The following is a 72089-nucleotide window of genomic DNA, read 5'->3' as shown; positions in this document are numbered from 1 at the left end:
GGAATATGGTCAGTTCTTAGTCAAGGAACAAACAAGGCAAGTCCTGTGGTCACTGTTTCTAGGGACCCATCAAGATGGTCAAGAAGCAAGAAACACAGCTGTGGTTTTCCTTGAGCCTACTTCTTGCCCTAGCCCGATGTAAATATTCTTGCCAGTTTCCTAGAAGCAGCACCAAGAGCCCTCCATATTTTAGGCTCTGGTCTTTCAGTTCTCTGGCTCTCTGTGCTACATTTCCTGGGTTGGTGTCAGGAGTGTAAGATAGCATAGTTGGGAAGATACTCAATGTCCTAGTAAAAAAGATGGATGTAGCTTCTCAGCCTTGAAAACATTAGAAGACAGCGCAGGATGGGAAAGGAGTGCGGTGTGCTTGCTCTCATTGTCATTTAAAGAAGAAACTGGCTGCACCCCCATGCATCAACCAACCTCAAAGGGAAATCTGGATAAGTGCCAGGATAAACGACACCAAACCTATGACAAAATCTCCTTAAGCTTGAATGGCAGCCAGGTTGCTTAAAGCTCACTGTTCCACATGTGAAAGCTTGGTCAAATACTGCCGGCCAGAAGGCTGAAGGTGGAGACAAACCTCAGCAATGACTGTCCCCTCTGAGGCTCCCTTAGATTGTCTACCTTTGTGGGAGAGCCTGGCTCTCTGACTTCTCACCCACGGTGGGCTGACAGCTGCTCCCACAGTTAGAAAAGCATCTAATGAAGAAGCACCAGGCCTTAGGAAGACCCGACTACAGGTCCTATGGTGGTGGGTACCAAGATGCCCAGAAAACTCCCCACCCCCTCCACACCACTATCGCCACCCTCAGAATCCCCACGTGACAATGAGGAGTCACTGTTGATCAAATCACCAGAGTCTGAGTCACCCCATAGCCACAGTCCATATGGGCTAGGACAATCACCCGTCCTGGAGCTTTCTCTTTTACTTCTGGTGGGCCCCAGTTCTCTTCCACTTCCTGTGGTGAGCCCCATCTCTTCTGCTTCCTGTGGTGAGCCCCAGTTCTTTTCCACTTCCTGTGGTGGGCCCCAGTTCTCTTCCGCTTCCTGTGGTAAGCCCCAGTTCTCTTCCGTTTCCTGTGGTGGGCCCCAATTCTCTTCTGCTTCCTGTGGTGGGCTCCACTGTCTTTTCATTCTTCCCATCAAGCTGGGATGAGCTTGTACCCTGGGCTGCCATGCAGACTTGGCCTTCTGCTTGTCCTCCTTCAATATCTACCTCTAGTGACAGCTAAAGGGGACATGGGTGCAAGGTATTCAAGAGGTTGAGTGATAGTGACGACAGGCTTCCAGCTTGAGTAGGAGAGGAGCACAGCCAGGGCAGGCACAGAAATCAGAGAGAGCAGGAGGTGGTATGCAAATGAGAGAGATGGGCAGCTCTGGAGAACAGGAAAAGTTATGGTTCTGTCAACAGCATATTGTCCTGGTAGTAGCCTTGTTGTCATGGGGAAGTCTTGGTATTCTTGAGCCTTTATGTATATCTGTGTGTGTTCTGTCTTCAAGGGTGCTGCTAAAAATTCTACAGTGGCCCTGACCCCAACTTGTTGAGACTCCCCTTGACCTCAGCAGGCCTGTCGGGTACCCCTGGGCTCCTACACTATAGGAGACACTGCTGGGAGAAGCTGGGACTCAGCAAGGGCACGGTGACCATGGAGTCCATGGAGTCCGTGAAGCCCCTCCCACCTGCTCCTTCTCAGAGTGTCAGGCTCTGGGCAGCCAGGTTAATGGAATCCTGAGGCTGTGGTGGAAGGGAAATTGCTTGGCTCCCCTCTCTGTATTTTCTGCTCTGCGACGACCGTGGTCTCTTGTCCTCACAGATGGCTTGAGCCAGGCTCGGGGCTTATAATTTTAAAGTCCTTTTAACTTTTCGGGTTGGAATGTTATTGCTTTGGCCAAAGGCCCCTTGAAGATTTACAGAGCAAAAAGCACTGCGGGGTTCCCACAGGACGGGTGGCTCTGATTAGTAACTGGCTCCTTCAGAGCTGGGCATCTACAGAGCGGCACCCACACTGCAGGCCGGTGCGTGCTGCACTGGGCCTGATTTCCTTCCCGGCTCAGTCTCAACACAGCCCTGGCAGAGGTCGCTGCTGGGAGCCTGTGGCTATGGAGCTGGGCAGAACCAGACCTGGGGTAGGAGGCTCAGAGCCCACCGTTTGCCTTGTGGGTAAAGCTGACCTTCTGCCTCAGTTTCCACACTGGTGAGAGAGGATAACAAACCCATGTGGCTGCTTTGAGAGTTAACTCTGATGAGGAAGATATGGGTGTGTGCCTGGCACAGGGTCAGCTTTCAATAAACGTCATTACTCAGAGACCGTGCGCTCACAGTTGCTAGAGTTTTCGATCTGACCCTAGTCTTCTAGTAAAGGGAATTTAAGAGATACATTAACAGCTATTTTTAACCTCTCAATGAACCAACCACACAGGACCCGGAGTTCTGGGTTGGAGTGGAGTGATCGCAAAGGGGAAAAGTGGGCAGACTGGCAGGCAATTCCAAAGTCTGGGTGTGGGTGGAGGTCCTGTGGCTGGCTCAAGGCCTGGCTACGATGGACCTGGGGCTGTGGGTGGGGTGATGAACCCCTGCCGAGGTCAGCTGAGTCACACCACTAGGAAGACTCTGGGTTTCTTCTCAAGCTCAGATTTTTGGGACGGAGGGGCGGTGTAGATGGCTCCAGCCTAGGCCCGACACACATGAGAGGATCTTGGGCAGGAGCTGAGGAGGAACAGGTATAATAATCGTTCTAGGACTTTTGAGCAGGAAGGTGGTTACCCACTGATTTGCTGACTGGTCCCACTAATGCAAGGAAAGGCTCCAGAGTTGTGGGAGTCTGAGTTCCTCCCCGTCTGCTTCATGTGGCTGCTGACTGGGCTGGGGGACCCTTGGGCATTCTCAGGTAGGGACAGAGCAGGGAACTGATGGGGCTGGAATGGAGGGGCGCTCACCAGGCCAAGGCTGTAGCTGGTCACCCTGAGGTGGGGGAGGGGTGAGGCCCATGACTGCCCTCTCTGCACCTCAGTTTTTGTACTGGCTGGTTTTGTGTGTCAACTTGACACGGCTGGAGTTATCACAGAGAAAGGAGCCTCCCTTGAGGAAATGCCTCCATGAGGTGAAGCTATAAGGCATTTTCTCAATTAGTGATCAAGGGGGGGTGGGGGAGGGCCCATTGTGGGCGGTGCCTTCCCTGGGCTGGTGGTCCTGGGTTCTATAAGAAAGCAAGCTGAGCAAACCAGGGGAAGCAAGCCAGTAAGTAACACCCCTCCATGGCCTCTGCATCAGCTCCTGCTTCCTGACCTGCTTGAGTTCCAGTCCTGGCTTCCTTTGGTGATGAACAGCAGTGTGGAAATGTAAGCTGAATAAACCCTTCCCTCCCCAACTTGCTGTTTTGGTCATGATGTTTTGTGCAGGAATAGAAACCCTAAGTCTTCCTTTATGTCAGCAGACACCAGCCCTCAACACAGCGAGGCGAGCAGTAAGTCAGTCCAGACCTACCCACTTAGACAGGCCCCTCTAGATACCTGCCGATACCCTCCCCATCTGCAGCAGCCGGGCACTGTTTCTGAGGTCTGTCTAAGGCACAAAGTGGCTGTCCCCCAGCTTCAGCACTTCCTGAAATCTCCAGGAGGCTGCACAAGTGGCCAAGAGCTCTGCTGTCTCAGTCCAGTATCTGGAAAATAAACGGCGTTCCCAGTGCCCAAGGTGACATATACTTGGAAAGTGTGGTTCAAACAGAACCGCTGGGCATTTTGTTACCAACATGGGCATCAAATAAGAGAGATCTGTGAAGGTGTCAGTTACGGCCTTCGACCTCCCTCAGGCTCTGGACATACGGTCTGACAGCAGGAGCCACAGAGTCCAGTCAGAGCCACCTGTGAAATCTGGGAAGACACAGAGGAGTTAGGAAGAGGGATGGGCACCGTGCTGGGCACTGTCCATCCAGAGAGAGCTCAGGTGCTTCCCTGCTCACCCAGAAGCCCCACATAGGGTGGCTACATTGGGGAAGCAGTGTTCCCCGCAACACTCTTTGGTGAAGGTTTCCAGAAGAGGGAACAGATGAGTGAGAAGCACTCATGTTCAGAATGACAACTGTCAAAATGCTGCTGCTGCTGGTGGTGGTGATGATGGTGGTGGTGATGATGCTGAAGATAGTAACGGTGATGGTGGTGATGAAGATAGTGATGACTCTGAGAAAGATGATGCTGTGATGGTGAAGATGATCTTAAATAATGATGATTGTGATGGCGAAATGGTGATGATTATGATGGGAAAGATGGTGATGGTGGTGGTGATGGAGATGATTATGATGATGGTGGTGGTGGTGATGATTATGATGGTGATGATAGTGATGATGGTGATGGTGACTGTGGCAGTGGTGGTGATTATACAGTAGTTCTCAAGCGCTTATTGGCCTGGCAATGGTGCTACACACTTTTAATCCCAGCACTTGAGAGGCAAAGGCAACCAGATCTCTGTGAGTTTGAGGCCAGCCTGATCTATAGAGTGAGCCTCAGGACAGCCAGGGCTACACAGAGAAACCCTGTCTTGAAATACCTTATGTCAGACTTAGAGAGTAAAAAGTAAAATAAAGTCCAGCCCCAAATCCTGCTTGCTAGCAGTTTTGAGATGATCCGGGAGCTTCTTTTTTCTGTTCTCTAAGAGCCAGTTCTCTCCCCCGAAGACTGCTCTCCTGCCCACTGCTCAGCCCGTCCACATCAGCTCCTCGGAGTGAGCCTTCCTCTCCGTGAGAGGCCTTATAATGTGTCATAAATAATATGTGGCTCCTGAGTGCACACAATGGGATGTCAACAGAGAGTTCTGAACGAAGACTCCTGGGAGAACCCGTGTCTGCAGAGACTGACTGGTTAGAATTTCAGCACCCTGAGAGATTCGATTGTTTCAGGTCCAGAGGCCAAGCGCCATATTTTGGGCTAGTCATAGCCCTCCAGAGCAACTCTTCCTTGCCCACCTCTGTTTCAGAGCTAAGATCCTGTGACTCACAGATAGGAAAACGTTTTGTTATCTATTGACTTAGCAGACTAATTCTTTCCACCAAGCCCAGAAGCTTAGCTAGCATCTTGGGTCTACAGAAAAGCTCCCCCATCTTGCTGTATCTCCCTCTCTTTCTCTGACGTATCCACTAATGTATTTCATACTTGCCTTGATTTATGACTTTCTTTATTCTGTGAAACTTAAAAAAAAATTCATGAAACTATTTCCGTGTTGGAACATAGAACTTGGGGTGACCTAAATCTGCGTGTCCCCAAGCAATGGTCACTCAAAATGGCTCCATAATAAACCATCTTTTAGTTCCTTAAAGAAGATTCTATCTATATGAGTTCACGTAACACTACCAACAAAGGTGACCACATGAGTGTCCCCTCATGCCGGCCCCTGGACAGCATGGCTCTTGCTGCTTGCTTCGGGTTTCAGTTCAGGCATTGCATATTTCGGGTGCCCCTCCTGATGGCGCCTCTGCCTTGCTGCAGTCTTTCCCGTGCATCCACCCGTGCGTCTATCCAGCTTGTCACTGGTTGGTTGTTTATGTGTCTGTCATCTTTCCTCATTACCTCATGGGCTCGAGGAAGGGGTGGAATGACTTATCCTCTATCCGCTGCTGTGTCCCCAGGCTTAGGTCGTCATGTGGCCCATAAGAGGGAGTGACCATGATGGATGTGCGGGTGACCTAATGGAAAGCTGTGAATTAGAGGAAAGGTGACGTGGATCCATACTTTCTCACCACAGGCAGGGCAATGGCTTTCCCAGAGAATCTTCTGGGATTTTTGTCACTGGACATGTGTGGGAGGAGGCAGAAGCTGCGGGTCTGCCCTGAGTCCCCTGGTGTATCGTTGACGATCTCCAGAGAGTCTCCAGCCATCAGGACTTCCCACAGAAGGCCATTCTGGTCCACACTGGCCTGAGCAGCAGCAGGCAGCAGGCAGCAGGCAGCATGGAGGACACAGCCAGCATTCAGCAGGTGCTTAGATGCATGCAGAAGACACAGAAGCTAGAGGATGGGAGAACACCGTTTAGTAGCTCAGAGCTCACTTCCGCTAGGATGGGCTTCCAGTATGGTACTGAGCTCAGCATCGGATCCAGACTGTACTTCCAGCTACGGATTCCCTTCATACAGCTTTGATCCTCCATCTACTGCAGAGTAGGTGCTACACAGAGACCATGGTCAGCACCATGGTCAGCACCATGGTCAGCACCATGGTCAGCACCATGGTCAGCACCATGGTCAGCACCAATAGGCAGGCTCCAGGCACACCTGTAGAACTCTGGAGCAAGCCCAGGACCTCTTCCCTCAGGAACTACATCTTTTGAAGACTGGCTACAAGCTACTATTGAACCTCAGGAGAGACTGACCTCAGGACATCAAGGGACTGTGTAGTCTTTGTTGCCCAGCATGTCCTTGGCCTAGGCTAGCCCTAAGATGGTGCATATACAATCTATCTATCAAATAGAGGAATTGAAGAGTCGAGTCTGGGCAGGCTGGGAAGATAGAAGCAAGTTGCATGGGCAGGTAGCTCAGACTTTCAAAGTCAATATCTGCGGCACATGGCTGTGTGCATGCTTCTGGGCTGTTCTGATATCCAGGACCCTAAGGAACAGACACAGAGCTTGGTCTACAGAGGATTCTGGCATGAAGATAACAGAGGATGTGGTGGGGGAAAACTTCTGGTCAACCACTGCTTCTCCAGTGAGGGCAGCCAGCGCTAGGCTCCACCAGGGCTCACGTGCACTCACAACCAGCTAGGCTATCTGGCCAGGGGCCTAAGGATCACATGATTACAGATTAGACTTGTGGGAGCCTGGGAAAGAGCTGCAGGCAGACCTCAGAGAGGCCACATTTGCGAGGATATTTGTATCTCATGTGAAGACCCACTAAAGAGCTTGCTGAAGATGGGGACCCTGATAATCCAGCGGACAAAAGGGGTTTCTGCACAGCCACCCTGGGGCTTGTCTATGTGCACACAGGGGTTGCAATGGCAGGGGCAGAGGCCCTGCAGGGACTCCCCAGCACAGGTTGCTACTTGTTGAAGATGACCTGGCTGACAATAAGGACCTGTCTACCAGCAGAGGCTACCACTGACAGCATGCTATCAGACCACTTCTGGAGGGTTGGAGAGGGAGCTGCTCACGTTTCTCAGGGCAGGTAGACTGTGGGAGATCTCTTCATCACAGAGGAGGTAGGACTCACACTTGCATTATGGACAGAAGCTCTGGGCATGGATTGCCCATGATACAGCAAAGAAGGGTAGCCAGCAGCTCCTGTCCGGCTCTCAGCATTGCAAGTATCCCTTTCCCGGGAGAGGCAAACAATATCTATCTGCTCCTTGTAAGTCCCAATGACCAACCAAAGTATGATTTCAATGAAGTTCACCTACAGGAACCAATGACTTTACTGGGCTTACTTACAAAGCCTAAAGGAGCCTGGATGACCCCAAAGCAGCCATATTGGAAAGACTTCACCTGGAATGGATGATAACTTCCCCATAACCATGCAGATAGAGTCCCCTGTGTTAACCCTCCCCAGCCTGTGCACTCCAGCACATCCAGATATCCTGAAGCCATGTGCAGATAGGGCTGTGTACAAGTAGCTGGGAGAAGCAGATACAATCTCAGGTGAGAGCCCAGTGACCCTCCTTGCTCCCCCATGGTATGAGGGAGTGTTGACAGTCAGTGTATTAGCCCAGCAGTGACAGATTCTTGCATATAGGCGCATTCAATTTAATGAAGTTAGTGGCTGCTTTGCTTGAAGGACCACAGTCTATATAGTACCTAGTACCCAGTACCCAGCAACCACACTTACTATACACTTGGTGTGATATCCACGGTGAGAACACAGAACCCGGGGACACAGGTCTTCTCTCACAAGGACACAAAGTGTGCTTTGAGCTGGAGGCCACTGCATGTGCTGGGCTCAGGGGACAAGGGGTGAGGTGGGCATTTGCCACTGTTCTGCCTAAGCAGACACCCTTGGGGCTGCTTTTCTCATCACACTGTGGCCAATGTGTATTCTGCTGTGTCACGGGGCTTGATTCTCAGAGAACACATCAGTGATGCACAGGAGGGTAGACACGCGGTGCCTGGTCTCTCTGTGTGTGCCCACTTGTGCGTGCTAGTGTGCCTGCCTGAGAGAGAGTTGGAATTGGTTGGAGGGTCCCATGGTTGCCAGGCAAGCACTCTGCCACCGAGCTATACCCCAACTCCTTTCTGTTCTTCTCAGCTCCCCTAAGCTGCTCAGGCTGGCCTTGAACTCACTCTGTAGCCTAGACAGGCCTTGAACATTCAATCCTCCTGTCTCAGCTTCCCCAGATACTGGGATCTGAGGTTTGAATCTCTGAACACTTTGGCCTTATGCTGCTGATCTAGCAGACAGGAAAGAGGTTCCTCTGCCACCTGGAATGATTGGTCCCTGTTTCCAAGGGGAGTGTGGCCTACTGCTATGGCTTGTAGCACATGTGCGCCTATGTAGAGACCATAGCAAAACCAGGGCCACACAAACACTCAAGAGTACTCAGTAAACAGCACTCAGTGCTTGTCTGAGTCCCTCCAGAAGTAAAGAGCCCAATACAAGGACTGTAGGCTGAGAGTGGGGACAGGTGACATATGGAATTACGAGGGACGGGAGGCAGCTGCTCATCCTGCTGAAGGCCTCATGGCCAATTAGACAAGTGAGGCCCATGGCAGCGTGTGGCAGTGTGTGGCAGTGTGGGGCAGCATGGGGCACTCCCAATTTTCCTGTTGCTGCTTGCTTATACATGCTGGCCACTCTCCCCTCCCCATCTCCTCATCTTCATTTTCTATACAAGTGCTAGGAAGCGAACTCCCTCAATAGAGTCTTCAGTAACAGCATAGTCAGTGAGCCGTGACTGAACTTGAGGAGTAATTTGTAGCTAGCAGAGGAGTCTCGGGACTGTGTGCCCGCTCCAGCCGTAGCCAGATCTTGCCCACTTGTAAGATAGATAGCTGCCTCTTGTTAGATGGAAACATGGAGCTTGTTTTCTGTTGGATGGGCTTCAGAGATGCATGGAATTGTGTCTGTGGAAGGCGAGCAGGTGTGCACTGTGCCAGTTACAAATGTCTTCGTCTCCGCTCCCAGGCACGCTTGGTTGCCCGGGGAGCGGAGAAATGGGTCCCGCTCTGTAAAGACTTTTCATTTTCCAGTTGGCTTGACATTAAACCGAGTCAGTAGAGGGCAGAGGAGGCACACTGCTAGAAAGGGAGTTTCCTTCCTGGTTCTGGAATGTTCCCTGGATCGTAGACTATTGCAGCAGGACCAGCTGTTTTAGCCACTGGCCCCTGAGCACAGGTGGCTTTCTTTAACATCCTCTGGCCCAGCCACCCTGCAGGGCACAGCAGCCAGCAGCCAGCAGCCAGCAGCCAGCAGCCAGCAGCCAGCAGCCAGCAGCCAGCAGCCAGCAGCCAGCAGCCAGCAGCACCCAGGGTTGCAGGAAAAACCTTCTGGTGGTGTGAAGGCCAAGAGCCTTCAGCGTGTGGTCTCTAGACAGTTTTCTATGTTACTCTAGACAGTGCACTTCTGGCAAAGGGCAGGTTGCAGCAGATGTCATGTACATGACATCATAGCAACTTTTCTGATTGTAGCTACAAGACACTGTCTTTAGGAGGCTCTGGGGTCATTCTCTGGGTGTTGCCCTGGCCTCAAGATGGTGACTGCCCCTCATCTGGGCTGTTCTTTTTTTTTTTAAGACTCCTTTCTTTGTTCTCATTATATATTACCCAAGCTCTCATTTCATCAGTCCATGGCTAGTATAGCCAAACCTTTATTTGATATGGCATATTCTGATCTACTGTTGTACTCCTAACTTATCCAAGTGAGTTTAAAAAAAAAAAAAAACCTTGTATCTACCAAAAATATACATACAGTAGATTGCAACAGTTTTATTCAGAATTACCAAAAACTTTCACTAGATGAGTGAATAAACAAATTAGTATCTCCACTGACTTGAGTATTATTTGTTGCTAAAAGGAAATAAGCCATCAGTCCATAAGCAGGTATAGAAGAACCAAAAATGCATACTATAAGCAAAAATTAATGTCATCCTTGTCATTAAATGTTCCCATTCAGACTCCGCTGTGGTTTCTGTGTTCTGCTGGGCCTGCATTGCTACACCTGAACAGATGTGCAGATAGAGCTCCGTGCAGCTGTGACGGAGGCTGGGGGATACTCAGGTGCACAGTTAATTGGCAGAGCTCATCTGGATCCAGCTCCAAATAGCTGCACAATGTTGGGCCTATCACTGTCCCCTTCTCCCTGCATAGGCAGCAAAGTCTGCCAGGGCTGCCTTGAAGGTGACAGGGAAGCATTACCTGTTTATTTATGTATTTATGGGAAGTCTCGAAAAAGGTCTATTCTAGACAGCAAGAGTGCTGATAAAGAACCATCCAAGCCCAGAATTGATGAGGCTACGGGATTATCCGAAGGAGCAGGAGGGACTCGGAGGCAGTTACAGGGAAGTCCCCCGAGGAATTTGCAGGCAGTTGAAATACTGAGGAGTCCCACCTGTGGCAGGGACAACCCATCAGGCAAAACTGTAGGACTCAAGAGTCCCACCCCTGTCAATTGATCAGGTCTTATGCAACCTTGAAAAGGGGAGGGGCTTGGTGAGAATCTGGAAGACTCCCACGTCCATGAGCTTCTCCCTTCCTCCATGAGGTGTCAACAGCCCCCACAAATGTAGGTGATAACAGTTGTTCTAATTCAAGATGGTGACAGTCATGTCCAACCTGGAGGAGACAGACAGGCACACTGAGGAGTGCTCTGAACCAGTGTGTAGGACTCTGGGGTTGGGGGGCAAAGGGAGAGACTCTCTGTCTCTCCTTGGAGTGCACAAGCCTTTAAAGAGGGTCCCTACAAAGGCCACCCATCCTGCCCTCTGTAATGAGGCTCTGAAGGATGTGTAGGCTACTTGAAGGATTGGAGGGATGGGTGGTCCTGTTCATCCTCTGTCTTTGTGAACCTGGGCATCTTTGGCATCCAAGGCTGGATTTTAGCGATCACAACATTCAGTGTGTTAGCTGAAGTCCCTTCCCTGAGGAGCCTATTAAACAAACTCAGGAATTAGTGTGCAATCTTAACGCCTGTTAAGTGCTCTGAGGAGAGGAAATGGGTTGAGAGGGAGAATCTAATTTAGAGGGGGGAGTGGGGCAGGAAAGTTCTCGGTGGGGGGTGTCAAGGTAGAAAACTTGAAGCATGAGGAGGTTGGGTAGTGGTGGTGGTGGGAGACAGCAGGCTGGGACCAGCTGATTCAGGGGAAAACAGGGTTCGGATCCTGGAGCTGGGGTGTGTTGGCAGCTGAGCCCTGGCTACTGGGGAATGGGATGGCTAGGTGTTACCATGGGTCTTATGGGTCTTTTCTGGGGAGAGGTCTGGGGAGACCTCTCCCCAGAAAAGGGAGAGAATGTGGAAGTCAGGGAGGGGCTGGGTGTGGCTGGGGTGGAAAGGGAAGGGAGAAGGAGAGAATAAGGTGAAACTTGGTTGCTGGTGGGGGATAGTATGGCTCTGCTGTGGCTTTGATGGAGGTGGGATATGAAGGTGCCCTTTGGGTCCTTCGGAGTCTCCTGTCCACCAGGCTCTGAGATTTCTGAGTGCTTTGTGCTGAGCCTACGGGAGCCCTGGCCCCACACATGCAATCAGGAAGGTATCAAGTCTGGATTGTACACTCCCACATGTGTGTGTGTGTGTGGGGGGAAGGGTAGCTCAGAAAGAGCCTGGCCTATGTCCCTGAGTCTGCTCTGACAAGCAGTTTCCCTGGGCTGCCTCCTCCTTAAGTCAGACCCAGAAGAGGATGAGGCTGGAGATGGCAAAAGTCTGTGACTGAGCGACCTCCAGTGAGATTCCACATGGGTTGTTCAGAGGGGACCTGGAGCCTATTCCCCACCCCAATAAGAACACGTGGTTATTGCCTCCTTCTCAGCTGGGCTGCAGAGCCTGCCCCTCCTCACTGTGATTAATTCAGTTTGGTAAAGCAGCATTTACGCTGGGAATTTAATCGTCATTTCTGATGGTGAAGGAATTGAAAAATAAATTGAAAGTGTCAGACGATGCATTAGGGCGGGTGATGGAGGGGAAGCGGCCACCCTCCCGGACTCCCCATTGGGCGGTTCATGGGCCCAAGAAATTAACCAAGTTGCTGTTGGACCAAGATGATGGCAGGATCAAGGACCAAGGTGACAAGAAGGGACAGGGAGGGATGGAGACAAAGAAAGGAGGATTCCCACTGAGGCAGGGGGATTCCCACAGAGGCAGGGCAATCTCTAGGCACCAGGCCCTGCTTCTCATCTAAGGAGGAGATGAGCCCAGAGCAGCAGGGATCTGCCCACAATGCCACTTGCTATAGGCCAGGAGGGTGGGGTCAAGGTCCCTGCCTTCTGCCATCAGGCAGAACACCAAAGGGGCTCACCAGTTCTGCCCAGGGTCCGTGCCAGCAGTAAGAACACAGCAAGACAAGATTATAGTCCCAAAGAAGTATGTGTCTTCATGGGATGGGGAGTGGAGGGAGACCCACAACAAACATGACAATGAGCGAATAAGCCAGATGACTTCTATAACTATCAGCTGTCAAATGACAGGAGGGAAATCAACCAGGCAGGGGCAGTGAGGAGCTGTGAGGAGCCACTGGGGTCTGCATAGAATTGACATCAGGCGGAGATTCTGCATAAGACAGAGTTGCCAGACAAGGAGCAAGGGGCAAGGGCAAGGGACAAGGGGTAAAGGGCAAGGGGCAAAGGACAAGGGGCAAGGGGCAAGGGGCAAGGGGCAAGGGGCAAGGGGCAAGGGACAAGGGACAAGGGGCAAAGGACAAGGGGCAAAGGACAAGGGGCAAGGGCAAGTATCCCAGTTTAGAATGGTGAACTTGAAGACCTTAAAACCATTTAAAAATGACAGGAAGCCCGCAGACTAGTGAAGGTATGTGGGGGATGTGTGGGAGAGAGATGATGGCTGACGGGGGCTCTGGGCTCATCCTGGGTGCAGAAGGAGTCCATGGGACACTGGAGCAGGTGGCCATGCAGTGGACATTCACATTGTCATTGTGGCTGCTGAGGCAATGGGGAAAGTGAGAGGCAGAAGAGGACCTGGTAGGAGACACTGGACCCAGAGCAGGAGGAGAGAAGCACCCATCCCCCACTACCCTCGTGAGTACCAGGTCTTTAGATTACATTGGTGGCGGTGTTAGGGTGGTCACCTCTTCATGCCCATCTTTTTTGTTGTTATTGTTGTCAGAGAAAACTCACCAGCTTGCTTTCCTTTAAGATAATCACTTTATTTCTCAGCTTGGTGGTTTGGAAGTCGCCACTTTGCTAACTTTAGTGTGAGTTTCAGGGGTTCGTTGCCCTATTTTAGGCCCCAGTTGTTGAGGAAATGAAGTGGAATTCTTCCAGTGTGAACACTCTGCACTGTGTGAGCTGCACGCCTGCCTCCCTTCCAGCCTGGCCAGGCATCCCCAATCCTCTTCCTCCTGTCCGCTCTCCTGCCCTCACGGCCCCGCAGATGAAGCAGCCTCAGCCTGTTTCCGCTGAGCTAATGAGCAAGCCCAGATGCAGGCTTCCTGGGGTGAACCCTGGGCAGCGGTCTGTTAGCACGCAGGCTGGACGGGGTGCCTCTGGTCCTGGAAGTTCAAGTGTGGGCCAAGGAAGGGAGGATTGAGGAGGCAGAGGACTGCGGGGGGTGGAGGACTGCTGAGGAGGGGTTTATAGGTGGGGAGGAGGGACAGCTCATCTGGAAGAGATGTAGCTGCTGCATGGCATCTGGATTTTAGCACCTAAGCTACTGCCAGGTTCAGTTTCTGGCAGACTAGCATAGCTGTCCTGAGTTAGAACATGTATGCACACACACACACATTCATGCTCACCATGTTAACCCACACACTCATGCATACACATTCAGATACAAACAGACTTACGTATAGACACACTTGAAGCACATATACAGGCTCACATATTTATGCACACACACTCACGTACAGATACACATGTATGCACAAATACATGCTCACATACTTGAGGATAGACACATATACACACTCGTGCATACTTACTTATGTACACACTCACATGCTCACACATGCACATACTCACGGACAGGTAAACACACCTATAGTCATGTGCAGACAAATGCTCATACACATGCCTGATGCTCACACAAACTCACACATTCATCTAGACACACTCATACACAAACACACACCCATGCACAGAAATACATGCACACACACATACATACTCATGTGGAGTCACACACGCATGAATATGTGCTTACATGCATGTGTAGACACACACTCTCATTCACGTGCATCCAGTGCACATACACACATACTCACATACAGACACACATTCACATGTGCTCTCAAACACACGCACATGCTAAAGTGTGCACTCATGCTTATGTGTATATGAAGTCATGCACCCTCACAGAAACTCATGTGCAAGGACATGCATCCCTCACCCTCGGGGTATCATTTGACCCCCATTTGGCCCTCAGACTTCCCTCTATGGGAACACCTTCTTCATGAGGCCTGTTTCCAGGTAGGCTGCAAGACTCACCAGCAGATGGAGGGCTGACAGGAGCGGAAGGGGGAGGGGCTGGATTTCACTTTTATTATCTGTGTCAGGACCCAATTTTTCAGGTGATAATTATAATAATTGAAAATGCTGTTATCAGGACTGGGGAGGGGGCACAGTGCACAGCTGGCTTCAGGACGGTGAGCAGGTGGCGTTCTGGTAATGAGTGAGTGTGCCTCCCTTTCCCCACGCTCTTCTCATAAGACTAGAAGGGCGGGCAGTGAGCTCAGAAGGGAAGCTGAGGGTGGCTCTGAGCCCTGGCTGCAGAGCCCGACTCCTGCCTGGTGCTGACTGGGCACTTGAAGAAGTGACCTGACTCAGTCTCTTTGTCTGTAAAATGGACCAAGGAACCTGCCTCTGTCAGAGACTCTGTAAGATTCTAGAAGGGAGGGGCACAAGGAGGCTCTGGGTGATGGCCAGAACACTGAGTCTGTGGGGTAGATTAGCACTGGTAAGTGCTGGGTGGGAGCTGACTTTCCTCCTCAAAGCAGGGGCAGTGGAGGACATAGACTTCAGGTCTGATCCTTAGTGGTTCAATGCACCTCCGAGCCTCACTTTCTGCATCTGTAAATTGGGGATAACAGCCTTACCCTGGTTGCTATGAGGACTGCATGTGGTAGTTTGCCATCCAGCAGCTCACAGGGATTGGCAGCAGCATCTGTGCCCTAGGTCCACTCTCAACTTCTTTTCTGACCTTCCTGACCTCCCCCTTTGGTACCTAGAGGCCTCTGGTGTCTATTTTTATATCATAGCCCAGAGGCTATCATTAGGTCCCAGGAGGAGGATGCAAACACTGGCAGAGGCTGCAGGAGTTTCTGAACAATTCCAGCAGCACACACACTGGCAAGCTGTGCTCTGCTGTGCACTCCCCAGTGACCCCACTGGACAACAGCTGTGGTGGTTTTTTTTTATAGGACAAATGGGGCTTCTGCAGCTGGCACCCCAGGAGTTCTGGGCTGAGAGCCTTAGTCAGACTCTAGCTAGGACTGATGGGAATTTTGATGCCCAAAGCTCTATTGCCAGTGACAGGGCTCATTTGTGACCAACTATACCTCTTCCCTCCTGCCCCAGCTACAGCACAGAGCCTGGGACAGCCTAGGACTGTCCTCAGGTGTGGCCCTCCTGCCTACACTTACCCTTCTAACACAGGCATTCAGATTCTGGGTTCCAATTCTTTCCGGTGAATACCTACTGGTTTCCAGGATGGGCTGTGAATGGCAATTGGTGCTCCCAGCCCTGTGCAGCCCATCCATCCTCTGCAGGGCCACCTAATGAGTGCACGCTCTGGTGTGCTTCAGAGCCAAACGCAAATGAAAAACATTCCATGCTATCATTTAATTAGCTGTGGAAGGTGGAGCGGGATGTACAAGCCAGGAGATGGGGGATGGGGGGCAGACTGCAGAGAAAGGAGAGAGTGAGGAAAGAGTGGGAGGGAGCAGGAGAGTGAAGAGGAGAGAGAGGGGTTGGTGTTAAGGTTTCAGTTCACTTCCAGGGGAGGGCCGGATGGGGCAGGACCCAAGGATTGTGACTGCTGGGGGAGAGGTAGTACTGAGTGATTGTTCAAGGTCAGCTGTGTTTGTGAGTGCCTGTGTGCCTTTGCACTTATGTACCTGTGGATCTGATGTGTTCATGTGAGAAAGTGTGTGGTCTTGTAAGTGTGAGTCAGGTATTAGTGCAAGAGTTAGTGCTAAGTGCACATGTAAATGAAAACATGTGACAACAAGCTTATGTAAGTGTGAATGTGAGTGTGTAAAGTATATTTGTGTGAGTTCAGTGGCAGCAACATGTTCACATTTCCAGGAAAGGGGCCCATGGCCTTTGTGATGCAAGCAGACACCCCCGTGGCTGTTTCCTGCCTATGGATGGTCTGTGATGCTGCCAACACAGGGTAAACCAGAAAACCCCTGTTAACAAAGAATGAATCTGATTCTCCAGGAAGGATCAAAACATGGCTGGAGCTATGAACTCCGGAATACTTTTTTCAGTGAATGAGCCAATGCTGCTTTTTACTGAGGGTGAGCAAGCTCCAGAAGTGAAGGTCTGTAAAAGTAAAGGCAAAAAAGCAATGGCAGGTGTCTGAAGCAATGTGGGGGGTACATATGATGTGCCAGTCCCAGTGTATGGGGGGTAGTGACAATATGCGAGCATACATGGGGCAAGATGTCAGAAGAAGATGGATCTCAGTTTCCAGCTATCTACCACACCTTGCTCTGGTCATCTTTAAGCCATAAGACCAACAAAATCTTCCTAGTCTGGTATCTTTTAAATTTTAAATTAGTTTATTTATCTTCATTATATAATTCTACTTTATTGTTTTATCATTTCATTGAATTTGCCAAGTGACCTATAAATACATTCTCTTGAGGACTGTCTGTCCCTGATCAGCTTGTGAGGGGCAAGAAAGACTTAATCTTAGGGAATCCTTGATTTCCTAAGGTCCCAGAGCCTATACCCTCATTTCTGGCAGCAAGCGCGAACAGCCTTTAACCAGATAATTCTACCCAGAAGTCAAGGAACCAGTAAAGGCAGGAGTTGTGAAGACGAACGTCCAGGGAGCTGTCCGAGGTTCTGAAACACAGCCGCACGCGCAGCAGGGAGCTGTCCGAGGCTCTGAAACACAGCCGCAAGCGCAGCAGGGAGCTGTCCGAGGTTCGAAAACCCAGCTTTATGCTACAGCAGGGGCCCAGGACAAGTTATGTCTCCACCCTCTGTTTAACCCAGTTCCCCAGCCATCTCCTCACGACTCAATCCATTGGTTGTCCTGTGCTCGCTCAACTGTCAGTTGGAATAGAATGTATGGAAACCTAGGAGCCACCGGGGCTCAACCCATTTGTCATTGTCTGACCCAGCTGCCTTTTTGTTTGTTGCATTTTAGATATTAGAGTGTAACCATGTAAGGTGGAATGCAGAACTCTTAAGTGTGTCTGCAATGCCCTCAGGTCCCTCTCTCTATGAGTCTGTACTCTGAGGATGTAGCACTTAGATCCTTCCACCTAGCATGGGAATCTAGCCCTTCTACTTTGGCTGGCTGATAGAGTACTCCAACCAACAAGAGCAAACACAAGCATGAGGCAGACAGAGACTCTAAACACACTTCCACACCTTACTCTCTCCATTGTGATGAACTTACCGAGGTAGAAATGATCCTAAGATAGCCTGGTAGAGGTGAAAATCCACTGGAGGGAGAGCTGAGGGTTCTCATGACAACTAACTGACATGCTATGGCACCATCACAGAAGGCCTAGCAACAGTGGACAGCTCGCTCACCACAGATCCATGAGGAAGAAACAAAGAAAGCTTTGACCTGAGCAACCACACACCCAAACCAGGACAATTAGGGGCTAGCTGTGTGTTCATCATTCCCATGCAACCAACACTCAGATCCACCTTCAGTATGGTCCCCTCCATCCCCGAAAGCTGCTTTGTCACTCTGAGAGAGACCCAATAGTCCAGTTTCTATCACTTCAAGCCAGCTCATCTTACTTGATCTGTAAAGAACATGATACATGTTTGCTTTTTGTAGACTGTGTTGCTGGTACTTGTACACATCTTCTGGGGTGGGTTAGTCTATTCACCTTTACAAATGCCATTCTGTTCTATTCATTGTCTTCTAGCAGGGACCTTGTTGATCAAAGGCTCTCCCTGAGGCTCTGATGTATGGAGAAGGAACATAGCTCCTTGTCTAAAGCCAGGAGCGTGCTTGGCAAGGCCAATAATATCCTGGGGCCAGGGGCTTTAGGGAGCTGTGGGTTTGGAGCCTCAGAATCCAGCTTCTTCCCCTGTAAGAGATTGGAGTTAACAATCTGAAGGTCTCTTAACACGTGGTGGTCTGTGGTGCCCTTGAGATACCTGTGGTCCCTCTGTGCACGTTGCTTAATTAGTTTCCCACTGGCTTTGTCCCGTTATACGATCACTTTCTGCTAACTCTGCTTTTCCACTGAAAACTGTACTTCTCGATAAACGTTCTTGGTATAAGACATAGCTTGTGCAAGACCTCCTGACCCCAGCTTTTCTATTTTCTTTTATCTTTTCATCTCCTGGTTCTCTTTCTCAGGAATCTGTCACTGAAGAAGGCCTTGCTGGCCCAGGTCAATCTCCACAATGTATCTTCTGTTCTCTACAAAGTCAGGCTCCAGGCTGTCATTTCTGACTACAGTGAATACAGTGTCTATGAATCTTACATACATGTGGCGTGGGGCAGTGCGCTCAGTTCTTTTGGGCATATGCTTTTCTTTTTTGAGGTGGTCTATGGCATACCACCCTGGACACACCCAATCTAGTCTTTTTTGAGACGAGGTCTCAAGATTGCCGGCTGGCCTCAAACTTGATGTGTGGCCAGGGATGACCTTGAACTTAGGATCCCCCTGCCTCCACCCCCCAATTGTAGGCATGCACCACCATTCACAGTTTACATAGTACTGGGGATTGAACCTAGGGTTTCGTGCATGCTAGACAAATACTCTACCAACTGAGGCACAGTCTCAGCCCCTAGGCAAATGCAATTGTTGACTGGCACTTCAAAGATTACTCTTATACCCCCAAGTACCTCACTCTGCATTCAGAGATGGAGCCTCTACAAGAATAATTTTAGGTTAAAATGGGGTTAAAATAAGTCTTTGTTTACAGTTCAAGGCTAACTTGATGGTCCCTGAGGAAACTACCTGTTTATCTATGTGCTTCTTTATTCTTTAGTGAGATAGAGTTTCACTAAGTTGTCCAGGGTGGTTTTGAATTCATCCTGTGGCCCAGGCATGCCTTAAACATAGAATCCTCCTGCCTCAGCTTCTTGAGTAGGATTATAGATCTTCATTGGCACTCCTGGCTTGGTGATTTGTTTAAATGTGGTCTTTTCCTCTTTGTCTGAGTGTTTGGGGGTGCTGAGTCATTGATGCCGCCTGCTGTACCCCAGCACCCAGGCTGGTGGGCACACAGCTGGACACTGTCTTTAGCTTCTGGTTTGCAGCCTCTTCTACCTGTCACCACCTTCTGTGGCTCCAGGGCTCTGTGACAGAGGTGGGGTGGGGCTGCCAGGCAGGCACTTGCTTTTCTGCAGACAATTAGGGGGAGATGGCTTCTAGAAAGAGCTTCCATGATTAACTCAAATGAAGTGTAAAATTGTTTTTGGTTTAAAGGCTTTGCTTACTGAGGGATCAAGTGGTAGGAGCGGCAGGCAGAGGAGGGAGGGTCCCGGCAGCCACTACACTGTCCCTGCTCAGTTTGCAGACCTTGGAAAAGCATGTGAAATGTTCTGGGCTCCAATCTGGAGGCCACTAGGGTGAGAACATTAGAGAGCTCACAGCCCAGGAAGAGATCCTTCACCTGGGAAGAAGGTGGGTGGAAAACGAGGTGACATTATACAGTGGCCCCAAGTTCTAATCCCAGCTGAGCTACATCCTGGCCAAGTGCCCCTGGCTGTCTGCTATGGTCTTTGAATCCTGGTTGTCTAACTACAGAATGGGACACTTACCCCAGGGTCATTGGGAGTTGCGTGAGGCAGTCATTTCAAGCCACAGCTCAAGGCCAGGCACAGGGAGTGTTCAGCAAAAGCCCTGGGTGGGAGCAAATCTGTGTAGAGGGCTGGGTGGGCAAGAGAGCCTGGGAAGGGGATGGCAATGAGTCAGGACTTGGGTAGGTTTGCAAGACGGTGCTGAGAGGTGGAGCTGAGGCCCACGGCCAGGTCACATGAACCCTGTGGTCTCTGCTGATCTGGTGGGGGTGTGGGGAGCTGTGACAGGACTCTGTGAAGCCTATGAGAGGGCAAAGAGCCCGCCTCCTGGTGATCAAGGCAGCGGCCAGTGTTTGAGATGTGAAGACAGTGCCCAGGACTGAGTAGGGATTGCGTAGTCAGGGTCAGAGGTCAAAGAGGTCAAGGAGTCAAGGCTGAAAACTGGGGGCCTGCAGCTGGGAAGCAGATGGTAACAGTACTGAACTGGGCCAGGACCTAAGAAGTAACAGATGTCTGGGGCCAGAGAATATCTGTTACAGGTCCTTGGGGGGGGGGAAGGAGAGGGCCAGTCTGGATTGTGGAGGGGGCCGAGAACGATTAGGCCTTCCTGATGCTCTCCACTTGAAGGAGGAGCTGCTCAGATGCCAGGCTCAGCCTGACCTGAGTCATGGCTGATTCCCTAGAGCATACAGAGTTGTTGTAAGGCTCTTCCCTTGGTCCCAGAAGCCCTGGAAGGTGGCTTGGTGTGTGTCACATGCTCTCCCCACATAGTGAATTCATGTTCTCTGGTTACCTCCCCTTGCAGAAAGAGGGGTATAGACAGGGTCATCCCCACCCCCATAGTTAGGACCAAATCAAGAAAGTGGGGACAGGAACAAAAAGACTCTGAGGTACTGTTGAGACAGGCAGATATTGACTTAGTAAGTGAGCAAGAAATAGAGGAGGTAGCAGGGAAGGCCTGGGACATCAATGGCCCCTTCTACTGACCCTGTCATCAGGTGTCTGACATTCCATCTTCTCAGTGCCTGGTCTCCCCAAATAAGAAATCACTTTCTACCCAATGAATGTGATTAGGAACAGTGATGCCAGAGGAGTCTCAGAAGGGTGGGTGGCAGGAAAGGTCTTCTCTCTGCAAACAGACAGAATTTGGTTTAGCTTAGAGGCGAGAGGTCATACCATGCTTGCAGAGGACCCATGCTTGGTTGCCACCACCCATGCTGGATGGTTCACAACTGCCTGTGGTTCCAGCTTCAGGGGGTTTAATGTCCCCGTTTGGCCTCTATAATTTACTAGATTCATGTGAACAAACCCACACACAATTGCACAGAATTTAAAAAACAAAACAAAACAAAAGTAAGACCAAGAAATTGAAACAAGCAGTATTCCTGCTAACCTGACCAGGAGCTGGGCATTTTCCTGGCTGAGGGAAGCAGCCTCGGGAGAGTTCTGGACTCCAGCCAAAGGTGTGTTGCTCTCTTGGTAAGAAGCACAGATATGCACCACCACCCCCAACCTTGGAACAGGGCATCCTTCCAGGAACTGCCATGCAGAGATTCTAAGTAGTGAGGTTAAGGGTGTAACCCAGACTCACTAGCCCCAGCCTGGTCCCTGTGCCCAGCTCTCTAACATGCCCAGGGGTGGGGAGTGTGGATGGCCTCTGTTGAAGTTTTGTCTGTCATCTTTTATTGTAATGCTAAGTGCTGCCCTCCAAGATTTAGAGTCAGCTTTTGGGACTTGGCCCCCAGTTAATTCTGATTGGTAAATAAAGATGCCAGCAGCCAAGAGCTGAGGAGAAGAGACATAGGTAGGGTCTAGGTTTCCCGGGCTTGGGACCTCAAGGAAGAGAGAGAGGAGAGAGCAGCCATGGGATTAAGAAGCAAGAAGGGTTGCCATGGCCTCTGGGCCAAGAGAACATTGCAAGAGGACTGTCCAATTTGGGTTAAGAATAGCCAAGGTAGAACATAGTAAATAGTAAGTGGTATTTTGGGATTACCAATGGGAAAGTAGATTCTAATGGCATGGAGGGTAGGTAGCAGCTATTGAGCTGTCTAAGGCATATTTAAAAATATAAGGCTGTGTGTGTCTTTCATTTGGAAACAAATGGTCTAAGGTGGGAGGGAACCCCACACTTGGCATGTCTTTTGCAACAGCCTCTACAGGGGATGTCCCCTCCTCTTTCTTTCTTTCCCTCTACCTACTGTCTCTCTAGGCCAGAAGAGCCTGGAAACAGGACCCAGGGCTCCAGGGCTCCAGAAAAATGCCCCACAGAGCCACCTCTCTGAGGCCCCAGCCTGGGCTGGGCAGTGGAGGTTAAGGGCAGAGTTGCCCTGACTGTTAGTGTTAATCTTGAAATTTCCAAAGGCCTTGGGAATTACTGGAGCAAACATTTTCTCTCCTAATGAGACTGCATTGGATTAAGGAGGGGTGCATCTCCCCAGAAGCATTAAAGAGTGACATCTACCACCAATGGAGGTCTGGCCCGGCAGCTAGAATAACTCCTAGAGTTGAGCCTGGGTGAGGATCTGGCTCTCCCAGTCCTGCTGGCCACAAGCTTGGCCTAGTTTCTTTGGCCAGGGAGTGGAAATGTATGCCAAGATGACTGCAGGGTCATGGATACAGGCTGGTTTCAGCTTCATGTGAGGAAGATCTGCCCAGCCCTGTGGCCCACTGAGGAGGGGGTGGGGGAGCTTTATATCAGGGGCTTTAACCAGCTCAATAGCTCTGCCTCCATAGCGTCATACGTGAGTGCAATGGCTTCTGTGAGAGTGGAGTCATCAGAAATGGATTGGTTTTGCTCTCCCTAAGGCTGTACTATAACCTATGAGTCCAATCTGGGCCACCATCCAGAATGTAATACTTTGTGATACATGAAATTGTACAAAATCCAATGTCCGAGTTTGGGAGTGCATTTTTATTAGACATAGCCAAGGCTTGTTTTTCACAGATTTCTCTTTGCATTAGCTCTGGAATGTTCCCCGGAAACTCATACTTTGAAGGCTTGGCCCAGTACATCCTACCCCAAAGGGTGGTAGTGAATCCATAAGAGAGAGGGCCTAGTGGGAGCTGTACGGTCACTGGTGCATATTCTGGGAGGGGCTTGGGGGAACCTGGTATCTTTCCTTTGGTCTCTTCTTTGGATCCTGTCATAGGGTGAGGGTCTTTACTACATGTTCTCAATCCATGATGTACTGGACCCACAGCTCAAAGCAATGATGCCAACCAGCCATGGATCGAAACCTTTCCAAATGGATGTAAATAAACCTTCCTTCTTCATTACTTGGCTATCTCAGATATTTTGTTACAGTAATGGAAAGCTGACTGATACATGTATTATAGCTCTCACAGTACAACGCGGGGGGGGGGGGGGACAGAGAGATAGAGAGACAGAGAAACACAGAGACAGAGAGACACAGAGAGGATATAATCTTCAAACCTGAACTGTTTATGCTGTCCCTGTACAAGGATAGTATGCCGACTCCCACGCTAGGCTAATAATAAACTGTGTGAAGATATTTTCATTTGTTTATTTTCTGTTTCTAAATTCTTTTATTAACAAGACTGTAAGGAGTGGAAAGAAATGTGCTGTGGGCAGCTGGGTGTATTTCAGGTGATCTGGTCTTTTAATGATACCAGCCTCTTGCGCACTCCTGAGGCTGGCCACCTGAGGACCTACATGGAGGAGGAGACCAATTCCCTCAAATTGTCTTCTGGCTTCTACGTTCTCCCTCAACTCTCCCCACTCTTGCCTCAAACACACACATACACACACACACACACACACATACACACACACACCACATACCACACACACCACACACACCACACACAGAGACACACAGAGACACACAGACATACATGTGCTACATACACACTTGCCACACACACACACACACCTATTACAGACACACACACCCAGACACACATGTGCCACACACGTGCCACACACGTGCCACATGCACACACCTCACACACACAACTGACACATATATACACACCTACCATACACACACTTGCTCCACCACACACAACCTGCCACACACACCTATCATACATATACACACACGTGCATGTGCACACACACCTGCCAACACATACACAACTGACACACATACACACACACACCTGCCACATACACACACAGACACACACAACTGACAGACAAATACACAACCAGCCACACCCACACCTAGCACACACATACATACACATGCGTGCTCACATGTGTGTAAACACACTCCAAATGAATAGATGTAGAGGAATTTTAAATTACAAAGGTCTTGGGCTGCAGCTCATGGGCAGAGCACTTGCCTGGTGTGCACCCTCCCACTGCTTGTTTGGACACTAGGTCGATAGCAGGTGACCCTGTTTGGGAGGTTGTGGAACCTGGGAGCCTTATGGAGGGGTGGGTCCCTGGGGCAGGGCTTGAGGCTGTGTAGGGGTTCCTCTTGCTGGTCACTTTCTGCTCCCGAGTGGGGATCAGCCTCTTGCTCCTGCACAGTGCCTTCCTCACCTGCTGTCGTCCTCCCCAACATCACAGGCTGCAGCCCACTGGCAGTGTGAGTCCACGCAAGCCCTCTTCTTCTTAGGTTATTTTTGTCAGGGTATTTTTATCACAATGGAAAAGTAACTAAGACAGTTCGTGGGAGGCAAAAGACTGAGGAAAAACCAAAAAAAAAAAAAAAAAAAAAAAAAACCAACAATTTGGGGCAGTTAGAAATCAACATGCTAGTAAAAATTATTTATTTTACAGAATCCACCTCGTCAAATAATTTTTCAACAGAACGTGGGAGAGCTACAGCAGCCAGTTCAGGATGGCCATATCATAGCAGCAAAGACAAAGTAAGAATTGACAAACGACCTACAGAACAGAAGACAGAGGCCCAAAGACTCCACACGCATGCTCCGTCCTTTTTAACAAACTGTTCCACCTCCAGAGTGGTCCCAGGGAAATGATTCTACACTTTCCCACACACCTGCACAGATCAATTTGAGGCGAAACAGCTGATCTAAGCACAAACTAGGACAGGAAAGGGGTCATGTGACCCTTTCCGTCATCTTGGTTGCAGTCAGGATTTCTTAAAGCACAAAAGCATTAATCACAATCACCATGGAAGGAAAAATAATCTTGAATTCTTTTTAGCTTAAACACCTTTTGATCATCCAAACCCATCACTGAATATGAAACCACACTTGAGCCCAGTCTGCAGAGTGCCTGCCTAGAGAGTCCAGCTGGCACTGGGTTGCAGCAGGCACTGGGGTCAGTCCTCAGCACTGGGTAAGCTGGGCGTGAGATGCCCACCTGTGGTCCCAGCCCTCAGAGGAAGAGGCAGGAGGATTAAAAACTCAAAGTCACACTGGGCTACATGAAGAGGTTAGCCTGGGCTACATGGAACTCGATCTCAAAAAGCCACAGAAAAGGGTCTGAAGAGAGAGCTCAGGAGTTAAGAACACTTGCTGCTCTTCCCGAGGACCCTAGTTCAGTTCCCGGTGTCCGTGTCAAGTAGCTCACAACTGTCTGTAATTCCAGCTCTGGGGAATTGATCTTCCATCCTCTGAGTGTACCTCATTCATGTGGATGCGGGCACATACACCTACACATAATTTAAAATAAAACTACATCTTAATTTCACATTTTTAATAAAGCCATTCAACTTTTCCATGCACATTAAATTTATTAAATTCAAATAAAAGAATTTTTATTTTGTTTTGTTTTGATTTTTTTTTTTTAAGACAGGGTTTCTCTGGGTAGCCCTGGCTGTCCAGGAACTTGTTCTGTAAACCAGGCTGGCCTCAGACTCACAAAGATCTGCCTGCCTCTAAGGTTGCTGCTGTTGTTGTTTTAGAAGATGCAGAGCAGCATCCTCTGGAAGGGCCCGGCTTTGCCCACCCAGCCAGTCCATCGGCTGGTCTCTAGTTCTAAGGAGCCAGCCTGTCTCTTCTGTTCCACTCTACACCCTGTCTGTTTCCTGTTAGATGTGAGATTGGCTGCAAATTAAACTTAATGGAACTTGAGTAATTATGTTGACTTTTTAAAGTGCCTACAGATAAATACCTGCTCGTCTGTGTCAGCATATCAACTTTCCCATTGAGTTGCTCAAGGACAGATCAGTAAAGGGTCAGGGTGGTGCTGAAGGAGTGGGGGACACCATGTGGACCCCTTGAGGCACAGGGACAAGCCATCTTTCCAGAGTGGTGACTTGCCACACATAGAGCATGAAGAACGCAGGTGTCTGTGCCCTTTGATCCTCAGGCCAACTTCAGAAAATAACCAGAGGTAGAGAGAAAGGCGTTTTGAGCCCAGGGTCATATCATGTCATGTATCCACCTGACCACGAGGACAGGTAAAGTGGCTTTGGTATGAGAATATGGCGGGCTACTATCGGCACTAAACAGGGAATTTCCATCCACACGGTCACATTGGTAAAGTGCTTATAAAAAGAGAGGGGAGAAATAAAATATGGATACAGATTGCTAATTTTACTCCTACAGATTTCTATCCCTGGATTAAACAATCCAGACGGGTAGATAGAAAAATACCAGCAGGGTCTAAGTTTGGGTTGGGCTATGAAAAATTGTTTATTTATTTATTTATACTTTATGTGTATTTGTACTGTATGTATTTCTTTAGTGTGTGTGCACACGTAAAGAAGGTGTGTGGAGGTCAGAGGTCAATGTCAAAGATCTTGTGAGACAAGGTCTCTCTCTCACTGAACCTGGAGCTCACCAATGAGGCTAGACAGGCTGGCCAGTGAGCTCCAGGGGTCTTCCAGTCTCCCGGAGCTGAGATTCCAGACACTGGCTACTACACGTGGGATTTTACATGGGTGCTAGGTATTTGAACTCATGTTTGCATAGCAAGCACCTTGCCTACTAAGCTACCCCTGCTTCCTGCCTGGTTTTGAGGTTCATTTCTTCTCTTGTAGAACATCTATTACTAGAATATTGTTTCAAATCAGAGGTAAGCCTGAAGTGGGTAGGTGGGGTCACATCCTTCCTACACCCATCACAGCCTGTCTTTGGGAGACTGAGCTGGTTGGTATTTGCCTCAGAATTTGCCTTAAAATGGTACCTGGTGTCCTGAGGCTGCTCTGGCCGACTCTGTGTGTGCAGGCGCCATGATAAGCCTTCCCTTCTCTCAGCCTAGGGCTGCTGCCTCCGATGATGGGTTTCTTTAGTGTATGTACTTCTTGAAGTGTGAGAGACTAGAGGCCTGAACCCTGGTCATGTACCCTGGAGCTGTCTGTGGAATGGGGATCATGATGCCCCAAGGGGAAGAATGACTGTTGCTGCTTTTCCAAGGGCCTCTATGGTGCCAGAGAGTAAAAGAAGATCGGGGTGCTGATCAACTATAAGCCTGGTCCCAGGAAGGTCAGGGAAGATGGAGCAGAGATCCCTGGACTCCTTATCCCCCTCCTTGATATAACAGACACCTGACCCCAACTACAGGGCTCCTGTTGGCTCCAAAGACATGGTTGGCTTTCAGATAACCCTGGACTCCACAGGGAAGACCTAGGGATTGTCTCTGGATTGCTTATATGTACAAGGAGTGGCTTATATGGGAGGAACACCGAGGGAGCCAGTGTCTGCTGCTGTTGCAAGGCTGGATGCAGAGTCTCCCGCATGTATATCCATCTGGAAATCAGATTCACTCACTCAACAGTATTGATTGGGGGCTGTTACTAGGTTCATGTTATTGCAAATGAGTGGCCACGCGCATCCTTGTATGAGAGTCCCGGTGCTCATGTACAGGAGATTCTCTGGGGGTATGTTCTAGACGCAGAGCTGCTTGCAAGATGAGGGGTCTGCTTGGTAGGCTTTACAAGACAATGGTGAATTAGTCTGAAAGAGTGAGTGTCTGTTTCCGGGACACAATGGAGGGGGGGTCCCTTCCTCCCCACCTAACCAGACTCCACTCTGCCCAGTCAGCAGGTGGATTCTTTTCCTGCGGCTCCATTTGCACTTCTCTGATTACTAATGAGGCTTCGCATATTCTCAGATGCTGATGAGCCATTCAGGCTTCTTCTTGAAACCCCAATTCAAAGATTCAAGTCCTTCGATTTAGGGTCGTTCTGGAGTCTTCGTACATTCAGAGTGGGACCATTTCCTGCTAACAAGCCAAAATATCTGCTTCCACACCCTGTTTTATCTTACCAGTTCCTCCACGGTGACATTGGATGAACTGAATCTCTTTGTGGGAAAGGAATCAAATCTACCCATCCCTTCTCTCACACATGGCCTTTTTTTGTTGTTGTTGTTTTGTTTCTTTTCAATGAAGACCTCCTGTCTCACTGGACTCATCAGAAGAGTTTGTATTTGTCTTCCAAAAGTGTAGAAATGAGAACTGTATCAGAGATAGTGGTCTCTCTGGGGAGGAAAAAGGCCTGGTAGGAAGAGTCTGGTCTTTTTTTTTTTTTTTTTTAATTACCTTATTTATGTTAGTGTGTGAGTATGCTCAAGAATACACTGTGGGATGCACTTTGAGGTCAGAGGACACTGTACGAAGTCTGTTCTCTACTTTCACCAATTAGGACCCAGGAATCTAACTCAGGTCATCAGGCAAGTGACCTGAGTTGTCTTGTCTCCCATTGTGGAAATGGTCCTAACTGTCAATCTGCAGCTCCCTGGGGTTTGTTCTGTGGTGTCGGCTCTGCAGCGTGGGTGGTTTGACAGGTAACCATTAGAGACACCCCAAAACAGTGTCTGCTGTAGACATGGAAACTATATGAGGAAGATGTCTAATGAAGCGATCGGGGTGGACATCTCAAATGCCAGTGCTGCATACTCTTCCCATAGTGGCTTTCTGTTCTAGAACTACCAAAGGAATGATCCACACCCACGGCTTTATCTGGCTTTATCAGTCTTCACAGTGGTCCTGAGTTTACCTCCATTTCACAGAGAGGAAGCAGACACCCAGTGGTGCTAAGCGAGTCGCTCCATCATCACAGAGCTAAGAAGAGCACATGAGTGGTCCATGCCAATGCCTCTCTGACTCCAAGCCCCTCCTTCTCACAGCCAGGCTTGGAAAGAGATGAAGTGACCCTGGGCTCATCCTACCTCCAGCAAGGCAGCAGCTTTCCTTAGTCCTGCCACACGACAGGCGTGGCCATCACATACACACACATGCGAACATACATGCATTCATGCACACACACACACACACACATATACACACACACACACATGTCTCAGAGCAGAACTGAATGAAGTCTTCTTTAGAGACAATGAAGGAGAAGCCTCTGTAGCCCTGACCCAGATCTTCCAGAGAGAGACAGAGAGAAAGACAGAGAGAGACAGAGAGAGGTAGAGAGAGACAGAGAGACAGAGAGACAGAATTAGAAAGGACAGACTGAGGGAAGAAGTTGGGACAGGACAGAACTGGGTGGAGGTTGGGAGATGTCTGACTCTGCTGGCCTTCACTGATCTCACTGTGAGATGAGGCAGATGGGATTTAACACAAACACTTTTCAAAAGTACAGCACTCAGGTTGCTCGATGATTTATAAGAATTACTGAGGAGGCCATTTCTAAGATATCAGCTGCAGGCTAGGCATGAAGGGAGGAGCCTGGGGTTGGAGGAGGGAGGAGCCCGGGGCTGGACTACAAAACCAGCTTTAATGATCAAACTGGAGGAGGAGGAAGCAGGGGATACAGGGGAGAAAAAAATGACATGGTGTGGTGGGCTCTGGGTCTCAGGCAGTTTCTCACACAGTGCAGTGCAGCCCTAATATTTGGTGTGGTTCTTCAAATCTGTGAGCATTGGTTCCTGGATCCCTCTCCCCAATGGATACCCAAGCCCTAAGATGCTGGCACCTGAAGCCAGTAAGTTCACATAGTCACACACTGTCAGTGTGACTTTCCATGAGACCCAAGCACCAGGAAGACCCAATGTCAGAGATACTTCACTAGGAGGGTGTGGCCTCCCACGAATGACTTTCCAGTTTGAACTTGTCTCTGGTCCCAAGTAGTCTCAGCGCTGCCCGGTGTCCACAGAGTAACTCAAGTTTCCTGCAAAACCAGTACTGTAGAGATGAGTGACCGAGTGACGAGCCACACAGCTCTGCACACTTCTTCCCCCATCCACCCCCCCCCCCGCAGCCCTCTAACAGAGTCAGCACTCACAGATGCGAGCAGTGTCTGGGACAGTGGTAGACTTGAAGCCTTCAGGAGAGGGAAGGGAGAGGCCAGGCCAGGCCCCAGGGCTGTGGTGGGAAGCAGGAAGGCCAGGCTCCAGGGCCCCATGTGGTTGATAAGCTTTATTTCCTATAGGTAGAGAACAGTGTCCCAGGGGCTACCTCTGTCCCCTCCATCCTCTCGATCTGTGCCGTTACTATAGCAGCCACCTCAGCTCGCAGCAAGGGGGAGTGCAAAATAGGTCAGATCAGTAATGAGGCCTCCCGGCTCTGATCTGCCCCATGGGATGTGGCCTCACAAGGCACCGGTTTCACATCAGAGCAGCTGGATCCGGACTCTGGATCAAAGGCCTCCAAGCCCAGATGCTAGGCCTGGGAGCTCTGTCTGTGTCTTGGGCTCAGGAGGTCTCTTCTTGATCCTCCTATAGTGAGTCATGTTACTGCAGAAGCCAACTAGTGCTGGCTAGTCCTGAAGACATCACTCCACACTTAGATCCAACATCATCACAGGTCCCTGGAAAGGGCACAGGCTCTCACCCCATCTTGGGACTGGTCCTTGAGTCCTTTCCAGTGACAGCTCATGGCCAACGAGAGACTTCATTCCCACATACCTGGGTTCAAATCCTGACAGTTGCTCCCGGGAGAGAGTTCAGCTTCCTTTTGGGGGCAAGTGAGGCATTCTAGTTGCCTTGTCATAGTATGAGTGCAAAGAGATCCACCATGGTAATGATAACCCATGGAGTGTGGAAAGTAGTGGGGTAGGGAGGACACTCCTTTCCAGGGTGGGCTGGGCAGGTCCTACTCCCAACTCTTGCCCTGTGACGGTAGGCAGCTGGTCACCCTCTCTGTTCAGATGATGTAAAAGAGGAATGCTTTTGTCCACCCCAATCTGCTTCTCGAAGGGGCTTCTTGAAGTGGCATCTTTAATGTTTTAAAATGCTGAGCCCTGGATAGTTCCCAAGGTTCCAGTCATACTTCTGTCTGTACCTATTGTTTGGAGGGGGCGGTAATGGCCCTGACTCTATACTCAGCACCATGTGGGCAGGGATCTTTGTCTTGTGTCTGACATAATAGAACAATACCTGGCATACAATACATGTTCAACCAATGCTGTTGAGTGAACACACACACACACACACACACACACACACACACACACACACACACACGCTCACGCACACACACACACACACACACTGTAGGATGCCTGGCCTGTGAGACTCCATCAGACCTAGTTTTTTTTCTGGAGCCCTTCTCCTTCACTGTAGCCACACATGTGGGGGTCTCTCCACTTAGCAGTGAAAAAGAGGAGCTGACTCCCCTCTATGGACACAACTCAGCTCTCTTCCCCTCTACCCATCGACTACATCTTAATTTTTTCTAGATACATGTAAGGAAGCCTTGTCAAGGAAGACATGCTTCCTGATCTGAGGATGGGAGGACCACACTCACTCAAGTGGGAGATGAGGGGAGGAACAGCACAGAGCCATTGTTCCTTGGGTCCTGGAGGTGAAGTGGCTGTGCTGCCCACTGGACCCCAAGACCCATACAGGCAAGCTGGATATACTGTCCTGAGCCTAGGTCTGTACTGCATGAGAGCCTCTACCTGATCCCGAAGCCCACAGAGGCTCAGGAGATGGAGCCAGGGCAGCTGGGATGTTTGCTGGATTTCTTGACCATCAGTGGCCAAGTCTGCAGACTTTAGGAGCCTTGGGGCCCCATCCCTCAACACAGAAACTACTTAGGCTAGCCTGGGGGCAGGAGCCCCGGATGCCCTAGAGGACCCAGGACTACCAGCTTCTCCCAACATTACCAGTCCTTCTTCTCTGTGGGAACCAGATACCTTTCCAGGGCACAGCCCTGCTCTAACCCAAAAGGACACAGTGGGTCAGACACTGTGGGGTCCTGGATGGGGGCAGCAGATTTAGGTACTCCTGAGGAAGTCACACCATCCAGGAATGACAGTGGCTTCATGTTTTCCGTCCCTAAGCTGTTGACACCAGGACTCAAAGAACTCCCATCAGCAAGAGACATGGCCCAGAAACGACAGGAACTACAGAATTGCTTCAAGTCTTTCCACCAGCAAACCTGAGTCAATGGCCTTCATCCCAAGAGGCTCTGGTTCCATTAGATCCACTCAGCCTGTGGGGTCATGGGCAGGAAGGATTGAGGTACTCAGGCGAGGAGGGACACAGGGCTTGTGACTCCCAGGGTCCTTCATATTTTAATACTGAGAGGAACCTGAGATCCTAGGTCCAACCGCTTCCTCCTGAGGATGCTAAGATGGGGGATCTGGAACCTTCCTTCTCTTATGGGGAGGATTTTCTCATCTGTCTGTCCCTCCTATGCTCGGGCTATCAGAACCTGAACTTTGGTGAAGTCAAACACGCCTAGATGGAATCTCTGACTCCAAGACTCTGAGCATCATAGCACAATCAGAGACTCAAAGGACCAAAGAGCCTGGGAATTAAGCGATTGCTGGGAGATGCAGAAGCCTTTATTAGCCCGAGACACATGGCACAGAGAATGGGTACCCTGGAATTAAAGTCTCAGCCACAGAGGAGCCTTAGTCATCTCTGCCTATGATGATATAGAAGCCTGACTTCAAGGGCCTGTGCTTCAAGGATAGGAAGGTCACCATCCCAAGGGTGAGTCTACCTGACTGGACTGTCTCTCTCTGCTGATGTGGAGTAGGGGTCAGGTGAGGCACAACTGGGTTGTCACGCATCACCCTGCCTCCAGGAATTTCACCAGCCAGGGAAGGGCAGGGAAGTTGAAATGCAGAAATCAACATGGATCATTGGAAAGACTAAAGTGCTTCTAGCCAAATCCAGGCCCTTACCCTGTGGAAAGGTTTGACCTGGAAACCCAGCCTGAAAACATCAGGGTGACTTAGAGGATCTGGTAAGGTTCTATTCTGACACAAAGAACAGGATTTTATTAGGTTCACTTCAAATGTCACCGGAGGAAGAAAGGAGGAGGTGTGTGACAAGCCTAGGTGGTGGCGCTGACCCTGTGCAGTTGTGGGGGCACACTTGAAAGGGCTCTCCCATCCATCCTGTGTGAGAAGAGGCTGATGGGACTCCTGCTCCAAGGGGCAGGATTTCTACATACCCCTTCAGCAGCTCTGCCTGGGTACCTGGCTCTCCTCTCTCTATAGGATCTGTACCCAGGCAGGCAGATGTAGCTTGCTGCCGCTTCAGCTCACTCACTCCCCATTCCTCTAGTGTTCTTCTCCATCCTTGTGTCTAGGCTGGACCAGCCATCCCCAGAGTACAGACAGATAGATATCCACACCATGCTTCATCCTGGCCAATCCTCTGTCTAGCCTTATCACACCATGGCTGGGAAGGGAGCAAGCAGTTCTGAGAACTAACGTAATCTCATTTAGGTCTCATCTCCCACGTCCCACCTGCCTTCTCCTGGATTACTTTGTCTTCTCAGATCTAGCTCTGTCCCTAGAACTCTGTTCCACCCTTGGAAAGGTGTCTGAGTAGCCATAACCAAGAATAGCCATCACAAGAAAGCACTGAGTCTCACCAGATGGTGGAGGCCCTCTGTGTGTTCCTTCTTCTTGAGGCCATTGCCTAATCAGATTGGCCTGTGGCCACATAGAAAGGCTTAGCCCACAGTGGGTAGCACCATCTCTAGGGAGGTAAGCCTGAGCTGTCTGAGAAAGCCAGCTGACTGGCATAATCACCATTGACTGGTTCCAACCAGCAACCAATGGGAACAGATGCAGAGACCCAAAGCCAAACCATCAGGCAGAACTGGATGAGTCCTGGGGAAGAAGGGAAGGAAGAATTATAGGAGCTAGTAGGGTCAAGGGCACCACAAGAAAATCCGCAGAATCATCTAACCTGGACTCCTAGAAACTCACCGAGACTGAACGGACAATCAGGGAGCCTGCATGGGTCTAACCTAGGCCCTCTTCTTGTACGTTATAGTTGTATAGCTTCACGGGTTTGTGGGTCTCCTAACAGTGGGAGTGGGAGCTGTTTAGGGCATTTTGCCTCCTTTTGGGCCCTCTTTCTCCCTACTGGGTTGCCTCGTCTAGCCTTCACATGAGGGGAGGTGCCTAGTCTTATTGCAACTTGATATGCCATGTTTGGTAGATATCCCTGGGAGGCCTGCCCTTTTCTGAAGGGGATATGAGGAGGAGTGGATGGGGAGGAAGGACAGGAGAGAGGAGATAGGAGAGAGCGGGTGGGGGGGGGAACTGCAGTTGAGATGTAATATATGAGAGAATAAATTAATAAAAAGAAAGGAAGAAAGCAAGCCACCAGGGAGCGACCTAGGGGTACTGCTGAGCTGGGTGCTGAGAAGCTGCCAGTAGCTTGTGGAGTAAGTGGGGGACACATGGGGACTTGACTGTGCTGGGGCAGGTGGGAACAGCTAGACCAACTACTACCGGGTCTGTCTCACTGTGTCTGTACTCAGGCAATGACAAGATCTTTCTCAGAGAGATTGCCACTCTCTCATAGCTTCCTTTCCACACCCCCTGCATTTCCTTGTCACAGCTCAAAAGGGTTTCACCCACTTAGTGGGTTCCCCAGTTTATGGTCACTGACTGCTGGAATGTGGGTCCCAGGAGTGTGTGAGGGAGTCTCTCTTTCTTCACTTTTATGGTTCCAGGGATAGAGCACCTGCTGGGACCACAAAGAGCTTTGGGAGTAAGGAGGGAGGGAGGAGGAAGGCAGGAACGGGGAAGGGAGAGGTGAGGCAGGGGGCTGGAGAGAGGGAAGGAAAAACAGATGAGTCCAGCAAGAGGAAGATCAAGCTCCTCTCTACACCTCCCCCAGGCATCTGTCATAAGTAGGTCATCGTTAATGACAGGAATGGCACTCCAGGGTTACACTGGGCATTTCACACCTGTCACCCCACTGAGCTACACAACCTCTTCCAGAAGGTTACCTTGCTGGTGCCATTGACAGAGATTTCAAGGGTAACATCTCAGACTTCCCAGAAGTCTTAGCAGCCTGACTTTTACACAGACCTCTCATCCAGGGTCTTCTGAAAAAGTCACCAGGATGCTAAACAATGCAGCAGGGCCAAGACTAGACACAGACAGACCTGGAGAAGTTCCAAGTCCACCTTTCCACTGTCCAGGCCCCCAGGAGTGGCTGGTCCCTCTGAGCCTTACCTATTCCTGTAAAACCTGAAGGCTAGTGTCACCTTGCTGGGCATGATCTGGTGACCAGAGCACACCCACCACAACACCAAGCTTAGTGCAGAAGATAGAGGTCTCTGTTGAGCATTTCTTACCGGAAGCCAGAAATGTTTCATGTTTTGAAACTTTGGCTTTAGAAATGTTTTAACACACATAGTAGGTATTCGGCTTATGGGATGGAGCCCTCAGACTACCACAAGTGACCTAGTGTTTCCTCTTCATGTCTGGTGTCTTACTCCCCAAAACATCACAATCCCGGTACTCTGGCGGAAGGAACAACTTTGTGGGCTTCTCAATCTCTTTCCACTTTTATCCTCCGTCTGTTTCCTTATCGACTTCAGCAGCTTAATGCACTGGCTCGTCTCTGGGAGAGCCGGTGACAAAACGTCAGGGTACCAAGGTCTCAGTGCCCTCTGCTCCAGCATTTATCCATCCAATTTCATGCAGTTGGAGCCCTGGCTGCCTGCTTGGCTGGGGAAATGCAGAAACTGTATTCAATCACAAGGTGCAGGCAGGTGATAGGTCTCTTGTCACCACCCACCCCCTGGCTCCCAAGCTTCGGGATCGGAGGAACCATTCTTAGGAAAACCTGTCTCCATTTCCCTGTTTTTCTTCTCAGGTGTTTTTGGGGGCATCATGAGTGATCTCTCAGGAGGAGAGCCCAGAGCCTCCTCCACAGCCAGAGAACAGTGTCCCCAGAACAAGTATGTGGCAGGTAGCCCCAGGGCCAATGAAATTCCTACTTTTAAGCTGTGCTCGCTTGTGGAGACCAGCAGTTAGCCTCAGGTTTTTTTGGAGACAGGATCTCTCACTGATACCTGGGGCTTGCTGATTTGGCTACACGGCTATGGAGCGCCAGGGTCCCTCCTGCTTCTTCCTTCTCATTCCTGGGATGACAAGTGTCTGTACCACCATGCCAGGTTCTATTTTGTTCTGATGTGGGTTTTGGGATCAAACTGAAGTGAGATCTTTGTACTTGGACAGTATCCTGGTTGTTTTTTAGAATTTTTATTTGTATGTTTGGTTGATTGGCTGGTTGGTTGGTTGGTTGGTCGGTCGATTGGTTGTTGTTGTTGGGTGTTTTTTTGTTTTTGTTTTTGTTTTTTTGACACAGAGCTTCTCTGTGTGGCCCTGGCTATCCTGAAACTCACTCTGTAGTCCAGGCTGGCCTCAAACTCACAGAGATACACCTGCCTTTGCCTCCAGAGTGCTGGGATTAAAGGTATGTACTGCCACCTTCTTGGCTGGGTTTTAGTCAACTGACACAAGCCAGAATTACCCACGAAGAAGAACTTCAGAAACGCTTCCATCGGACTGTCTATGGATGAGACCATGAGCATTTTCACAATTGCTAATCGATAGGGAAGCATCCAGTCCACTGTGGGTGGCTCCATCCCTAGGCAGGTGGTCCTGAACTGTATAAGGAAGCAGTTGAGCAAGCCATGAGAAGCAAGCCAGTAAGTAGCTCTCCTCTATGGCCTTTTCTTCAGTTCCTGCTTCCAGGTTCCTGTCCTGCTTGAGTTCCTTCCCTGACGTCCCTCAGAAATGGACTGCTACCTGGAAATGTATGGTGAAAAAGAGCCTTTCTGCTGCAAGTTGCTTTTGGTCATGGTGTTTTATCACAGCAATAGAAACCCTAACTAAGACATACAGAAAGCATGTCTAAGCATCCTCAAGTCTTCCCCTTTAATTTTTACATAGTTCTTCACATCTTAGGGAGCATGTTTGGCTGCTCATTACCATAGGGGGAAAAAAGTAGTCATTTATCTCTCAAAACCCTGGAGGCTGAAGTCTGTGATCTGGGTACCAACTGGATCTACTTCTGCTGTGGCTTGGGTGTTTAACACACAGCCTACCCTCTGGGTCCTCAGACTACAAGGGCAGGGAATCTGACCATGAGACCCTCACCACCCCCATCTCCCATCACATGGTTGGGAGGAGTGTTCAGGATTCAGCATTCAAATTTCCTATACGGGTACGCTAGCAACTGGGGGTATATTGCTGTCACTGCAGGGGTAGAACAGTCCCACTTCTAAAATTCAACATATGCTCAAGCCAGACAGATGCCTTGCTTCCAGCCAGATATGGTTATGCATGCTTGTAATCCTAGTACTCCAGAGGTTGAGATGGGGCCTTGGGTCGGGGCGGGGTTTGCTGTGAGTTACATGCCAGCCTGGGCTGCTTAGTGAGCACCAGGCCAGCCAGGGCCAAACAGCAAGACCTTGACTCAAAGCAAACAAAATTGAAGTGCCTATTTCTGTCCTTGGGTCCTTGAGCCCTTTTCCAAATTAAACACAGCAGCAGAAGCAGAAGCAACAGCAGCCATTTTGCCGTCCTGTGTCCCCTGTGCTGTTTTGGGTACATTCACTCAGTTCAGTCTCAGCATCAGCCTATGAGGCGGACACTGCTTACAAGATAGAGAAACCAAGACTGGGGTTGTGCCATGACATTCCTAAGATCCTGTGATATCATCAGAGAGATTTCTGCTCAGGTCTGGGTGAGGCCAGAGCCCATCCTTTCCACCAAGGCTTCGGATTCCTACACATGCTCAACGCTTGGTTTGTTTATGCACAGTAGGACCGCTTGGTGCATGCTAACGTGTTAGGCACTTGCTGGGTATTTGGGAATGCATCCTCTGGCAGACGCGCCCCACCCTTTGCTTCAGTCAGTCCCTCTGCCTCCATCAGTGCTGAGTATTGGGGGGTAGGGTGCGGGCTTGAGTTTTAGCTAGCAGTGCCTCCGCCATTTCCTTTCTGTTCATTCACCATTATTTCTGTTGCTCCGGTGAGATCCAGGGCTTTCCTATTGTTAGAGCAGGTCACACAGAGAAAACGCACTGCGGTGTGGACAGCTTGTTCTAGGTTTTACCCTCTTCTGTAGTTGCCACTGTCCATGGTATGCTCTGCAGCCCTGAGGACTCTTTTGTCTGCGTGTACGTGTGCGCATGCGCGTGCGTGCGTGCGTGCGTGCGTGCGTGCGTGCGTGTGTGTGTGTGTGTGTGTGTGTGTGTGTGTGTGTAACCCAGTCTGGGTCCCTCCCTAGGCTTTTCTCCTGTAGCTGTTAGGGAAGGCTCCCTAGTATCTTTGGGATTAAAGGGAAGGAAATGGCTGCTGCTGCTTTACGATTCTCAACTGGCAAGCCCTGGTGCAGGGGGAGAAATTGAGACTGCTCTGCAGAAAGCAGAAGACAGGACAGCAGAGCACACAGTGGGGTGCAGAGCACACAGTGGGGTGCAGAGACCGTGGAAGTCCTGTCCTCAGAGCTCCTCAGAGTTTTCACTGTGGCTGTTCCTCTCTCTTCCACAGTCTCAGTTGCTGGGCTAGGATGGTTACTGCAGTCCTGGACCCTGGTAGACACTAGGACTCCAGATGGGCAGTGCACGGGCCCTCCAGTGGTGTGAGCTGGGTGATTTGGATGTTCCCACATCAGGGGGTCTGTGAAGACAAGCTTTGTAGCTACTGGGCATGTCATTGTGCCCTGGCTCCTAGCACAGGACTCAGTGACTCTCCCCATAGCTGCTGTGACAAAGAGCCCCAAGACCAGCAAGTGCAAAGCAAGGGTTTTGGAAACTAAGATAGACCCAAGGCCAGGCCTGCATCCTACAGACTGCTTCCGTCACCAAGCTATGAGTGTGGGGAGGGGCGGGGGGGGCGGGTCACAGTGTAACAGGGGCTGGAAAGACCATTATGCAAGTATACATCTTTCAGTCAGCGGGCACGATATCTCTTTTATTGCTTCTAAAAAGCACACACACACACACACACACACACACACACACACACACTCACACGAGTACCCATGCATTATCACACTTTACGACATGAGACAATAACTTGTTGTGGATAGCCCCAGCCTTGTATTTTGATACTAATTCCCCTTTCCTGTGAAGGGCTGCAGAGGAGGTGTGAGTCATTACACAGGTGATTTCTAGTGAACCTTCTGTCTATCATAGTCTGTAAAATAAAGGCTGGAGCCAGTGATTGGGCAGAGGAAGGGGAGGTGGAGATATAAAGGTTGGTGGGGAGGGGAAGAGAGCAGGGGGAGGGTGACTGGAGGAAGACAATGGAGGAGGAAGATGACTGGGGAGAAGAGAGGAGAGAGAAGACAAAGTAGGATGACAGAGGAGGACGACTGGGAAGAAGGAGGTAGAAGGACAGACACAGGGTCTGGAAAACCCTCAAGTCATAAAGGTCTCATAGCTGGGGAACAGAGTAGTGTAGGGGTATCTGCCCAATCTAGGTTTCCAGAATACATTCATAATTACTGAGTTGTGTTTTCATTGACCTGTCATATTCGGGTTGGAGACTTAAAGATTCCCCCACTACAGTAACTTCCCCATGTTGGTTCTCTTCTTCCACCATGTGGGGTCCTAGGATTGAACCCAGGTTGCCAGGCTTAGCTGCAAGCGCCTTTACCCTGTGAGCCAGCTTGCCATCCCCTAGTGTTTCTCCTTTAGAAAGGAGATCCTTAGCAGTTGGGGGCGGGGGGGAGCACCCACGCACAGAGCAGCATCACCCTTACCATGCCCATTCAGGTCAACAACCACTTTTCTCTTTAGGGAACTTAACGACTCTAGTTAAATATATTCTTTGTTTGGGAATCGTTATAATTTTCCTTATGCGACTCGTCTTTGTTCCCATACACTGCTCACAAGCCTGGTGAGCACTTTCAAAGCGCTTTGATTTTCTGTGGACTCTTGGGCATTCCAAGGACAAGAGCTCTGCCTCTTCTTCCCCAAGCCACACACCTTTCATTTCCTTCCTGGGATCAGAAGGGAAGCTTGTCTGTCTGTTCCTCTTTGCAGAACCCCCTCCCCGACACTCCAGTCATTCCAAGCTTGCTGGAGTTTGGGCGTGAGCGGATGACAGTTTGGTTAACCGTCTTTTCTGCACCCGTTTGGATGAGCATCTGTTTTTCAAAGACTCCCTGATGTGACAAATTACTTTCCCAAATACATTTCTGCTAACCATGTACCACATTCCAGGCAGAAGGAAGCCGCTGTGATCAATTACCTGTTTTGTTCATTGCTGGGATGTTCAGCGCTATTATAATTTTTTACATTAATTGAATAATTAATTTTACATTAATTAATTGAAAAGTGATTGTGGTGCTGCTATTGAGTGCAGGACCTTGTGTATGCTAGGCCAATACTACCCCCAGGCCTTCATGTTTATTTTTAAAATGTTTATTCATGGACCTGGAGCGGTGGCCTGCTGCTGGCTAAGAGCACCCACTGCTCCAGCAGAGGACCTGGGTTTGCTTCCCAGAACCTACCTAATGGCTTACAACCATACACATGCGCACTCCTGCCACCATACAGTCAGAGGACATCTTTAGGGAGTACCTGTCTGAGGTGTGGAGCTTCTTGTTTCTCTCACAGTGCTGTGTGATCTAGCTGACCCATGAGCTTCTTCTGGGCCATTCTCCCTATGCCAGCCGCCATCTTTGGCTTTTAAAAATGGCTTCCAGGGATGATTGTTGGCTCCTTAGACTTGTCTGGCTAGTGTTGGCACCTGTTGAACAGTCTTTGCAGCCCCGCCCCTTCTTGTTAATTTTTAAAAGCAATTGGTGTTAACGTTTTAAAATGAGTCTGCTCTTCCAATTTCTACTTCTGGTTTGACCTTGGTTCAAGGTTTTGTTAGCAAATAGCTATGTCTTCAGAATCCCTATCATACTTAGTGGTTTGAGTAGGTTTGGCCCCTGTAGACTCATGTGTTTGAATGCTTGCCCACAGGGAGTGATACTATTAGGAGGTGTGGCCTTGGAATGGGTGTGGCCTTGTTGGAGGAAGTGTGTCACTATGTAGGTGGGTTTTAAGGTCCTATGTTCAGGCTCTGCCCTGAGTAGAGAAGACCCTCCTCCTAGCTACTCATGAGATAGTCTTCTCCCAACTGCCTTCTGATCAAGATGTAGAATTCTCAGCTCTCTCTCTGGCACCATGCCTGCCTGGATTCTGCCATGCTTCATCCTCAACGATAATGGACTGAACCTCTGAACTTGTAAGCCAGCCCCTGTTAAATGTTGTCCCTTATAAGACTTGCCTTGGTCATGGTGTCTCTTCACAGCAATGGAAGCCGTCACTAAGTCACACATATACAGTTTGTGAGAAACTGTACTGATTAGTTCAATTTCTTCAGTGGTTTTTAAATTTTTGAGAATTTAAAATTTTCTTTTGGGGTTGGTTTTGATGGTTACACTTTAATCCAGGAATGCGCTTGGTGAGTCTAAAATCCAGAGCTACTGGGCACCGAGTTCTTCATGCAGTTTTCCTTTCAAGTATCTCAAGTTTGGGGGTGACCTCCCTTTTCTATGGCACGTGTCTTGTTTTGCTCTCTGACCCTCTTTTTAGGGCCCCATTCTCTGTTTCTATTTCTTTTCCAGAAAATAAGCTTTGGCTTTGTTACAATATATTTTTAATTTTACCTATCCATGCCTCAGTTTCCCTGAATGATACTGAAGAAGACCATCCCTGGAGAAAGTGGCCTAGGAAACTGAGGATTCCCAAGGTCGGAGGTTGGCCACGGCTGTCCACCAGGGCAGGTGTGGAGAGGAGCCTGGGAGAAACTTGTGCTCCCATGATACGCAGGGCGGAGGGGGAGAGTTTTCTGTAGATGATGGCAAAGCCACAGAATTCTGTTGCTGCTTGAGCAATATTTCTGGGACGTCTTGAGGGGATGGGTCTCAGTCGTAGGGCAAGCTGAACAGACAAGGAACTTTTGAGGACTGTGGGCGAGGGATATAAGGTCATCCAGTGAGACCTACTCCCTACTCTGTCAGGGAACTCTGTGTTCCAGTAAACACTCCACTGTGCCTCAGGAAAGAGCTGACATAGGTCTCCACCCCACCCCCCAGCCCCCATGACTGGGAGTCACCAAAGTTTGAAAAATCCAAAAGAAATAAAGAAAGAAACTGGAAGGGCTGGGGCTGTGCTCAAGGCTAGAGTATTGGCTTAGCGTGCACCAAGCCCTGTATTGAATCACAGCACGGCAATTACTTTACCAATTAATTAGTGCACAACAAATTATTCAATTAATGTAAAAAATTTTATAACACCATTGAAAGTCCCAGCAGTGAAGTGGGGGGCAGGCAGCCCAGACAGTATGGCCTACATCTAAAGCTCTGGCCTTTGTTTCTAGGGCCCCCTTTCTTAGCCAGGATCCCAGAGGAAGTGAACCCCTATATACTCACCTTCTAGCCTCTTGTCAGCTATGGTTCCCTAACCTTGGTGAATCCTGAGCTGGGAAATGTGTATAGAGAAATGGCCAAGCCCATATATGTTTGAAAGCGTGGAGTGGAGGCGGGGCTAATTGCTACTGTGGTTTCTGTGTTATGGCTGCGGAGGCTACTGAAGGGCAGGAAGCCTGTGAAGCTGCTGGTAGTTCTGAAACTAACCCAGACCCCAATAAGGCCTCCAGTGTCACTTGCTGTCAGTTGGCTTTGAAAATCGATGCTTCTGTCTCTCTCGGGGCCAAACAAGTTATTATTAGTCTCTCGCTAGCTTTGCTGGCTGGCACTTCCAATGTTCGGGTCATGAGGATAACGGTTGCCTAGGTTACCTTCGGGGATTGAAGGCTACTTTTGTTCAAACTTTTCATTTGTGCAGGTGACCTTTCACGTCAGGAGGTAAAGCCCTCCACCCTAAGCTCATGCCGAAGACACCGTTGTCCGAACACGTGGAGCAGAAAGAGCATGAAGACTGGACAAGCTGGCCTCACTTCCGGTCTCTTTCCCCATGACTTAAACCACCGGCTTCTCTATCCCCTAAGTGTCCCTTGAGCCAGTGCGTGTGAAGGCTGAGCCAAGGCTGGAGCCTTCCTCTCCATGCTTGACCACCCTGTGAATAAACTCTCTTTTGCAAAACTTACCATTTCGGTGAGTAGGCAGCAACAGGCTCTGTGCTCATGGTATCCTTGGGAGTTCAGAGGGGATTTGACTAAGGGCAGAGCCCAGAGGAATTGATGTCCATTTGTGGGTTCTGCTTACCCACATGGGTGAATGAACTGGTGGTAAATGCATTAGATTTTTCTAAAGAAAAATTAGGCCAGGGGTTTTCCCTCTATCCCTCCCTAGAAACTGAGTCCTAGAGCCAAAATCAGAAGTGTGAAAGTCCGTCTCAGAAAAGAGACCCAGACACCCAAGCCGACAATGCCACTTGGCAGCATGCTCTGGTAACAGTGACTGTACACAAGAATACTACAATGGCCTCATGTCTGGGATGAGAGGGTTAACTGTCAACTTTACACAATCTAGAATCACCTATGAGGAGAGTCTCAGTGACAGCATTGAGGTGGGAAGAGCAACCCACTATGGGCGATACCATTCCCTAGACAGGGGATCCCAAGTTGTGTAAGAACGAAGAAATCAGGCTGAGCACACTCCCATAACCTGGGGGCACTACCTAACTGCTCAGGCATTACCTAATTGCTCAAGTCCAGTGCATGCATAAGGACACCAGACACCAAAGCACTGCTCCTTCCCCGCTCCCCCCCACCCCTTGTGGGAAGCAGCTTTGCTGTGGAGCAGAGTAAAGGTGGCTGTTCTGCCTTTCACCCTGGCCCTTCAAATCCTTCCCTAGTTTCACGCATCAGCACCACGGATCTTTACATCAAAGGCTCTTCTTCCTCTGGACTCTCTCCTCATCTAAATGATTTTTTTTTTAGTTGGCACACTTTAGTGTTTGCTCTTTGTCCTGCAAGGCCTATGGGTAGTGTCCTGTAGCCACTGCTACAGGATTTTTTTTTTTTTAATTATTTTTTAAGTTAACGTACAAAGCAACGGGTTTCATGCCGGTGTTTTCACAGGCATGTGTCATTATATTCTGCTCTTGATCATTCCCCTCCCAGACTGTTTCCTCTGTGTCCCTCCCCACTCTGCTTGGTTCCCCACTCCTTGCCTTCCACCTTTTCAACACCCTAACACTAGGAAAAAAAGAATAGAGGGAAAGGAAAGCTCCCTGAGTGAAGTCAGGGGTCAGAAGAGGGACAGCGTTATTAGACTTTTGCTGTTGAGTAGAGTGTCGAGTTCCTTGGGGCAAGTTTGATCTACACTGTGTCAGGATTCCTAATTTCTTCTTGTTTCTTCTTCCCACAAGACTATTTAACAAACCGCAAACAACACCAAACGATACTACAAGAACACCCCACCACCTCTTTTGAGGACCTAGCATTTATATACCCTCTGAAAAGTCCCCAGAATTCCAATAGTCACACAGTCACAGAAACGATCTGCAGCTGACAAAATCACGCCCCCACCAGAGGACAAGGAAAATCATGTCAGCTGCTGTGCACAATGGGAAGCAACCCCATACCTCACACCTGGGATTAAAATGAAAACATATTCTTGTGATGTTTCAGTGTTTGTTTGTTTGTTTGTTTTTAGAAATCAAAATTCCAGAATTGTCAGTACAGTTCCCTTCCTAACAAAAGTCTCCTGTTGTTCTTTTGTGTCAAATACATTTATTATCCTCTCTTCCCTCCTCCAAGATCTCCCCTCCCAAGACCTCCCCCTGCCCCCAAGATCTCTCCCTCCCCCCAAGATCTCTCCTCCCCCCCAAGATCTCTCCTCCCCCCCAAGATCTCTCCCTCCCCCCAAGATCTCTCCTCCCCCCAAGATCTCTCCTCCCCCCCAAGATCTCTCCCTCCCCCCAAGATCTCTCCTCCCCCCCAAGATCTCTCCCTCCCCTCTAAGGTTCCTCCCTTCCCTCTAAGGTCTCTCCCTCCCCTCTAAGATCTCTCCCTCCCCTCTAAGATCTCTCCCTTCCCCCAAGATCTCTCCCTCCCCTCTAAGGTCCCTCCCTTCCCTCTAAGATCTCTCCCTCCCCTCTAAGATCTCTCCCTCCCCTCTAAGATCTCTCCCTCCCCCCAAGATCTCTCCCTCCCCTCTAAGATCTCTCCCTCCCCTCTAAGATCTCTCCCTCCCCCCAAGATCTCTCCCTCCCCTCTAAGATCTCTCCCTCCCCTCTAAGATCTCTCCCTCCCCCCAAGATCTCTCCCTCCCCTCTAAAATCTCTCCCTCCCCTCTAAGATCTCTCCCTCCCCCCAAGATCTCTCCCTCCCCTCTAAGATCTCTCCCTCCCCTCTAAGATCTCTCCCTCCCCCCAAGATCTCTCCCTCCCCTCTAAGATCTCTCCCTCCCCTCTAAGATCTCTCCCTCCCCTCTAAGATCTCTCCCTCCCCCCAAGATCTCTCCCTCCCCTCTAAGATCTCTCCCTCCCCTCTAAGATCTCTCCCTCCCCCCAAGATCTCTCCCTCCCCTCTAAGATCTCTCCCTCCCCTCTAAGATCTCTCCCTCCCCCCAAGATCTCTCCCTTCCCTCTAAGGTCTCTCCCTCCTCCCAAGATCTCTCCCTCCCCTCTAAGATCTCTCCCTCCCCTCTAAGATCTCTCCCTCCCCTCTAAGGTCTCTCCCTCCTCCCAAGATCTCTCCCTCCCCTCTAAGGTCTCTCCCTCCCCTCTAAGGTCTCTCCCTCCCCCCCAAGATCTCTCCCTCCCCTCTAAGGTCTCTCCCTCCTCCCAAGATCTCTCCCTCCCCTCTAAGATCTCTCCCTCCCCTCTAAGGTCTCTCCCTCCCCTCTAAGATCTCTCCCTCCCCTCTAAGGTCTCTCCCTCCTCCCAAGATCTCTCCCTCCCCTCTAAGGTCTCTTCCTCCACTCTAAGATATCTCCCCCCCTCAGATATCTCCCCCTCTAAGACCTCTCCCTTCCCTCTAATGTCTCTCCCTCCACTCTCAGAATCCCCTTTCTAATTTCATGCTCTGTGCATATATGTACACAGACACATGTCTACATGTATGTTATTTGGTTTCTATGAGACAGGGTCTCATTATGTAGCCCTAGCTGGCCTGGGGCTTAGTATGTCGATCAGGCCAGAATTAAATTTCCTGACAATTCTCCTGTCTCTGCTTCCTGAGTGTAAGGAACATAGGTATCTGTCACCATATTGTGTACTGCATACTTCTCTCCTTAAATTTAGGATCCATGTTTGTGATAAACATTATTTGTCCAAGTCTGGCTTATTTTACTTAACAGGATGACCTCCAGTTCAAACCATTTTTTTCCTGAAAATGTCATTGTTTCCTGTCTCTTTACTGCTGAATAAAATTCCATTAAGACATGAAACTTACAGAAGATTTTCAGACCTAAGACTCCTGTTCTTCATCCGCTCCCCCTTTTGGCCAGCATACTGGTTTCTCAGCCGTTTTAACAGCTCACCTCATCCAAATTGTTGTGTCTGTTGCTGTGCCTTACACCGTCTTCCCAGGTTGGCTTCTTTCACATAGCAATACATGCTGCAGGTTTACCCATATTCTCTTGTGTCTTGATAGAACATTTATGTTCATTGCTGCGTAATACTCCACAGTAGGTGTGTACTGCATTTGTTCACTCTTTTGCTTACTGTAGGAACAGAATGGCTGTTTCTGGCTTTGGGAGATTATAAGCGGCTGTAAACACTGGCATTCAGACTTTCATGTAGACAGAAGGTTTAAGGTCATTTGAGTGACTACCTAGAGGTGTGGTTGCTGGCCTACATGCTGACGTCCTGAAAGCATCTGTGCCCACCTCACATGCCCACTGGTGTGAGTGATAGTTCTTGTGCTCTGTATCCCGAAGCCAGGAGTGTTATCAGCTTCCTCTTGTGGGGGTGTGTTTGGGGTCTGTGTGTGCAATGCCTGCAACGGTCAGAAGAGGGCACCAGGATCTCCTGGAGCTGTGCTTACTAGGGTTGGGAGCTCAACGCAGGTGCTGGGAACCAGACCCAGGCCCTCTGTGAGAGCAGCAAGAGTAGCAAGAGCTTCTAACCCCTGGGACAGTTCAGCCCTCCAGCTTATTTACTTTGTCATCAGACTCTGTCTTAGGGTTTTACTGCTGTGAACAAACACTATGACCAAGGCAACGCTAATAAGGGACAACATTTAATTGGGGCTGGCTTACAGGTTCAGAGGTTCATGGCAGCATCTAGGCAGGCATGGAGCTGGAGGAGCTGAGAGTTCTACATCTTGTTCCAAAGGCAGCTAGGAGAAGACTGACTTTCAGGCATCTAGGATGTGAATCTTAAGCCCATGCCTACAATGACATGCCTACTCCAACAAGGTCACACCTCCTGATAGTGCCACTCCCTGGGCCAAGCATGTACAAACCATCACAGACTCTAATGGAGTCTCCTTGTCTCTGTTTTCAACCCACCTATCCTATGGAATGATACAGGACACCTGTCTGAGAGCTTATCCACTCTCTGTTCATCTTCTCTGGCAAGGAGGGTTCAGATCTTTGGTTAATATTTTCATTGGTAATTTTTCTTACTGTTAATTATGTAGGGTAAAAGGTCCAAACTCACTTCTGGGTTTGAAAACTCACCAAACCCCACCAATCCCAGAACCCCAAACCCCACTAATCACTAAGACCCAGGCTTGTCTTGAAATCCCACAAATCTCCACCCTGAAAACGCCACCCCCAAGACAGCATGTATAAAGTCTGCTTCCAGCTCAGGTCCCTGCTACTTCTTGCCTTAGCAGAGGCAGCCACCCTCTGAGTCTCTCTCAACAAATCACTTGTGTGAGGTTTGTTCTGAGGTGTAACTTTGTGGTCTTCCTCAGCCTCCCTACTGCCAGGATACCTTTCCCTTCAGAACTGCAACAGTTACATTTGGATAAAAGTAACAGTCTTTAATCAGGTGTGGTTGGTGAATATTTCCTCCCCAGCCTATTGGCGTATCTGCTGATCCTCTTAACCCCTTTTCAGAGAGCAGGGGGAAAATGTGTAATTTTAGAAAAGGCCAACATCAATTGATTTTCCTTTCACGAATCAGGCTTTTAATCTTGTATATAAAACTCACTAGCAGGAGCTGAGGACACAGCTCACTTAGTAAAGTGCTTGTCATAAATGCTTCAGGATCTGTGTTCACATCTTTGAAACCACAGGCAACTCTGGTGTAGTGGGACACATCTCTAACCCCAGTGCTGGGGGTGGGGTGGATACAGGACTTGCCGGCCAGCCAGTCTTGCTGAATTGATGAGCTTGGTCCAGTGAGAGAGAGACCCTGTCTCAAAAACTAAGAACACCTGGTGTCAACCTCTGGCTCCCACATGCATGCACACACACACACACACACACACACGCACGCACGCACGCACGCACGCTCACACACACCCGTGAATGCACATAAGCACACATGCACAAATCCTCACCCACTACCAAAAGCAAAGCCACCTATGTTTTCTGCAGAAACTGGTGTGTTTTCTGTTTAGATAAATTTTTTTTGCAGTTGATGTGAGATGTGCCCAGCTCCATTTTAACAGTGTGGGTGTCCAACAGCCTAACATCGGTTTTCACACAGACTGTCTTATCAGTGGGAGTGCGTTGGTTCTCTGAGAACCCTGGGCAATCCCTAGAAGTCTCCGCTTCTCCTCTTCCCTGTCTACTCCTTTGGCTCTGCTAGATGTGAGGACGCGCATTAGGTATCCTGAAACACCCCCAGGGTCTTACAGACTGTGGCCTGCTTTGTCACACGCTGCCTCCTTCTGCTTCCGGTGGGAGAGTGTGTCAGGAGCTATCTCTGTGCCCTTTTGCTCTGTCCTATGGCCACACGCTGTCTATTGGTGAATCTGTGCACAGCATCTGTTCCTTTTACAACGCCTTCTCAGTGCTAGCCTTTCCTTCGGTTCCTCTGTCTGTCTGTCCATCTCCGGAAATAACAGCCATTTGCTCTCTCCCTGTTTTCCCCTGGAGCCCTCACATACATTCATCGGAGTTGTTTAAAATCCACTGCTGAAGGTTTTCAAATCTACATGGTTTCTGAGCCTCGTTCTTAGTCGTTAGGCTGCCTTTGTTTCTTCTTATCCACATTTTCCCTTCCCTCTTGTCATCTCCTGTGATTTCTGTTGAAAGCCAGACATTCGGTAGCTAGTAATACGAACTGAGTTGAAAAAAAAAGCTTTCGGTGTGAAGATTTATTTTAATCAGGACGGATTTAATGTTTAGCGCACTTGGGGCCAAATGTGGCTGTAGGTTCTGGGGGCCTGGGTTCCTCAGTTCTTCTTCTGTCTCTAGGATTCTTCTTCAAAGAATCCTCTGCTTCTGTTTTGGAAACAGTCTTGCTGTGTAGTCTCGGCCAGCTTGGGCTCACTGTGTAGCTCAGGCTGCCTGTAAACTTGGGTCAGTCCTTCCTCTTTCTGCTTCCAGAGGACTGGGATTGCAGGTCGCCTCAACAGGGGATCCTCAGATGGCTGTGTCCTGAGTTCCTAGCTGCCTGCTCCCAGACCCCATAGTGCTCGAGCTCTGTGGAGGAGGGAGTTGGGGGTTGGGGGAGATGAGCCTCTGAGAAGAATCCCATTTTGTGTTTCTGTGGGACCATGGGCTGCAGTTAGGGAATTTCCTGCCTCCTAGGTATGAGGGGTCAGGGAAAAAGTGGGAGCTGCACAGTTAGTTAGCTGCCAGCACAGTGCTTTCCTTGCAAGCACACTGCATTTGGAGCCCCAGTATCCATACCAAAAGCTTGCAGCAATGTGGGTCTGTGACAGGTGGATCCCAAGGGCTCAGTGGCAGCCAGTCTAGTAGCATCAATGTTCACTGTAAGACCCTGTCTCAGGAAATAAGGTGCAGAGAGATCAGGAAAAGATGTTTGGTGGGTTACAGATCAAGGACATGAGAACTCACCATCCCAATAGGGGCATCATTTTTATTTCGAACAGATATCACAAGCAAGTTTGTAACTCTGCGCTTGCTGTGAGTGACACTATCATTACTGAGCACAGAAGTTTCTGCTGGGACAGTGGCATTTTGAGTCCTTAGGAATGATGTCGATTCTGCACTTATCCTTGGGCAGACTGTGTTCTCTCTAAGCTTCGGATGGGCAAGGTGGGGCACACCTGTAATCCTAGCATTTTGGAGGCAGGAGGATCAGAAGTTCAGGATCATTTTTCTTATATGACTAGTCTGAGGGTGGCCTATGGCTAGTCTGAGGGTGGCCTCAGCTACACGAGATCCTATACAATCAAACAAAGAAATGTTGTTCGGACCAGGTTCCGATTCATCCTTCCTCTTCTGAACTCATCATTGGGTAAACTATATCCTTGCTGAGCCACAGTCTGCTCCATCAGCCGCACTGTGCTCTCCATCCTTTGCTTAGGCGTGAGCTCTGAAAGACAGGATCTTCTTCTTCAGAGAGCTTGTTCCTAGCCCACCTGTGTTCTTGCTGTGTATTATTGGACCTCTCTCTCTCTCTCTCTCTCTCTCTCTCTCTCTCTCTCTCTCTCTCTCTCTCCTCTTCTCTGCCTCTCTCTCACACATACACACAAAGATATACACACTCACATGCACATACACACATATACTCACATGCATACACACAAACTCACATGTACACATCACACACACAAACACACCATACAGACAGGCATACACACACATACACACACACACACACACACACACACACACACACAGCCTCAGATTTCTCATGGATCCACTGAGGAATGCTACTCATTGGACTCTCAGGTAGCTCCCTCTCTCACGCTGGATCTTGGGTTCTTCGACTCTCAAGTGCCCTCAGTGATGATTCTATGTCTCCTAGGTCCACTCACTGCCAGGGAGGCCACTGTGGTGCAGCAAGCACCATTGATGATCTTAGCACATCCCATCTGCTCAGTTCCTGGCTAATTTCTGGCTTCTGCTTTCTGACTCCCTCACTCCCTGAGGAAACACGCCATGGCTGGGGGCAGTTTGCTGGTTTCTGCTGTGAAGAATGGAAGCTTCTGATGTCCCCTACCTGTTGGGCACACTGTGAAAGCTCTGGAGAGTATCCTAGGACATGGGGTCTTCACGCCTGGCTCCTGCCCTGCTATACCCCTAGCCTCAGACCCACTGGCTTTGTATCAGTAGTGAGACCGTTAATACAGCCTGAGCTCGGTCCCTCTGTGGCCTCCAGAATGGTGTATTCGGCTGTGGCACAGAGCAGAGCCGTGGCTGACTCTTTCACTGCCACAGTGCTACCAAGTCTGGAGATGTGTTCCACTTCTGCCTGACTGTAAATCCATGAACTTGGAGGAGAGAGCCCGAGCACTGAATGTCTCTGGAGCTTGACATGTATGACCCAACAAGACCTTCCTGGGAACGTTCTAAGCCAGAAAGCCTTTCTAATCCCCTGGGACCCTCTTGCCTAGGCTACTGGGCTTTTCCTAAGTAAGAGTGTCCACCACAGTTAGACTGGTGAGGGCCAAGGCATTTGGGACAATTGCTTGCTGGTTTGAGCCACTACTCTCTGAGTAAGGCAGGTGGCCCCTGTTGATCCCCTAGCCCTGGTCAGGGTTTAGGGCAATAGAGACTCCAGGATGGCCTCTCCTCAGGGCCCCTGCTAGCCTAGCAGGAGTCTATAAAAGGCCTTGGTTTAGGAACTCTAAGCTGATGGAGACTTTAGAAGCTGGCTTTATCATTGATTTTGGGGAGGAAGCTGAGACAGCCTGGCTGCAGCTCTGCAGTAGACTAGAGGCAAGAAGGAGTTATTGACATGACCTTCGACCCTGGGAGGAGTGATAATGAAGTGAAGAAGCATCCATGTGTAGGGTTCCCCCCACATCCTGTGAAGAGAAATCCTCTGTTTCTGAGGTAGACACATGGTTCTTCCCATGCCAAGGTCAGCGAGAAATGAAGATTCTCCTATGTGGATCTCTGAGGAGGCTCTGGCTTAGCACAGTGACTGGAAGCAACAACAATCTTAGCAACTGCAGAAATCAAGAGGCTATAGGCCGAGCCTACCCCCTGTTCTCCCATGTCCCTCTTTCAGGAGCTCAATCCTGAAAATCCTGGGTCTAGGGCTTGGACAGCCATGGATGCTAGGTACTGAGCTGACTTGACACTGTCATCTGTGGGACCTTGGACTCTCATCTCTGCTGCAAGGAAGGAATGGAGGTGTCTCTGTGAGCCACACCAGCACTCAGCCCCATGCTGGGGGTGTGGCCAGCGTCAATGCCCCTTTCTCAGGCACAGGGACAAGAGCCAGGAGCGTCATGTTCCTCACATTGTCTCTTCTCAGCCAGGAGACAGTGGGAAGGAGGGGACAGCACTGGCCCTGCAGCACCCAGCCTCCCCTCTCTGTGCCTCAGTTTCCCCTTTCTGTAAAGGGGGAGGAAGCTGCAGAACTCCAGCGTAACTGAGGACTCTCTTCTCACTGGGCTGTACACCATGTACATTCCTGGGACAGACACCACAGACACCCCATGGGGACACTATTAGTCCTATTTTACAGATAGAGAAACTGAGGCACACAAGGGAAATACCCTGCCCAGAGTCATCTAGAAAATGGTGGAAGTGCAATTTGGCCTAGAAGGGTCTTGGCCCCCACACCCTCACTCAGGGGTGGAGGAGGAGTCTCGACCTAACTTTGCAAGCTGAAGAGTGCTGTGGAGGTGCCAGGCTTGGCCATGCTGTGGGAGAGGTGCTGGGCACTCAGATACTGCTCTGTAAACTGCTAAAACGTGCTCTGCTGGGACCACAGCAGTTTTGGGAAGAGTCCCTGGGGAGACAGCTCCAGCAGGTAGGGTCCAGCCTATGGCTAAGGTGGGTGGCAGAGGCATGCCCCAGACTCGGTACTGTGAATGGAAAACATGCACCCCGGGCAGCTTGTCTGCTGCCCCCTCAGTTCCTGCCTTTCTAAGAATTTGCACATTTTCCCATAGTTCAGTGTCACCGTTATCGGTGTGGTGTCTTTGGCCCTGTAATCAGGAGTGAGTTGTGGCCTCCCCTTAGCTGCTCACTGGGGTCTATTGACTCCTCTGCTCTCATTAGTTAGCTAGTAATTCTTCCCATGGGCTTCCATTGATTTCCAGAAAGAAATATTTTGCCGTGTAACGAGATCCTGCCTCAGGTGAATGAAAGGCATGTTAGCACCTCTCTCTCTCTCTGGACCATTTAATTATAAAAACGGCATCACTTCAATACCAGGATCGCTTGTGTGCCATCCTATGGATGGTAGCTTTGTCTCTTCAGGTTGTGCATCTTGCCTTTAAGAAAGCCTTATCTCGTGTGTGTGTGTGTGTGTCTGTGTGTCTGTGTATCTGTGTGTGTATCTGTGTGTGTGTCTGTGTGTGTCTGTGTGTCTGTGTGTATGTGTGTGTACTTGTGCACATGAAGGTTGGAGGTCAGCTTCAGAAGCTTCAAGACCTTCCCACCTTGTTTATCTGAGACAGGAACTCTCATTAAATCTGGAACTCCCCGGATAAGCTAGACTGGTTGGCCATCAAGCCCCAGGGATCATCATCCTGTCTCCACATCTACAGTACTAGGATTACAGGGAGACAGGACAATCCAAGGATCTCGAGCCTGGCCTAAATGAAACACCCTGCAGGCCTCAGGCCTGGCCAGGACAGCCAAAGTGTTATAGCTCTCAGGGGAAGCCAGGGTGAGGCAGGAAGCCAGATCTCTCCAGCTACCACTACCCTTGCAGTTCCAGTGCTACGGTAGCAGTAGCATCTAGCTGTGGTGAGCAGCCAGAAGTGGTATCTGGAGCCGCTGAGTGAGTGTCTGGATGTGGTTGCAACCAGCATCAAAGGGTAGCTATGGTGGCAAGCTGCAGTGAGATCAGGAGCCTGGTCTGCTAGGCAGAGCTGAGGTACAGAATGCTTTGGGAGAGAAAACTCTTCCCTGGAGAGTTACAGCTCAATAAAACAGCCACCCTTGGATGGTTCTTGGTGAAATAACTTGTGTACTTTATTCCATGGGGATGGGGACTTATAAACATTTGGGGAGTAGGGTGGGATCCAGGGGTGAATGCTTCCCATCTGCTCAGTCTGAGATGTTAGGGATATTCTATTTGCAGGGGGAAGGACTTCAGGTGTTGTCCCTGTGTGACTGGCTGTCCTGGCCCTCCCAGTGGGGTGTTGTGGTTATGTGTTTCAGGACAGGTAGAGCCTGTCTGGAAGCTGATTCCAATGCCTGTCACTGTCAATTATGAGAATTCCTGGGGGTTTTGAACCTGCTTCAACCTTACCAGGGCTTCTGTCAGGTGACACGGTCCACTTGTCCCACAGAAGGTGGAGCTGTCTCCTCCAGGCCACAAGGACAGTGAGTGCAATGTCTCTGTGACAGCTGAGAGGGCGTGTTGATTCAGAAACTGATGGGTGGGCCTGGCAGGCAGAGACTCCAGGGGACTCAAGGAGCTCGAGAGTCTGAAGAAAAAGGGGAGGGACTATGCCAAGTGAAAGGAGAAATTTGATTTTTTTTTTTTGTTTGTTTGTTTGTTTGTTTGATATAGGGTCTCTCTTTGTAGCCCTGGCTATCCTGCTAACTCACTAAGTAGACCAGGCTGGTCTCAAGCTCACAGAGATCCACCTAGTGGATTTTCTTGATTAATGATTGATGTATGCTGGCCCAGAGCTTTGTGGGTAGTATCATCCCTGGGCATGTGGTTCTGGGTTATATAAGAAAGCAGGTTGAGCAAGCCAGGGAGAGCAAGCCAGTCAGCAGCATTCCTCCATGACCTCAGTTTCTTTCGTTCATGTCCTGGCTTCTCTTCATGGTGGATTACAGCTATAAGAGAAGTAAACCCCTCTCTTTTGCAAGTTGCCTTAGGCAGTGTTCTTTCTCCCAGCAATATCAAAGTAACTAAGACACTTCCCAAACCCTGCCCCTTGACTCCTGCACATCCACCCAGAGTTGAATGGCCTTGAAACTCCCTCGGCCTTCCCCATCTCTAAGGAACAAGGTAGAGAAGAGACCCAGAGAGGGAGGCTGATTTCCAAGGTCACATGGCAACCATAGGTAGTGCTGCAGAGGGCCTGGGTACAGGGCCTTGCAGCTGCTCTGGGCCACTGCTGACACACTGGACAGCCATTCCTTCCCTCTGTCACCTGCTGACTGAGGACCAACAGTTCCATCACATCCAGAGTCAAGAGCTCTGGAGCCCTTGTGTCCATGGTGACTTTTAGAAAGGAGAAGTTGACAAATGGAGGCTCTCCCTCCCCAAGGGATTATAGATTTCCTTTCTCCTTCTTCCTATTGTCCCTTCATTTTTCACAGATCTCTGTCACACAGCCGTCCCCAGCAGCCCTGTTCCTCAAAGGCTCTGTTCTTGCTGCAGACTGGGCCTGTGAAGCTGCTGGACATTCAGCCCCTTGGCTACTCCCTGCTCCAGCCCTACCCTAAGCTTCTCTGTGCCAGGGACAGGAGAAAGTCACAAGAGGGTCTCAAGTTTCTCAACAGTCTTGTTTACAAAGCTAACACATGGCAGGTTCAATAGAGCATCTCTGCTTAGCTCGACATGTCATGTGACCCCATATTCCATGGGGTGGTTCCCCCAACCTGTGGGGATACACCTGGGCCCTTAACCAGGACACACCCCAGGGCTCTCGAACCTGCAACTAACCAGTCCCTGGTCTACTGTTTCCCCATGTGTGTTCAGGTCAAGCCAAATTTGTCAGTTAAGCCACGAATTGAATTCTAATGATGGTGTATAGTACCGGTGAGGTCAATGCTGTCTCCCCTAAAATCTCTTGGTTCTGCAACTTTCTAAATGGTACCACCGGCAGTGGTTGAGGTGTTCAAACACATGAGCCTCTGGGAGACATTTTATGTTCAAACCACAAGAGGAGTGATCACCCATCTAAGCCAGTCAGATCCTCTAATCTCACCTTCTTCAAGAGCGGTCTCTTGACACAGGGAGGGTGCAGATCTTCAATGGGGAGGGTATTTGTGGTTTCCATTTGGCTTACTCCCAGATGGAGTGGATTTCTCAATGTAAAAGCAAATCTTCTTCCTAAAATAGTTACCATTCCCAGACTGTTTCTGGTCTGCAGAGGGCCATCGCTACTCTGAGTAGTTAACTTGAAATATTCCAGAGAATGCTGTCTTCACTCTCTCACACTGAAGATCTTGTGTGGAGTTTGTCCCGTCCCTTTACCTTTCTGTGGAGAGATGCTCTTTGTGATGTCTGTCCAGCAGTGTGAAGCACAGTGGCAGCAGGACTGTGGTCTGAAGGGCCATTATTAAGAAACAGAAGGGTTACTTCCGCCCAAGCCCTGTGATGACCACTAACTAATTGAATAGGAAGAAGGTAGCATATACCTTGGGACATGTTGGAGAAAGGGAGAATTCCCATCATGGGTGGATGGACAAGATTCCCATGAGATTTCATGACTCTACTTAAAGCAGAGCATGCAAGGAAACTTGGGAGTTACTTATACGAGATACTTTAATGGAAGTTCTCCATGTTCATCTTTTTAGTTTGTGGTTGAGTATGGATAAGTAAACCCAGGGACGGCCAAATCTTACACACAGTAAATTCAGGTGTTTCCACGTTAAACTCTTGTGCTTTTTGTTTTCATTTTGCTCTTTTTTGAGGCAGGGCCTTCCTATGTAGAGCTGTCTGGCCTTGGGTTCGTAGGCATCCACCTGCTTCTGCCTCCTGTGTGCTGGGATTAAAGGCATGTGCCACCACAGCTGTCCACAATAACGTCTTCATTCCAACCAGCCATGTCTCAAGGGCTCAGGGCTCAGCCCCTGTGTGTGGCCAGATGCCACCAAGATGAGGAGCTCAGGGCTAACAGTGCCCCAGCGTCCCCTCAGTTCTGATGGTCTGGGGTTTTATATCAGGACAGGGCTGGCTCTTGCAGGCAGTGGAAGTGGGCTGCTAACAGAACACCTTGGCTATGAGCATAAGCTCTGTCAGCAGCCACTTCGTCCTAGGTTGAATTCCTGGTCCCACCCCTTGTTGGTCACGAGCCTCAGACAAGTGACTTTCTTGTTTGTGGAAAGACAACTAAGGTTCTGCCCTCGAAGAGCTGGCCACCCTGTTCTGCCTTGCTGGGCAATGGCTGCTGTGACCACACGATGATTCTGCTCCTGTCTCCTGCATAGACCTGATTCATCCTGTGCCTGCCTCCATGGCTGTCCTTCGTAGGTGGCTGGTGCTTCCTGGCCTGCTGATGTGCTGGCAGCCATTGCCCTGGGTGAGTCTGTTCTGCAAGAAGGAGCTCTAGGGGTCCCAGAGCTTCAGCCTGTCCAGGTCCTGAGCAGACCTGTCACAGTCCTTCACGCCTTGTTCCAGAGAGGCTGGGGAGGAGAGGGGACCTCCAATGTCACTTGCCAAGGTGTGAACTTGGTGATCTGGACATCAGTGACCTGGCACATGTGTTATACTCACAGGAGCTCCTGGTCTGATGAGGAACTCTCTCCCCTGCTCCCTAGGAGAGGATGGCAGTGACCATGACAATGACAAAGGGGGACACAGGCACAATGGGTGTGGTTAGATGGCATTGCTAGGATGATGACCATGGTGGTGATTATGATGAGCGTGGAGACCCTTCCCCCAAATGCACGGTCACCGCAGTCACAGCAGCAATGACAACAGCACCTTGGGCTCCCCCGGGAACTCTCTCCCCTGCCTCCCCGATCACCACTATGACCTCTGGTCTCCTTCTTTAAAGCACATGCATAAAGCTTCCTCATGGACAAGCACACACCTGCTCTCTCACTTGCATGGTGCCGCCCCACAGAACTGACAGAAAACCTAGGCATCTTCCCCACTTCATGGCTCCCAGGAAACTACAAAGTAAAGAACTCCCAAGTCAGGGTTCTGTATGTTTGGATATAATGTAAATATTTACATTGCCCAAATTAACACCCGAATCAACAATGCCGGAGGTGCAGGGAACATCTGCCCCAGTAATAGCGAGAAGGAAACCATGGCGGGAAAGTGGGGCCCAGGGAATGGCCTGAATAGAGACTTTTTATCAAGCAGAGGGAAGAGGCAGAGAGGAGTTAGGGATGGAGGAGAACAGAGGCTCAACCCTCACTAGCCCAGAAGGACTGAGGTGATCTTTGGAACTGCTCTTTGTCACCCCTGGGAACCTGAGGTCAGGTGTGAAGTCTATCACACCTGGGCATGGAGACTCAGTTCTGCCAGCTGCTGTCTGCCAGGGGCACGGTCACTGCTGCTGAGGATAGCAAGTGTAGCGGGGTGGTCACTGCTGGGTCTCAAAGCACAGTGTCCTGAGCTTGAGACAGAGCCCGTTGTGCCGCTGTCATCGCTGCTGTGACTGTGGTGACCATGCATTTGGGGGACAGTGTCCCCCGTTGTCATTGTCATGGTCACTGCCATCCTCCTCAACCATTAGACTTCATCACCTGTGCTTGGCTCTCAAGGTTGGTATCCTCCATGTTACCAGTGAAGAAGCTGCAGCACAGAGAGGGACAGACACCCATCCTGTGACACAGAGCAAGCCAGTGGGGAAGGTGTACTCAAACCCTTGGGTGCCTGGCTCAAAGGCTGTGGGAGCTTAGATTGGAGGTTTCTCCTGAGGGTTGTATTGGAGCTTCCAGAAAGTGACTGAATTACACAGCCTGTGGCCACCTTGATGCATGAATCCACAGATGCAGCCAGACATCCATGGCGCTGTTTGGAGGCAATGGAAGATAGAAGCTATAGGGGGCAGGCTATGGAAGACGTGGCTTTGAAAGTTGTACCAAGTCCCCGCTCCCTCTGTCTGCTGTTTACTTGAGGCAAGCCACTTTGCACTCCTACATGCTTTCTGCTAGGACACCTTGCTGTCTTATACACTGCCCAACAGCCAAGGGACCAGGACCAAAATCTCTTTAAGGAACCAAAACCAACCTCTTTTTCTTGTAAGTAGCTCCCTCGGGCATTTTGTTACAGTCAAGGCTGCAGAGACAGAGTCTCCACCCACCACTCACAAAACAGCACCTTCCACCCACACAGCCTCCTGGAGACAACCAGCAGCGTAAGGCCTACTATGTGTCCCTATAAATCCCTCCACACCTGTGGATACGCAAAACCTTCAGTCCCCTGGTGTGTATTACCTCCAAGGAAGGGGATCCTGCGGGTCAAAGTGAGTGAGGCCACTCTGGATGCTGCTGGGGTTGCTTATGATTGTTGTGGGGACAAAACAAAGTGACCCAGGACCTCCATGTTTTGGGAGCTGGGAACAGCAGGAAAGGGTCCATCAGTGATGGAGGAGAAACTGAGGGTGAGAGACTTGAGTAGCAAAGGCTGCGCTGGCTTCTCTGGATCATGGAGGACCTGGATGAGTACTCTGGAACCCCCAGTCTGGTCCCTGCCTGCCCACTGACTCCTGAAACATGGAGAAATTTCCAGAGGAAAAATGACCAGCCTGAGGTCTGCTGGCATCCATCCCCCTGCATCACGGCAAGCCCCACGCTCCCGCTGGAATTCTCACCCCCTCCATCCTAGTAAGTGAGCCCTGTGCTCCTCGAGAAACGGTTTTGTTGCTACCTTGATCTCACGCGTCTGATGGAGAAATGAGTTCTGTCAAACTCTTTGACGCGGACTGTCAGACCAAAGCGTTTGGGGAGACGGATCTCTCACTCTGATGGCAAAACGCATTTGTAACGAGCCTTTAATCCAGTTTCCTTGCGAAAGCCGGGAGCTGACATTTAGAAAAGCATTTGCCCCAACGTCCTTCTCATTTCCCCCTCTGCTTCTCTCTCAACACCCCCTCCCCACTTTTGTCCCATACGAAATACCACGGCGGAGATTGGTGCAGGTACAGCTATGGTAATTAATCTTTGGTTTCCTGTGGTAATCTCTCAGGAACATAGGGAAGCTCCAGCCGTGTAGTTCAGTGTCTGGGGAAGGGAGAGGGCTCTGGGCACCTGCACCAAAACAGCCCATCTTCTTGTCCCTACCCTCCCCCCCTTCCCCAACACCCCTCGACCACAGTTTCCCACTTGTCAGAGCTCAAGCTTGCATCTCAGCTCAGCACTTTATAAACTGCAGGCTGGTCTTTCGCCTTCACACGGAACGACCTATTACCAGCAGCCTGGTAACTGGATTCACTGCTTTGCTCGGCTCACAGGAGGTTTGTGAGCTGCAGAGATCTAGGCGACAGAGCCCAGAATCCCTGTGGATTCAGAGCCCAGTACTCAGACAACCCCATGCAAAGGCACTGGTTGGCACATCTGTGCTCAGCACAGCGCAGCGTGGACAGAGGAGCAAAGAAATATCTAAGACATAAGTGCTCCCTGATAACCACTAATCAGAGGTGGCTGGTCAGCCTGGTCACATGCTCAAGGATGTCAGCAAAGGCCTTGGCTCTTTCTATTCCTGCTTTACTATCCTGGTTTATGTTGGCTTTTAGTCCTTGTTGCCTCATGGTTGCAAGATGGCTGCTGCACTTCCAAGCATCACACCTCACATCTAAGTTGAGAAGGAAGCTGCAGATGAAACTGAAAAAGAAATTTTTTTGCCAGAAGGCCTTTTACCACCAGAATATTTCTTCTCATGCCCTTTGGCCATCTTGGTCGTAGGCCCATCCCTAAGTTCCTCTCACTTGGTTGAGGTCTGCTGCTGCTGGGAGGGGCAGCCATGTCTACCTTTCCCTAGTGTTGGCTGACGAGTGGTCCCAAGAATGTGGATACGGTCTGAGAGCCAAGTCAAGGTCCTGGAACTGGAGATTTGCACTCTGAATGTCTGCCCCACCCACCAGCTGGGACATGGCTGTCCCTTATAGGATCATGATGGCATCTAACATGAGACTGTGAAGGTGATCTTGGGTCCTGTGCAGGTCTTAGAGCATGAGCTGTTCATACTACTAGTGCAGCCATTGTGTGCATCTGTGAAATGGGCCCATGGCTCCCATTCTGCCCAGCCCTAAGCAACATGGAAGGAGCAGGAGTTCAGGAGTGTGTGCAGTTCCTTCTCTCAAAAATCCTGACTACATGAGCCTACCATGTCCTACTTCTAGGGGCAAAGGGATACTTTCACCTCTGCCTTACAGATTGGAAACTGAGGCTCATGGGAGATGACCCCAAGTCCAGAAGGACAGGTACGGTCAGAGTCCAAACTCTCTCTCTACAGGGCCCTGGCTGGAGCTGCTCAGGTAAGTGAGCAGGGAACCATTCCTTACCCCAGGACTGTCACGTAGGTCCAAGCTGTTGGTCGGGATGGCTTCTTTCTGCCTAGTTCTTGGTCTCTCCCAGAACTCGGGGTCCCAGGACCTGCCTGTGCTGTGGGGAGACTCTCCCCCACCCCACCTGTTTCTCCTCTCCCAAGTCAGCGAATGAACACAAGTGGCCCCATCAGTGCTGTCAGATTCTTGGCAGCTTCTGCTCTTTGGGGAAATAATGCATACTGTATACATTTGACAGACAATAAGCATATGCTGATGGGAATAATCTGCTGATATTTACAGACACATTGCAGTATGCAAAGCCTGCTTCCCATAGCCAACAATTCCCCCGACACACATACATACAGCAGGCACCGTGAGCCTGGCACTCCAGCCCTGCTGGGGCCTTCAATGTACCTGTGCTGCCCTGCCTAGCCTGCAGGTGTGCCCTGTATTGTCCTTAGAAGTGGAAAATAGTGTCTTTAGAAGTAAAGAGAGCTCCTGAAGTTATTTTTTAGCTAGAAAAACTGACCCATCTAACCCATCACTGATAGCCCCTATGTGCCAGTCTCCGCCCCCTCCACAACTGCCCCTGGAACTACGCCCCCCCCCCACTCTGCCCCTGAAAGCTGGGGATGTGGTAGGATGGGTAAAAGAGAAGTAAGGTACCAGCAAACCAGCCTGTTACTGACAGTGCAGATGCCTAGCACCAGGGCTTCCAGTGGCCAAAGGAGGGGGCTTTCTAAGCTGATCTATGCCTGCCCCTTTTCCTGAGCTTCACATCCTGTGAGCAGAGCTTCCTGTGGCTCTGTGAAATCTTCCCAGGACACCCTCTTCCTCAGCCTTGACTTCCTCAAAGCTCTGCCTCCTTCTACTGCTTTCTTCAGGTTTAAAGACCACAGGATATCATCAGCATGGCAATGGTGGAAAGAATGGGTCAGGAGAGTGTCAGGAAGGAGAGCCCCCATGGAGAGGCAGCATCTGGGGTTCCAACCAAGTTCTAGCTCTCTTAAGACCCAGGCAGGAGCGCTACAGTGCTACCCATGGTCTAGAACAAGGGCTTGGGCTTTTCTCTTCCTTGCTGTGATATCCCGGGAAGATGGTTTATCCTCTCTGAGCTCAGACCCTGAGATAAGGATTGCAGCTAGTCATGGGGTAGGACCAGAATTAAATGTGTGTTGTAAGGAGAGAGGGCTGCTGCTATTTTTTAATGACCAACAACTAAGTGTGCCCCAGAGGGGGCGCTCCTCCTGCACTCTGGGGCACTGCTCACTTTCACAGGTGGAGCGCGAAGCCAGGAGAAGTCAGAAATCCCCATGGCTGACATTCAGACCAATCTCCTGCTGTCACTTCGTGTGTGATTCAGACAAGTGGCTTGATCATGAGCCTCTTCCATTTTCCCACCTGTAAAATGGGTGTAAGGATTCTAGCCACACATGTTAATGTGGAGGTTTCATCAGGTAAGTCAGTGGGGGTGGGAGGGGCTGGAAAGGCGGGGGGTGAGGGTATTGGGGGTGAGGAGGTGGGGGACTGCACTCATGACACTTTCTGGAGCACTCAGACAGGAACTGCAATGAGTCCCTTTACTGAGGCTGCTACTTCTGAGTTTTGTGGCCTTGACTGTCTGAAAGAACAGGGGAGGGTGGACAGCGACCACACGGGCCTTCTAGGGCTGCAGAAGTATTGAAGGCCTGTGTGTGAGGTGCTTAGTGTGAGAGCCCAGCCAGGGCCTGCATTTACTATTTCCACCTGAGTAGGTACTGGGCAGAGGGGACCCTGAAGTTACCTTTCCACCAGCACCAGCACAACCACCATCACCACCACCACCACCACCACCACCACCCTCATCACCATCACCACCACCGCCACCATCACCACCATCACCACCACCATCATTACCACCACCATCATCACCATCATCACTATCATCACCATCATCGCCATCATCACCATCACCACCGCCACCACCACCATCACCACCATCACTACCATCACCACCACCACCATCATCACCACCATCATCATCACCATCACCACCATCACCACCATCATTACCATCATCATCACTACACTTGGGGACCAAGAAACTGAGGCTAAAGACAATAAATCCCACATTTGGGAACACACATAGTAAACGAAAGTCTGTGATTAAAATGTTGGTCTGGCCCCTGGTGAGGCCCTTTGGGGAGCACAGTGCCAAAGCTCAACCACATGTCTCTTAGGCTCCAGGAGCATAGGGACCCAGCTAGAGCTGTCCTCTTCCATGCAGGGTGTAGCTGCCAGGAGACCTGTGTGTGTTGGAGTAGCCTCCTCTGCTGTTCCCAGAGTGTCTGGTTATCCCTCATACCCCTTACACACACACACACACACACACACACGCACACGCACACGCACACGCGCACACACACACACCCTCGCTCATCTCTCCAGCTCCCGAAGTGCTGTGTACTATTCTGCTACTTGTGAAGAACCCCAGACCAGACAAGGAAACACATCTACTCAGAAAAGGAATATTGTTTTAAAAAATGCTTTTTCCAAACATGGTGTGTCTCTGACAGGTTCAGAGAAGTCTCATCAAATAAAGGGTGCTAGGCTTCCTCACACCTGGGTGGGAATGAGACCCTCGGCTTGCGCACTTGTGTGACAGGTGACAATTAGCTGCCGGCCGCGCTGTCAGCTGGATGCAGGCATGTCACTAAGAAGTCATAAGATGCTCGTGTGGGAGTGGATCTTGTCAGCTGGCCTCAACTCCGCTGAGGACAGAGGCTCCGGGTGGCGTTCTGTCCCCTGCTCTCTTCCGGGATGTCACAGGCTTCACAGATGACACCGGAATGTCACAGCCCTGGGCTCTCTGTGCCCCACTGCCTCCTGGCAATTCACAGAAGGCTCCTCACTCCAAAAACCCACTGTGCTCTCAGCCCCATGTGTGCCAGGACTTGTCACCAACCCCAGCTCCAGAGAACATGGGCATCCTGTTGTCTTAGCCCCAACTCTACCCTGCTCCCACAGAGGCCGTGCCCACACACACCGTGTTTCTCAGAGTAGGAAACTAAGGCTCAAAAAGGCCACATGACTGACAAAGGACCAGAGGAAGCTCTGAACTCTGACCTGCCTGGCTCAGCACCGAGCTCCCTTGCCCAGCCCCCTTCCTGCAGGGAGCTCACCCGTGTTTCAGGTCTCCTTCAGCTCTTCTCATGACCATTTGCAGGTTAAAAAATAATATTGGTTATAAAGGCTCTTACAACAGTGCCTGACACTCAGTAAGTTCTTACCAATGCTTAGCTATCCTGCTTATTAATTATAACCAATATCAATGATAGCGTTAATGCTATTAAGCAAATGTAGTCCCTTCAACCCGGAGCCTGTGGCTCTTCCTGCATTAATCATGTCTACAAATCCTGAGCAGGACAGATGAAATGAAAACCTGCCTCGGGCAAATGTGGAGCTGCAAAAACAGAGAAACTCTGTGCAGAGTCCAAGGAGGCAGACCCGCTACTGAGAAATGGCAGCCGGCTGTCCACAGGGACGCTAGCGGCAGACAGCCAGGGAGCGATGTGCTCTGTTCCTAATGAAATCAGGAGACAGCATGCTAGAGCCAACCGCATCACCATACTGAGTTGTTTAAGGAAGAAATATGCGTTTCAGTGAAGACACATTTGGAAGCTTGCATGACTTAGCTTTCCAGCACTGTAACGAAACACCCGAGGTAGACAACCTAATGGAAAAAAAGGTTATGTGGACTCAATTTCAGAAGTTTCAGTCCGTGATTGAATGGCCTTGTTGCCTTTGGGCATTTTGGGGGGAGGTGATTTTGAGGGGATGGAGTATGTGGCAGAGGAGACAGTTGAGAAGAGAGAGGGAGGGCCTGGGACCGAACCTCCTTCAAGGGCATGCCCCAGCTACTTAACTTTATTCTACTGAAGGAGGACTCATTTTCTCAAGTTTCCATCATGCCAAGGTGGCTGAGGGCCAGCACATGACCATGGTGTGTGTGTGTGTGTGTGTGTGTGTGTGTAGCACATGACTATGGTGTGTGTATGGGTGGGGGGAACACATGACCATAGTGTGTGTGTGGGGGGGTGAGGGAGCACATGACCATGGTGTGTGTGTGGGAGCACATGACCATGGTGTGTGTGTGGGGGGGGAGCACGTGACCATGGTGTGTGTGGGTGGGGGGAGCACATGATCATGGTGTGTGTGGGGGGTGGGGGGAGCACATGACCATGGTGTAGGGGTGGGGGTTGGGGGGGAGCACATGACCATGGTGTGGGGGTGGGGGTGGGGGAGCACATGACCATGGTGTGTGTGTGGGGGGGGAGCACATGACCATGGTGTGTGTGAGGGGGTGGGGGAGCACATGACCATGGTGTGTGTGTGTGGGGGGGGTAAGCACATGACCATGGTGTATGTGTGTGTGGGGGGGTGGGTGGAGCACATGACCATGTTGTGTGGGGGGGTGGGGGGAGCACATGACCATGGTGTGTGTGTGGGGGGAAGACATGACCATGGTGTGTGTGGGGGGGGTGAGGGGAGCACATGACCCTGGTGTGTGTGGGGGGGTGTGGGGGGAGCACATGACCATGGTGTGTGTGAGGGGGTGGGGGAGCACATGACCATGGCGTGTGTGTGGGGGGGGTGAGCACATGACCATGGTGTGTGTGTGTGGGGGTGGAGCACATGACCATGGTGTGTGGGGGGGTGGGGGGAGCACATGACCATGGTGTGTGTGTGTGTGGGGGAAGACATGACCATGATGTGTGTGGGGGGACGTGGGGGGAGCACATGACCATGGTGTGTGTGGGGGGGGCAGCAGTAAGATCATAACATCCTGGAGCTTGGTTTTAAAATCCAGAAGAAACACTCAGAACTCACAGGGGAGGAAGGAACCAAACCAACAATGCGGAACAGGGAGATAGGGACTCAAGGGCTAGCCTTGGGAAACGAGCCCCACCAGCACGATCATCACAACTAATGGGGGAATGTAAACAGACACAGTCGAGACCCTACAGGACCAAGATGGACAGAAAGATGACAGTTAACACATTCTCCAGGTTATGTGGCTCTGAGGGAGAGAGAGGCATTGATTTGTAAGGCTGGTAGTTGAGTGTTGGGGGGAGGCTGTTGGTTTTCCTGTGGATCAATGAAAGAAGAGAAGTTGAAATTCCCAGTTGAGCAGAGGGAGAAGAGGGAACATTCTGCACAATATGAATGGGTGGTGTGCGTGCGCGCACGCACACAACACACACACACACACACACACATGAACATACGCATGTCCATACACAAATGCACATGCACATATGTAATACATTATAGTATACACATGCATATTCTTACATACACAACACACCCACATGCGTGAACACACACACACACACACACACACACACACACACACACACACTCTCTAGTGCAGAACTCTTCTTGCAACTGAAAGCACTGTTGGTTTTTTAACAAAATCTCAAGTGGGTGATTTTGTCAGTAAAGATTTGGGAGCCAGGTGCTGGGGTGCTGGGGTGAGAGCCTGCTGGTCCAGAGAGGGAGAAAAAGCACCCAGCTGACCTTCCTCCACAGCCGACATCCTAAAAGGAAAGCTGTCCTTCTCCGTGCCTTCTCAAAGCACCCTCACGTTGAGTACCCTTCCTCCCTACTTCCTGTATCTCTCTATCTGTCCTCCTGACTTCCTGTTACCCTTTATGCCTTTTTCCTGTGTTCACTCCCTGTCAGCTAACCTACTCCACCTCTTGATCTACGGTCGACTTTATCAAATCCTGTTTACAGTATTTGTGCAGAAAGCGATTGGATTAAAGGGGTGTGCTAGGGCTGAGCCACACCACAACTCGAAACAGGTTTTTCCAGGAAATAACACAATCTCGGGGTTCACAGTGTGACCAAACATCCTGGAACGACGCACAGTACAAGAAGACCGAATCAAGCCGGCTGTCTCCTCTGAGCTGCTGTGGATGAACAGCTTATCAATGCCGCCCACCATTTTGCCCTCAGTTTCTCCATCTGTGAACTGGGATGATACAAGTTCGACCACAGGGCTTCAGGCTGCCCCATGTAAATGCTGTCAGGGGTGTTAACGACAGTAAGCACCATCTGAGAGCCTGCTCCTGTCACTCTCACTATGGTGGCCATGGAATCCTCAGTGCAGTCGGCTATTGCCATGATCAGTCTGCTAAATCCTGAGCAGGACCCCCAATGAAACCTCAACTCGGCTTTCCTCAGGAATCTCATAAGGTGGGTTTCTGTTTACCAGGAAACCCACCGCTTCTCTTATCAAACCTCAGTGGTCAGCTACCTGGGACAATGACATCTAGTTCTGGATTAACCCAAATAGCCCACAACATATCGCAGTCGCCATGCTAGCCACCAGGCTGTTCTGGCCTGCCTGTCTCCTCCCACCAGTACCTTCCCAATAAAACTGGCTGCTGTCCACGACTTTCTGAGTCAGCCCAGCACTTTGCTTCCTCAATAAACTGTTCTTTCTACCCGTAGAATAGTCCAGTTTAGAGGTCTTCCTGTGCCTTGCTTACCCAGCCTTGCCAACAGTAGGTGACAGAGGCCTCTGTTCTCTCATTCTGTGGAAGAAACCAAGGTTGGAGAGCCAGAGTGCTAGAAAGAGGCACAGTAGAGGGAGAGAAAAAAAGCATCCCTGGGTCTTGCTCCACTCGCTGTAACTTTGCAAGACCGTTCTCCACACTGAGACTCTCCCTAGTAGAGCACAGTTCTGAGAAGCCTGGTGGGCACAGGACAGGGACAGGCTTTGCATTAGGGCAATGGAGGCCACCTGACTTCTGATTTGCTGGCTCCTAACACTCGTGCTGTCTGACATATCTCACATCTTCTCTTACGATCCATGTCTCCAGTACCCTGACACCTCCCTTACTGCAGACACCCTGCCCTGTCCCTCTGGATCCCACATAGCAGGACCTCAGTAGCCTGAGGACCTCACTCTGAGCCTCAGTTTCCCTATCTGGTCAATAATAGGTTGACACTCCCCTGCTACTGCTACTGTGGGTCACACAGTGTAAGAGAGCACTCTGCTCCCGGGGTCTTGTGTCAGAAACAGACTTCCTGTGCCTCCTTTCCTCACCTGCTGTGACAAAGCTCTCTGCAGCCATGCTGTCTGTTATACCTGTGAGGATTTTCTGAGTGTCTCGGGCAGCCACCAGGGAACTTCCAAAAGGAGCGGAGAGGCAAGGAACAAACTCTAAGAGGCCCTGCTGATCTCCGCTCCTATAAATAACGGTTGGACAGCAGTTGTGACCAAACCTGTATGGAGTATTTGAGCTCTGGGTGCCCACACTCCACCTACCTGCCAGCCAGGTGACATCCTGCTTTAGAAAAGGGCTGGAAGGTGAGAAACCTGCTCAAAGACACAGATGAGCTGAGGCCCACGCCAGCCTCAGGCTGACTGAGTCTGGTTCATTTGCTTCCAAAGCTCCCTCCATTGTCCTTCATTCCCTGGTAGATGTCAGTTTAACTGTGAAGAGGGAAGTCTATCCCAAGCTCACTGGATCCATGGGCCAAAGGTGTTGTCAAGTTCACGGGCACAGAGCTAACTTACTGGGACCCCTGCACCTGTTTTCTGTGCAGAGAAGGCATCCTTGCTCTTGCCCATACCCGTATGGTGGGCGCTGCCCTCTCTGAGATTGGCCACTCCCACTTCCTAGTATCTGCACCAATTCTAGCAGGTCTGACTGGATGGTGACAGTTACACCGAGGAAGTGAATGGTGAGGAGGGAGACTTGGGTAAAGGGACAGTTAATTTTTATCCACCAGTGGGCACTGAGCTAGGTGTGGCCTCCAGCTTTAGAGATAAAATGGATGGAATGGGGTATTTGGACTTGAGGGGCCAGGGTGTAAGCCCAGAGTCACAGACTCCTGCTGATACCCATGTAATCCCTGTGATGGACAGCGGAGATGGCTTTCGGTGTGTTGTCAAGAAACCCGGGTGCTCAGATTCTGAAGGTCTAGCCTCAGATTTTTAGGGCATGTCTCTGGCTCCTGTGGTACTGACCTCTTCTTTCTGGGGCCTTGTCGGGATCGGCGTAGAGAGACACACCTTCTCTGGTGCACCTGTGGCCTCACCCAGCCTCAGTGCTGTCTGTCGTGATCATGTTCCTGATCTCCATTCTTAGGTAAAAGCACAGCCCATGTCAAGCAGGAAAGGGCACGCACAGGGCTAAGAGGCAAGTGACAATCTAAGGTGTGTCAGAAGACACAGGAGTGTGGCGAGGGCAGAGAACATGTGAGCAGCATGTTTTCACCAAACCATGGCTGTTCTGGGGCAACCTGAGGTAACCCTACGGCACACAGCAAGCAGTGAGACTACAATGACCTAAACCAGTGTTTACTGAACACCTACTATACCAAAAATCGTACTGAAGAGCCAGGTGAATCTGGACCTCAGGTGAGGGATGACAAGGAGACCTGGATCCATGTTTACTGTAAATTGCGATGTCCTGGGAATCAGGGACCACCCTTGTCTCATACCGAGTCCCATAGAGCGAGTGCCTTGCCGGAGATGAAGTCCCCCCAGGTTCTGAGTTCCCAGACTTGAGCTCTGTCCCCAGCCGCCTGATCCTGTGGTGTCACACGGGAGACTCCAGAGGCAGATTCCAACTATCTCTCAATCCCAAACCACAAAGCAAACTGTCTCGTGTGGGCATTAATTATACTTCCTGGAGGTTAATTTGTAAAGAGACAGTGGAAGTGTGTTATTTAAACAGTGATTATTAAAATCGTGCTGGGGGCTTCTGCATAATAGGTAATTATCTGCAGACATAATTGGGAAAACAATACCGTCATTTCTGTTTAGCCCTCCCCTCCCATCCAGGTCTAATCCTACTGAGCAGCCGGTGTTGTTAAATAATATTCTTATTGAATCCAAAATGAGGCCACGGGAGGTGCTTCTCCACCATGTCTCCAAGCCCCTAGCCTGGAGTCTAGGCAGCGACACTCTATTTGGTTTCTGGGGGCAGGGGCCATTGTTACCTTTAGCCTACCTTCTCCTCTGTCCCCTGGGGACACACCTCAGCTCTGTGTCTGTATATCCAATTGTCTTCCCATTTTCCCCTGTGTGTGTGTGTGTGTTTTAGATCTAAGCTTCCTCACTTCTTCAGACAGCTTGTGCCTATTCTGTGTGTCTGAGAGTTTCCATTGCTGTGAACAGACACCATGACCAAGACAACTCTTATAAAGGACACTTAATTGGGGCTGGATTGCAGGTTCAGAGGTTGGGTCCATTATCATTATGGTGGGAAGCACGGACGCATCCAGGCAGGCATGGTGCTGGAGGAGCTGAGAGTTCTACATCCTGATCTGAAGGCAGGTTGGAGTCTGGCATTCTGCACTGGGCGGAGCTTGCGCACTAGGAGACTTCAAACCCCACCTACACAGTGACACACTTCCTCCAACAAAGCCACACCTCCTAATTGTGCCATTTCCCATGGGCCAAGCATATTCAAACCACCACAGCATGCAGTCATTTTTCATGGATACCCAGCCCTCAATGTCTTCCCCTCCTCCATCTTAGTTCACCTGTTCCTACCGTCTCCTGCCCTGTCATGGTCTCTTCCACCCTCTCTATGTGTGCTTCACTGGGTGATTCAGATTCATTCTTTCAGTCTGAATGTCAATCATTCACCAACTGTCCCCTGGGATCCAGTACCTGTTGCTTCCTTTACTTTACACACCAGACACGGCTGCATACCAGGCAGGGAAGGATGGATGGGAGCTGAGCTCCGCAGTCTGCTTCTTCCCTTGAGGTTTCTGGGCCCCGATGCACACCCAGTGGGGAAGGATGAAGTGACAGAAGGATGAAGTGACTACTGGACCAGGGGGGTCAGCAGAATCCTGGTGTTGAAGTGGAGGTTTCCCTTGAAGAGTTCGGTGTTATAGCTCTTTTAGAAAAACAGTTCTCTTAGACGAGAGTCAGCTAAACAGCTCGTGAACATACACTTTACCGGGGAGAATCAAGGGATATGTATATGAACCTTGAAGGGGCTCTTCTTAGGTTGAAGTTTTATTGGCTGAGGCTTAAGGTTCGGAGGATACCTCATTTGCATGGAGAGGCATTCCAGGAAGTTGAACCTGTAATGTGACCTTCCTTGGGTAGAAGATTGAGGTTGGACTCCCCAGATCAGGGAGAGAAGAGGAAGCCCCACTAAGAAAAGGAGGAGTCTTCCATTTTGCACTGAGCTCAGGCAAGCTGTCTGGACATGGTAGACTACAGCCTTAGTAGTGAGACCCAACAAGAGCCCACGTGGCAGAAGGAGAGAACGAAGCAAAAAGTATCCTTTGATCTCCACAGGCACTCCATCCATGATGCACACACCATAACACACACACACACACACACACACACACACACACACACACACACACACTATCAGTAAATCAATCTATGCTGGGGACAGTTTTGAAACTTGCAGTTCCTCCCCATGCTTTGAGATCTTTAGGAACATACCTAAAAAACACACCTAAAGACCTCCCACCAGACCCTACCTCTTCCTGTCTCCTTCCTCCTCCCTCCCCTTCCTCCCTGCTATCCCTCATCTCTCTCCTTCTGTCTCTAACCCCAGAGTCCTTGCTTCTCTATAATTTTTGATGCTCTTGCTCCAGTTTCCGAGTGCTGGGGTTACAGATATTTACCAGTATGCCTGCCAGTCGACCCTGCGTTTATAAGTTCTAACGCCTCCCAACAGTGCTGCTCTGGGGACCAGGGCTTTAATACACAAGTCCTTGTCGGTGGCATGTGCTCACCTGTGGAGACAGCCATTTGTGCTCTAGAGGAGACATTTTGGCTGCTGTGAGTATTCTCTGGGGCAGCAGGCAGATGTATTAGCAGGCCATGGGTCTGGGGCGAGTTGCTAGACACATGCTGTCCCGTTTGCCCAGGGACT

The sequence above is a fragment of the Arvicanthis niloticus genome, chromosome 5, assembly GCF_011762505.2.
Source record: "Arvicanthis niloticus isolate mArvNil1 chromosome 5, mArvNil1.pat.X, whole genome shotgun sequence".
NCBI lineage: Eukaryota > Metazoa > Chordata > Mammalia > Rodentia > Muridae > Arvicanthis > Arvicanthis niloticus.
This window is presented reverse-complemented; position numbering follows the sequence as displayed.